The following is a 72,089-nucleotide window of genomic DNA, read 5'->3' as shown; positions in this document are numbered from 1 at the left end:
TATTGGTTGCAGCCACCCTGAACATGTGGCAGTCAGTGTGCTCAAAACAGTACTGCAGAGCAGACATGACTCCTGCTGGCCAGGTTTTCACCTGCTTCAAAACCGGTTTTGAGCATCTGACGAACAGTTTGTATGCTGGGATTAGCATAACAGAGATATGGTCAGAGTAGCAGAGGTGGGGGAGGGTCCATGCCCAGTACATGCCAGGGATGTTTGTGTAAACAAAATCTTGTTGCAAAGTCCACATGTTGATGGAATTTAAGGAGCACTGACTTGAGATTCACATGGTTCAAATCTCCAGTGATGATAAACAGTCCATCAGGGTGTGTGTTCTGCAGCTCATGCATGAGGGAACAGACATTGGGGAGCAGGATGGACAGGAGAGCTGGCCAGTTAGGGTTTGCTTTTAGCCTAGCATGAACCCCCGACCTTTTTCTGTGCTTCTGCTTCCTTGCCCACAGCTTACAATGTCCCCTCCCTGGGCCACTGCTATCATGCAATGCCAAGGACTAGCAGCCTGGTCCCTGCAGCATGCAGAGATCACATTGCTTCTCAAGCAGATCATCATGCAGGTTGGTTGTTGCATGATTTCTGTATTTTAGCAGTGTCTGGCGATGGCAGACATGAAGACCAGTTGCTCCAACATCGCTTTAAAAAATCAGGCTAAGAATCAAAAATAGCACCATTTTGGATCCGGAGTGGCCACTACATACTACCATTGCGCCACCATCTTGGATAAGCATAACATAATGCATGGTTACAATAATATATCAAAGTCATTCTCTTTCATTCATCTCCTGGGAGGAAACCAGAGTACCCAGAAGAACTCAGACTCTGGAGATGTAACCAACATTACCAGGTGCACCAACATGCCTATTCATTGAAAATTTAGGTCAAATGACACTAGGTAGGATACTTGCTAACACTAATATTCCAGTGAGAAATTGTACCCACCAAGTTGATGGCAGATGTACATTTGATAAACAATAAACAGCATTACATGGATATACAGTTTGTTCTTAAAATTTGAGAGAACACTAAATAAAAATACAGATGACTGTTTATTTCCCCAAGGACATTTTCAATATATTTTCAATATAACTAATTTACACAACAGTGACCATAACCAGAGACATATGAAACAAGTGGATATGTAATGTCTCAACTATGGGAGGGCCTGAAAATGAAATCTTTTTTTGACCTTCACAACTGCAACCCTGGACACTGTTATGCATCAAATGTAGAAGAATTATGTACAGTATATTGCCAGTGCAAGATCTGCATAGTGCCTGACATAATATCCAAGCAGAGCCAAGAGTAAGGCAATACACTGGCTGTTCAAATACACAAAGCATATTTTATTCATTATAATTTATTTGGTCAGACTACAAGGCCTCACAGTATGTAATGTGAAGCAACTTTTTCTATATGCCATTGTTAGCTGATGGAAAGTCTGTACAGCTCTGTAACAGGAATGTCATGTTGCAAGTTATGACTTCCACTGTTTGAAATAAAACTTTCAATTTGACTGGAAAGAATTTTGGCCTGCAAGAGTCCACTGGCATGTTAGGATTACCACTGAATTTTTCAGGAAGGACTAGCTTACTTAAGGCAACCACCTGGCCAACTTAAAAAAAATAAAATAAAAAAAAAAGCAAATAAAATCTTGATGTTCAGTTCCTAATTAACAATCAATACACTTTCAGTTGCAAAAATATGATAATTAAATGGTTAAATCCTCATGATTGCCTGTTTCTTATGAAATGACTAGGTATGTGGGTCAAAAACACAAACTAAATATTGTTTTAATGAAAACAGATTTTCTTTCTCAATAATTCTGCATAAATTGATTTGAAATGTGTAGTGCTCAGTTTGAGATAAACTGAGGATTTGAGCAAAGGTTCCCAACCTTCTTCCTGGAGTACCTTCTGTCCTGTACATTTTAGTGTTTTCCCTGGTCCCAACACATCTGATGTCCGGACCTTGCCATTAACATTTATTGGGGCATTATAAAACCTTTCTCTGTAATGTAAATCCTGGACAATATTTTAGACCCTGTTCACAAAAGTTGCTGGAATACAAAACACAAAAGATGCTGAAACTTTGGCCCATGCTATTATCACTACTTGTCCTGACTAAGGAAAATTCCTTTATATTGTCTCCTTGTTAATACCATACAGCAGCATACAATATGCTCACATCACTCCTATACTCCATAAGCTACACTGGCTACCAATTTCAGCCTGCATCCAATTCAAAATCCTGCTTATGACATATAAAACCTTACATGACTTTGCTCCATTTGCTCCAGTTTACATCTCCCCCATCCCTATACCCCTGTACGAAACTCCTAGTTGTCCCTAGGTTTAGATTGTCCACTATCAGAATTATTCTGAGATATTTATACTTTAATTGAGTATTATTGAAATCGAATACTTGTACTCTTACTTACATTTCTAAGAAAAAAGTATGTGTCACTTCTTACATTTTTATTTAGCACTTTATGTTCTTGTTAAAAATCTTAAAGGTCTCTTCCTCTTCCATCAAGCTAATGACTGTATGTTGTACATCAATCACATTGTCTCAGTTTAGCATCATTCCACTTTAGCATTCAATTGTTTCAGTTTAACATCCAATCAAGAATAAAAACTATCAAGAATCTAGCCAATTTTTCATCTATGGTGACCTCCTGATGCTACACAATGTACAGTAGTTAACCCTTCAACTATCTGTGTGCCTCTGCAGATGGATAAGCCACAAGACTGCAGTGTGGAACCTGAGGATAAGAACTCCTGGCCTTACCTCAGTAAATGTTCCAATATGCTGGAGTAAACAAACATTCATATAAAACAAGGTGTCTCACAAGAAGTCATGTATACCATCCAATCTAAAAAAAATAAAAAGCATTTTGTGGTACATTTAGCTAATTTCCTAACAATAACTGGCTATATTTATCTAAATTTTATCTAATTTATCTAATTTAACCCATTTCCTTTGCTAATGCTAAGTTACATTAGCACTGGTTCCAGTAGCTAACATAAATTGTCTAGGTAGCAAGTTAAATTCTAGCTAATGGTAAATTTTGGTTACATTATATTTTACTCATGAATTCATTAGCAAACTATGTAGCATTAATGATGCAAATGACAAGCAAATTACAGAGATTGAATGATGTGTTCATCACCTACACAAAATTGTGTAATTGCTTTAAAACAAAAAACATCTTTTAACAGTTATATATGAGTAACAGAAGTTACGTTTCACATCAAAACATGACATTAACTCAATTTGATCAGTTAAAAAAAATACTTTTTACTTTTGATTTTTGGCTGCATACTTCCACTTTTAACTGAATAAGATAATTTCACTTATAATATATTTCTCTGTCCAATATGGTAGGCAGGTTATTTAGTATTTCTTATTTTAAAATGTAAATTATGACTTTGATACTGAAATCACTCATAGTGTTAACCTAAATGCAAGCAAGTTTACTAGCACTTAACTAGCTGGCCGTATATGTTCTAACATGACATACAGTATACAGTAGTACAGTACATTAACTTTAACACTGTTCAATAAACTGACCGAATTATGATATGTGTACAATTAGCCAGTGTTGGTGGGCAGGTGCCCCCTCATCAGAGTCATTTTGTTCACACATACAAGGTCATATTTCCTGAATGTATGTAGTGCTGTACTAGCATAGTATGGGAAGGATAGCAAGGGAAAGGGATGGGGCTGGAATGGCAGAAGGACATTGGCCCATTCCTATTTGTGAATCATGCATATTCATAGATCATAACATCCTTTTTGAGGTGTAGAAATGTTCATTTGTCACATTAGCAGTGCCTTTCCATCTTGAAAATCTAACCAATTTCTTACAAAACATTTACAGTATAATTTATAATGGTTTAAAATTACACATTCAAGAGTAATTTAAGATCACCATGAACATGGAAAAATCCAGATTGCTAATGGGTTCATTTTGGGGGTGAGGGGTGGTTCCTACGAATATTCTGAGAGGTAGAACCTTCTCCAGTGCTGCAGAGAAGGCCTGACTGCAAATCTTTATGGAATCAGGAAAAACACTTTTTAATTGGTATGCTGACATGTATGAAAATGAACCTCAACACTTGGACTAGCGTCCTATCCTGATGATTTTCACAGTTGAAAATTTTCCTTCACAGTTTTAAAATATCCTGATTAAAGACTTTCAGCAAGGTCGTGAAAAGCAGTATGCTTTTATTGTGGTCCTAGTTTATGGCATGTACCAGCTGACCCCCTTAGAGAAAGTAATTAGTGCCCTAGAAGGATATTTCTGGAGGATAGGCTTCATTGTAAAAGCTTCATTGTCTCACAATGTCACAGCTAAACCAACATACACTAACTGTTCATTTTATTAGAAACAACTTTACACCTCCCCGTGACCCTGAAGGAAGGATAAGCGGTATAGAAGATGGATGGAACTTTACACCTGCACATTCATCTTAGCTGATTCTAACTGTGGCATGGTTGTTGGTGACAGATAGGCTGATTTGAGTATTTCAGGGACTGCTGATCTTCTGGGATTGTCATGCACAACAGTTTTTGGAGTGCTCCAAACTGCCCATAAAACTGTGCTGCTGCCACATGATTGGCTGATTGAAATGTAAATTGAAATATGCAGGAGTAATTGCATGAATGTACAGGGGTACAAGTGTCCCTATTAAAGTTTCCAGGGAGTGCACATAGACTCTACACGTAGATTCTACAGATCTGACAAGAGATTATAAAGTGAAACTGCTCTTAAAATTGCAAAATGCAAAATAGTTTTAGGAGAGGTTAACAAACTATGCACATCTCAGAGGTTTTTCAGGGCATCATACTGAAGAGAACTGTGTGAAAACACCACAAAAAAGCTATTGTGGTTTATTGACCAAAACATGAGTTTGATTTTTGACAGACTTTTCTCCAGCTTGCCAGAGGATCATCCACACTTATTCAACACACTCCTATGTCATTAAACAAATGATAGTAGTTATTTGCTGAACACATTGCACAGTGTTTGATGAGTTGGCTTCTAACAGGGGGGTATTTCATGTCATAAAGGCTTAACAGTTCACGTTTTTCCTTTTTTCCTTCTTCTTCAGATTGAATGTCCTCAGTGGATACCAAAACCAACATTAACACCTATTAGTGGTTTTACCACTGACTGCTGGAAATAAAGCTAAAGCCTGTTCAGTTTGTGGATGGAGTGAAATTATGCTGTTTTAGAACATGCATTTATAATGCCTCAGGAGAATTTGTGATTTGTACTAGAAAAAGACTTGAATAGCTAGGGGAATGTCCTATCATAAACCAGTAATTCTAATGCAAATATGAAGATATATAAAACCTATAATATCTTTTGATTAGTTTTAACACTTTAAAAACACTTTAATTATCTCAAATTACACTTTAATAATCTTTCCAAACACACTTATCAGTAATCTGGCTATTTGATCATAGCCAGCTGTGATCAATGTCAGTTCTACTACCAACCTTATTATATTTTAGATTCATCATTTTGACCAAGCTTCACATATATGGCATTTTTCTAAACTTAACCATGATATAAATGTGTGAAATGTCACATTTTGACATCTCTTTTTTTGCTTCATGAGCTCTATTTCACCGAGTTAAATGAGTGATATGGATGAAAGTAATCATTGACTTTTTAAAAAATAAAATTATAAAATACAAAAATGTAGTTAACGACCATCCTTGCCAATGGCATAAAAACAGTAAGGGCATTTTATTGATATATATACATATATACACACACAGTATCTCACAAACGTGAGTACACCCCTCACATTTATGTAAATATTTGATTATATCTTTTAATGTGACAACAGTGAAGAAATGACCGCTGGCAACAAAAGTGAGTACACTCCTAATTGAAAATGTCCAAATTGGGCCCAAAGTGTCAATATTTTGTGTGGCCACCATTATTTTCCAGCACTGCCTTAGCCCTCTTGGGCATGGAGTTCACCAGAGCTTCACAGGTTGCCACTGGAGTCCTCTTCCACTCCTCCATGATGACATCACGGAGCTGTTGGATGTTAGAGACCTTGTGCTCCTCCACCTTCCGTTTGAGGATGCCCCACAGATGCTCAATAGGGTTTAGGTCTGGAGACATGCTTGGCCAGTCCATCACCTTCACCCTCAGCATCTTTAGCAAGGCAGTGGTCGTCTTGGAGGTGTGTTTGGGGTCGTTATCATGCTGGAATACTGCCCTGTGGCCCAGTCTCTGAATGGAGGGGATCATGCTCTGCTTCAGTATGTCACAGTACATGTTGGCATTCATGGTTCCCTCAATGAACTGTAGCTCCCCAGTGCCTGCAGCACTCGTGCAGCCCCAGACCATGACACTCCACCACCATGCTTGACTGTAGGCAAGACACACTTGTCTTTGTACTCCTCACCTGGTTACCGCCACACACGCTTGACACCATCTGAACCAAATAAGTTTATATTGGTTTCATCAGACACAGGACATGATTCCAGTAATCCATGTGCTTAGTCTGCTTGTCTTCAGCAAAGTGTTTGTGGGATTTCTTGTGCATCATCTTTAGAAGAGGCTTCCTTCTGGGACGACAGCCATGCAGACCAATTTGATGCAGTGTGCGGCGTATGGTCTGACCCCCCATACGCCGCATGCGCCATACGCCAGGCTGACCCCCCCACCCCTTCAACCTCTGCAGCAATGCTGGCAGCTAACAAGTCACATGACACCGGGGAGGGAAAATGGTTAATTGGGCCCAATTTGGACATTTTCACTTAGGGGTGTACTCACTTTTTTTTGCCAGCGGTTTAAACATTAATGGCTGTGCGTTGAGTTATTTTGAGGGGACAGCAAATTTACACGGTTACACAAGCTGTATACTCACTACTTTACATTGTAGCAAAGTGTAATTTCTTCAGTGTTGTCACATTAAAAGATATAATCAAATATTTACAAAAATGTGAGGTGTGTACTCACTTTTGTGAGATACTGTATATACATATATACATGCATACATATATAATTTGCTTTAAATATATACTTTGGGTAACAAGATTATAATTTCAAAGTGACCTTGTCAGTCAATATTGCCAAGTCATGAAAATTAAATGAAACAAAAAAGAACTTACTTTTTTTCCCTTCCTGTGATCTTCATGCAATTAAGAAAATATATTTACTGGTTTAACATGCGACTTGTGGAATATTCCAAATATTTCATAAAGGTGAAACATTTTCAGACACCATGGTTGAGTGAATGTTGTGAGACACTAAAATGTACATTTTTCATAAGTAATAATAGATGACTTATGTAAAATGATGTTTCAAGCATTAAATGGATTCACAAATTAATGCAAAAAAACAAACAAGCATGGTATGTCGAAATAATGGTATGAAACCAATGTATCTGAAGATTTGTTTTTGTTTCAAATGTACCTACTTGCTGTCACATATATTTATCATATAAACAGCCAGTAGGCAAATAATAATATCAGTGTTCTTATACTTTACCCAGATTATATTTTCAATCACCTAAAATCACCTAAAGCACGCCAAAGATTTGCACACATGCTCGGATATACTTCTCTCTCCTCTGCGAGTAGAATATCACCCTTTTATACTCTCCCCTTGCTTGCTGGATGATGGAATGCTTCCGCGCGGTGCACCATTCACGAGCCGTGGGTGTGTCGCGACCCCACCCCGCTGCCACATGCTCTCTGGCCGTCCAAAACATTGGTGGCGCTGAAGCGGAGCTGTCTCTTCAGCGCCACCGCGGCAGTCGCGGGAGGAGCGATTTTTGTTTCCTGTGCGCCGGCCGCCCACCTGTCGCCACAGGAGTTGTGGCTGAGACAAGGTATGCATGCAATATCCCAGTGTAGCCTTTGAGACAAGCCATAGATCATCAGGGACATACTGTATACAGTTTGCCAGGGGCTACATGTTGAAATGTTGTTATTAGGGTTGCACTTAATATCAGCACAAAGGTTCAGTTAATAGACACCGGGATAAGATGGTGTCATGGAAATTAGACAACACTTGCAGACTCTCCTCTGAAGGTAAAAAGGTTTATTACAGAAAGATGGTTAATACAGGATAGAAGAAAGCCGGATAGAATAATGAGAGCGCTCTGAAGCACTTGTGCTGAACCACTACTATATCTATGAAATGCAGAGCATGACACACTTCTGTGTACCCATAAGAAGCGGTTTGTGGCAATTCAAACAGGCTTTGTTTTAGGGTCTTGGAAGATGTGCAGACGAACCTTGAACAGAAGAACATGTTTGTGTCTCTGTAAGCAGATAAAAATTCTGTACTGATCTCAGTGACATGACATGGCCTTCTTAGGTGTTATCCTCAGATGAATATGAACAGAACAAGAACAAAATTATTACAAAGTAAAAATGAGTAATTTCCCTCACAAAGGAATGTGGGGATTACATTCCAGACCATCAGATCTCACACAACAGACATGAACATCTCAGTTCAACACTACAAGGTAATGGTATAAATAATTTCCATTGGGTGAGGAGAGCACTTTCTCGGCTGAGAATAGTGTAATGGTGTAAATGATGAGGCTGTTATGTCTTTTCTGTTAAACAGCATGATGTGCCCAATGGTATGATCAAGCCAATTCCCTTTGGAAAGAAACCATGACATATATGAAGAGATATTTTCTGTGTAATATTTTGTATTCTGGATTGGAAATAGCAAACATTCCCTGTTTCATCATAAAAAGTTTTATGACTCAATGAATTTTATTATTTTGTAACTTAAGACAATCAAGATACCAAAACTAAAGTGAATGTAAAAACCAGAACAGGTAAAAAAAAAAAAAAAAACCTGGAACCCTGGCTTCCCTTTATAATGAGCTATCCCATGATAGCCCCTAACCTGAATTTTGTGGACGTTATGGAAGGCCGGGGAACTGATTAAGATTGGCCTGAGTAATAGCATACTTGCTGCATGAGAGACTAAGGGAAAAACAGAATGGAGAGGACACTGGTGATGACCAAAGCTCCCCTGAGAATGGAAAGTGATTAGTTAAGCTTTTCTGTTGCTAGTACTGCAAAAAAACAACAACAACCAGTGTGTTTACACCTTAGATTACATATGAAGAATCACATAGAACATAGAGAAAGTTGTCCACTTGATGAAAAAGATGAAGTAACATCTTACACTGACATCAGTGGATGATACTTTGCCTGTTTGAGCCTTGCTTGAGGGAATCTGCTTCTTTCATTTTGTTTGTACTTAGGGTTTCTTTCCCCACTCTTACTGAAAAACATTAGATCACTGTGTTTTATTTTGAAATATCTTGCATGTTGTTTCAGTTCTTCTAAGAGTTGGCTAAGGAATATGGAAACATAGAATGTCTGAGAAACTGGGGATTTTAAATGCATTGAATTAAATTCACTTAAGAAAGAAGCACAATACAGGCATTGAAATGATGAGATATTGTGGTTTCATTGTGGTCTCAAGCTTGGCATTTAGCCTGGGCTGAATGAACCGGCATGGTAATGACAGTGTACACCAGTCTGAGGAACCTTTAGTGTACAATGAAAGTATAGTGTTCAATGAAAGGATTCTTAACTTCCTAAAGGGGCTCTACTTGGAATGTTCTCTGGTAGGGAAACCCCTTATTGCAAAGAACCTTCAAGGGTCTCTACAGCAAGACAAACCAAAGAGGCAAGAGTAATTTTCCACCCCTGGAGTTTTACTTTTCCTAGTCTCAATAATGGCTCTTTTGTTTGGTCACAGAATTACCCAAACAAGTCCCAGACCTCTTTGTGGAGTAGAGAGTATATTATAGTATACCCAAGAGCTACCTTTGAGCATTACATTCTCCAGTGATGACATTTCTTTTCATAGCCCTCTTATAAATCAAACTATAGACACACAAGTCTTCAGCAAATCCTCTGCTGCCTATTGGTACAGATCCCTTGTTAGTGTCAAGGGTCATAGCCAAGTCATCAGAGGATCTACCACTGCAATATCCTTCTTCTCTGTCATTTTCTTTTTCTCCATACCTATACCCCTCTCTGTATTTCTTCCATATCTTTGCTCCAACCCATGTGGCCATTACTGCCACATCCCTTACATCCTCAGACCTTCTGCTACTCTTACTTTTGGCTGAGTAAGGTGCCCTGTGATATGATGGTTATAATGCACTCCCTGAATAGTGATCCAGATTTTAGCTTTTCACCTGGCTTTTTTGGGTACATCCTCTACTGTCCCATAAACCTTTGCTTTTATCACCTTACTGGTCCATTTGTTCTGTCCATTTGCCCCAGCATATACTACTGGATCACATCTTATGTTGCTGAGCTGTAGAACTTTGGTAGAAACCAACATATAGATTCTTCTTGTCTAAGTGTAGACCTTTTCTGTTCAGACACCACCCTGCACCTCCTTCTTTATTAACTGTACCAATTTCTTGCTGGACTGATTAAGGCCTCCAATATACTGTTACATGTTGTATTTTGAGTATGTAAATTCTTTGTACTGAGCATCTTTTTTTGTAATTCCTGTTTCAGTGAAGTTTGGTTTTTGACCTTTTGTATTTTTTTAGTTTATATAACTGTTTTATATTTAAATGGTAAATGGCGCACTTATATAGTGCTTTTATCCAAAGCGCTTTACACCGTGTCTTATTCACCCATTCACTCACACACTCACACACACCAATGGTAGCAGAGCTGCCATGCAAGGTGCTAACTTCCATCGGGAGCAACTTGGGGTTCAGTGTCTTGCCCAAGGACACTTCGGCTTGTGGAGTCATGTGGGCCGGGAATTGAACCGCCAACCCTACGGTTAGTGGACAACCCGCTATACCACCTGAGCCACAGCCACCCATTTTACCATTTTATATTTACCCTGCCTTGCTGTTTTCTTAACTGTCCAGTTCATGCATCCTGCTGTCCATTTATATCACCAAAAATATGAGAGAACTTAAACTAAACGGTGCACGGTGGCTTAGTGGTTAGCACGTTCACCTCACACTTCCAGGGTCAGGGGTTCGATTCCCACCATGGCCCGTGTGTGCGGAGTTTGCATGTTCTCCCCGTGCTGCGGGGGTTTCCTCCGGGCACTCCGGTTTCCTCCCCCAGTCCAAAGACATGCATGGTAGGCTGATTGACATGTCCAAAGTGTCCATAGTGTATGAATGGGTGTGTGAATGTGTATGTGAATGTGTATGTGATTGTGCCCTGCGATGGATTGGCACCCTGTACCCTGCCTTGTGCCCGATGCTTCCTGGGATAGGCTCCAGGTTCCCTGTGACCCTGAAAAGGATAAGCGGTATAGAAGATGGATGGATGGATTAAACTAAACGTCCACCCTAAAACAGACTAAATGTGTTTATATTGAAATATTAGTGGGGTTTAATGGTTCTGGTGCTAAATTGTTAATTGATGCTGTATTGTGTCCTGTGCTTACATGTGGATTAGATATACTGATATCTGAGTCCTTTGACTGCTACACCAGGTAACGTTTTCATAGGAAATAAAAAGTTCCCAATTTTACATTCACATTATTTTTGTTCATATGACTTTCACTGAATTTTGAATTTTGGTCAGAATATACAGTCATTGGTTGTTGGTAATCGTTTTTGTTCTCCTGAAATCAAACGTCTTCTCAGAAGAAAAAGCACATAACCGAAAACAGCACATTTATGTGCTTTACACACTGGATTGACAGTTGAATTTTAATAGACATAGTCACTGTTATTTATTTGTATAAATACATATGAATTCAGGAATTGGACTGGGTTTACTTTGCATTCTAAAATTTGCATGTCACATAACCAGATGCTAGATAGATAATCTAAATTTCATTTATCATTTGATGCAAACCATTTGCTCCTTTTTTAGATATCATCTAAATATAGACAAATACCATTTTTGGACATCAACCAAATTGTTTCTAAATGTTCCTTTTAATTATGTGAGGGAGCTTCGATGCTCAAGTATACACAGCTCACATCACATTCTACTGTAAGCAGAACATGACCATCTAAGATCCTGCTTAACCCCATGTTAAGTTTAGATTCTCAAAACAAATATGACTATTCTTGGCCATAAAAATGTACTGCAAATAATAGCTAATGAATCTTGCTGGACCTTGACAATTTTGACAGTGAGAACATTCAGAACACCTTACAATTGTAGTTAAATCTTGCTAGTTGAAAATGGTATACTTTGTTATGATCACTGAGAAATAAAATGCACTTAGAAAATTTATAAAATAATAACAATATTTTATATAAAAATAATGAAAAAAATAATACAATTAAATGTTACGTGAAGACAAAATTTGTCAATATTAATGTGAATTTAGTTGATTCAGCTGAAATATTGGGTGTTGAAATGCATCATTTGGTAAGCCAAAAGTTCTGGCAGAGAAAAATCAGTGACACTGTGCTGTTTATAGCTGATCTCAAGCTCTTAATTTATGGCTCTCATTGTTTTTCTCTAAAAGACTTTTAAAGACTTCCCATGAGCTTCTGCAATTGTCCATGAATTTTATTCACTTTCCTCACTTTCTGTTTGTGAGTTTAGCTCACAGTACATGTTTATATTAAGTGGTTGGCTTCTCTTGTACTAAATGAGATCATAAACACAGTTTATGGGATGTGAACCGACACTGCAACCTAAGCACTTGTGGTTACAGCCTATTATTTATGAGGACTTTATTTATGTTCTGTAATATGCACTTGCTGAAAATGATCAGACTTAAAATTTGAATAACATTAGCAGCTGGTTGCACCAGTGGAACGTAAGCACTATTTTAGCCTAGATTGGACGTAAATTTGTCATTATGTCTTTTACAATGTGCTAAAAATAATAATTTTGTAAATGTTATATTTGTGTCCTTCCACATGTTCAAATGCAGATGATGTTTGTAGCATTTGTTGTTGCTATGGCTTATTAAAATGACCAACAAAGACTAGCTGACATAAAATTTGCTTGAAGGATACTGATACTACTAATACTGAGAAAGATGGATTCTAACCTCTTCCCTGTGTTTCAGTCATGGATGTAGATTTCCTGTTTATGTCTGCTTGTATTACTAATTGGCTGGTGGTGGAAAATGGTTTAGATCTAGGATCACTTCATGCTGTGACACCCCGATAGGAGGAAGAGGGAATGAGGACACAAGAGGATTTTTATTTAAATTCACACTGTGCTTTTTAGCACTTCTCTTTTTTCTGTCCCTTTCCACTGCACCAGAAAATATAACTAGATTTCATTAAATTCATACCTCTGCAGACATTCACTTGTTACTTTCTTGTTCCCTGTCCCTGTATCTCAGTTCACCTACTTATACTATGCACTAAAAATATGTGCTCTTTTTGTGAAGAAAAAGTACATACTTTTGAGTGTTTAATAAAAGAATATGCAAGTACTGGCACTAACACGTCATGTAACGGAAGAGAACGCTGTTGCCTAGTTATGCACAATGTAACTGTTAAAAAACTCCTTGTTGCATTTCAGCTTTTTTTCATTCATTATTTATATAATTTATACTATATCATTTAATTTACCATTCCCTTGATTTATTTTTCCACATTTCATTTATATCTCTCTAAAATGTGTCCTTGAATTTTGCAAAACAAACTGTCACAAAACTCCTCCTCCCTTGCACAAGGAGTTGTGGCAATATTAGCTGAAAAAGTGTTCGTGGTTTCACAGTTCAAAATTCTACCGGAAATAATAAGTAGACCATTCGTACCCTAGGGATACTGACTTCAATATACTTAGGTTTGGGACACACTGATTCTCATCTCAGATACTATTTAGGACGGATAGTAGGCGACTTGAGACTTAATCTATTTAGTTTTAATCTAAGTACTCTCAACATATGCTTTTGTACTGACTTCATACTATGATTTATATTCACCCTGTGTAACTACCTGCAGGTGAAGTAATTCAGATGAAGATAGGTCGATATTTTAGGCCTCAAGAAGAGGAGGGATCCATCATTTTACCCTAGGATGGATGCAATGGAGATGTCAAATCAGCTTAACCTCTTTAAATCCTAGTTTAGTAAATATTTAAACATATCTTAAAGCAGTATTTCTTAAATGGGGTAAATGGGGTACTACAAAGCGTACATTGTAGAAAATTGTGTTTTCAGAGAAAATAATAGGCCTACAGATATTTTAAAAGAAATTCTAATTTAATATGATTAGAAATATAAATATGATTAAAACAAATTTAATAAGCAACTAAGAATTACCGAACCTCAGAACTGGCTATAATTGGCCACATGTTGTTGCTATACAATAATAAAGAATCACAAATGAGAAGTAAAATGGACAAACAGCTTACTAAAAAGAACAAACAAACAAACAAACAAACAAAAAAAAACAGCTAACAACTTTTCTAGAAGACAAAACAGGATGATTGCGTATGAACTGGCTTTACATTAAATAAAGGATCTTGGTATATATTACTAAATAATTTCTACTTCTAGCTGATATACAGTACATACAATAATGTATTACACAATATATAGGACATCATATCATGACATCAAATATGCCTTTATAGCATCAAATCATTTGCTGTATGTTCTTTTCCATTACAGTTTCTAAAAAAATGGGACATAGGCCATTGAAGGAAGTAATGTAGCCAAAACTGTTTCAGAACCACTGTCTTAATGCATATTATTTATTAACTAGTATTAATTATGCAGTACCAACAGTGAAACTAATAGTAACTGAATGTAATTACAAGAGTGAGGAATGTACAGGATCTGTTCCATAATGTTTGGACCTATACCATATTAGCCTGCTTGTGTTATGTCCTGGGTAGGCTTTAAAATCTCTCAATGTCAAATAAAATTCTGGATATCCAACAAGCACATTGCTGGGAGCTATGATGATGTTCAGCGAGTCCATTCAGCATAGCCTTATATTTACCTCTGAGGTCCAACGACTTGATTGTGTGTACAGTATTTAGGTCTTACACTGCAAATTCACTTCATTGCTCTAAATATTGAGCCAAATTGCTATTCATTGTTTTATCAGTGGTATTAGTTTAGTCTGCAGGAATGTTGGGGATTACATTGTTTCCCAGGGCTGGACTCATACCTCAATTCAGGCTGTCATTGCAAATGCCAACACACGCAATGATACACATAGCTTCTACCACATGGCCATCCTGACAAATATCAACAATAAATCAAGAACTGTTGAACAACAAGCTTTTTTGTTAATGCCAGGTGGAACAATTCCAGCTCTTTGGAAACACATTTCTTCTGTTCTGTATCTGCTCTTTAATATTTTTTTGCTTCTCTTTTTTGAAGGATGCTTTTATAATATAATAATCATTTTGATATAATTACTCCCATGGCTTGAATATTAGTAAAGGTCTAAATCTTGCTAAATGGTTGCAATTACAATTCGGTCCATCAGCATTCTGTATTTAATTTGTAAAGAAATTTCATATGTATGTTTGTCAGTGGTGAATGTAAAAAATATTTCAGAGGCTCAAAAGTGAGCTTTAGATTAGTTAGATAGTTAGGAGACCTTATGAGTTTGGATTTCTAAAGGGGCTTTATCTGAAACCCTGTTTTGAGGGGTTTTTACAGTACATTGACCCTTCATTTCTACACTTAAAATATACAGTGTCCTACACTAATGGCACCCTTGGTTAATATGAGCAAAGAAGGCTGTAAAAAATTGTCTTTATTGTTTAACCTTTTTAATTTTTATACTCTTCTCTCATTGCTATCAAACAATCGCAAACACAGCACAGGTTTATCAAAAAAATATATTTGTTAAATATAGGTGTGCAACAATTAATGGCACCCCATGAATTCATATGAGAAAAATATATTTGAAGTATATTCCCATTGACTGATTGATTGATTTTTTAAATTGTACAGCTGGGTGATTAGGAACAGGAAATTGTTCAACCATGACTTCCTGTTTCACAGGGGTACAAATATGAGATAACACAAATTCCCTTATTCATAACAATAGGTCAGACCAAGGAATATAGCTGTGATGTGCAGCAAAAGGTTGTTGAGCTTCACAAAATGAGAACTGGCTATAAGAATATAGCAAAAGCACCAAAAATGCCAATTTCCACCATCATGGTAATAATTAAGAAATTACACTCAACTGGAAATGTTATTAATCAATCTGGAATTGGACGCGTGTCTATAGTGTCTCAACAATATAGACAGTATTACTAGTGCTCTAAATCAGACTACATATCACAATGTAGGCTACTAGCTATGTAAAGAACAGGTAGATTAGCCAGCATGGGGTCACTTTAAGTGTTTTTATTTGAAGAGACATTTGAATAAAACAATACAATCATCACCTTCCTACAAACAAACAAATATACATTATTTGCAAACACATTGTGGATAATTTAAACATATGTTTTAAATCATAAAAAGTCTAAATGTCCAACAGTTAACCAAATAAGAACGTTCAGATTTCATGTGTGGAGAGCAATAAGGGATGTGTTACGAAACACAACTTGGACAGGAAGTAATCGCAAGAGTAAGGTCTTTATTTACATTTAAGTCAATGGAGGAGGAGGCGGGAAATGAGGTCTAGACATAAACTTACAGTTGAAACAAGAAATATGAACCCAAACATGTAAACTCTACTCGTTTAACCATGGTAGGAAACACTCGTTTAACTAAGGCAGGAAACACTCGTTTAACTAAGGCAGGAAACACTAGTTTACTATGGCATAAACACTTGTTTACTATGGCATGAACACTCTTTTAATATGGCATGAACACTCATTTAACTATGGCATGAACACTTATTTAACTATGGCATGAAACTGGGAACAGGAAACTAGACAGAGCATGGACACATTACCGCCTGGCACCATTATACATTCCGTCTTTCCTCTATTAGTCTCTACGCTAATACTGCCCCATGTGCTTAGCAACGCGAGGGGTTTAAATAACCAGTCCCAATTACCTTAATTGGTGACAGCTGGTAACATTTCAAAGCACACCCTCGCACCTCTGCCTATAACTGAACAGGGCGGGGATAGAACAGAAACCAAAATAAGTGCACATGTCCGTTGCAAACAAAGTCTTATCGTCCATGCACACTTCAAGCACATGCATGCGCTCTCCAGCTGACTGTGCACGTCATCGCCGCAGCGCCATCTGCCGGCGAGATCGTGACAGGACGCAATTGTTAAAAACTACTTTTGACTGGTTCATCTCTGATGAATGTGTCATTGAAATTAATATACAGTGACAAATGACAGTTAAAATTATATATTATTTTTGTTTGATACTGACAGCTGTTTGGGGATTGTTTATGGGGACAAAATCTTTTCTTTTTTGCTTTACTGTACTGAAACGTAGCCTGATGTATGCTTTATCTACTGTATCACTGTAATGGTTAATCAAATCAAGTGCAAAATATAAATAAATGTATATACTACATGATACAAACATTGTATTATTTGACCAGTTTTAAAGTTTTATTACATTTTGTTCCTGAAATCCTCAGCTGAATCCACCCTTCCGCTGGGATCAGGATAATCCTGATTTTTTGGATCACAGTTATCTCAATCCTACTAAAAAGTTTTGAACAACACATACTGACGGTGTGATCCAGATAAAAACCATGATTGGATTACATGATCTAATCTGCTTTTAGGATCCTTTTTTCTTTTGAACAACCCCTTTTCAATATTTGATCCAATCCAATAGCTGAAATCTGATCAGATTATTTTGGAACAACTGGGCCTAGGCTACCAATTAAGCCTTTCAGTACAGTAAAGTAAAAAAGAAAAAAGATTTTGTCCCCATAAATAATAGCTCAAACAGCTGTTAATATCAAACAAAAATAACATGTTTAATTTTAACTGTCATTTGTCACTGTATATTAATTAAAATGACACAATCATCAGAGATGAACCAGTCAAAATTGTTTCTAACAATTGTGTCACTTACTGCTCTCCACACATGAAGAACTCTGGATGTTGTTCTTTACATAGCTAGAAGCCTACATTGTGATATGTAGTCTGATTTAAAGCACTAGTTATCCAGATTTTGTAATCTTGAAAAGTCTTTATCTGGATGAGGGTGATCAAATCCAATGTTGCTTTGAAAAACCAACACAAAAGTAAGATGGATTACTTAATCCTGGATAGCAAAACATGGGATTTTCAAATCCGGATCATTCCGATCCAGGTTAAACATTTTGAACAACTGGGCCCAAACTCTCTCATTACCCTGTATAGGATAAGCTCTATAGAAAAAGGATAGATGGATATTCCTTGCTCATGATTTCAAAATATATGCATATCATATAGAGCTTATCTGAGCCAGGATGCTTTCACACTGTGTTTTTTGTAGGGAAAAATAGCTGCCTGAATATTTTCTTTTGTGTGAGGCCAGTCAAACACATCCTTTCAAACTTCTGCTCATGCTGCATCAAAGGGCAGCTTAAAACTGTTGGGTGAAAACACTATCTCCCCTCTTCTGAATATATGAGCTCAAAGATGGCCATGATTGGCTAGTGTCAATGTGATTGACAGAAGAAAGAGACAGAGTATAGCATCCCTCCCACCCAGAGAGGACAACCAATTTTGCCCCCTTGGCTCCTGGCTATGGATAGCTGTGGCATTGTCGGGATTCAAACTCACAATCTAGTAATGATAGTATGAATAATTTTAACCCTGTGTAGAACTCTAGCCCACAATATTTGCCTGGCAGTGCTACCACATTGACACTGACAATGCAATTGCAAAGGCCTTTTATTTTTGACCTAGCTGTAGCATGAGTATGAGAAAATGTAATAAAAAATTGTGAGGATTACAGTTATTTTTTCAGTTGGGCAGAATATATTCTGATATACTGTAGACATTAAAAATGAAATGGCAAAGGGACTTTGAATTTGCATTTTAATGTTGGCAGTCATTGCACAAAAATACCAATACACATTTTGCAGAAGAATTTTAATTATGTGTCAAATTATACAAACACATACACAACATGCAATTGCAGATGTGTTTGAATGAGTGTTTTCTAATTAATTTGAACCAAAGTCTGGGAAATGCTGCTATGAGCAATGAATCTGGTGCTATTTACAAACACTTGGGATAACAGACTCTTTTGTAAAAATTGTGGCATTACTCTTATAAACAACAGTGTTAATATTTAAGTGGATCCTGATTGACCTTGATTACTTTATAATATGCCAGCATGGTAGTACACCTAATTTGGGTTAATCAAAATTTTCATCTAATAAGATCCGGCTGAAAAGAAAAGAAAGGAAGTAAACAACTTTGCTCAATGACACACATGCACACATGCAACAAATCTCCCTCCAAATGGCTGAGCTTTTCTGTTTACTTTAGGGAAAACTTTTAAATTAATGTGCTCATAAATAATGATGGAGAATATCTTCTTACTGTAAATATGAATGAAGTACAGACATGCTTTCAGGTAATTTATTTTCTGTTACGCAAACACTTCAGCAGACTTTGGCAGACATCTGAATAAGAGATGAACACTGTTGCCTCCTGACATTCAAAAAGAATTATATTCAACTGGTCTGGAATGTCTCTTTATTGCAAATCACTCAGTCTGCCTACAAAAAATCAGCATTAAATACTGGAACACATAATGTACATGTAATGTGTTGATGACTAGGAACGAGTAAAATAGAATGGGGCATGTTGGAAATTAATCAACTATAGGATGTGAAGTGTTTTATTCCTCTATACCACAGCAATTTGCAAATGATGAATTTTTTTTATCAGTTAAAGAACACATCATACAGTTATTCATTTATATTTCCATTTAATGTTTGCAAAATCTGTGAAAATCTGCTTCTATCATTATTTAGGTTGTAGCAGCTATACAGTTCCCTTTGAAAGGGAACTCAACGTTGTATGAGCTACACGCTGTGGGAAGCGCCCTCACACCAGTATCTGAAGTTAGCTATGCCAAAGGTGGAGGAGGCGCTTGCGAGCTACCTCTCTCCATCAACAGCAGGTAATTTAGTTGGGCTGACTTTGCCATCCAAGCCATGTAAGGCCACTGTGGTGTTGGTGGGCAAGGCCTATGCGATAGTGGGTCTTGCTTGTGGGTCACTGCAGACAATGGAAGTGTTGCAGGCCTACCAAGCAGCCCTGCTGAGTGGGCTCGACATTCGGCAGCATTCAACCAGTTCCTTCCCTGTTGTGTCGAGTTCACGCGGGCATCCACGAGTGGAGCTTGGGTCAGCGCTAGTGCAAGGGAGGCACAGAAGGTGAGTGTGGTGGACCAACTCCCCCCGCAGACAGCCAGGGGAACCCGGCGGCCACAGTCACAGCTTGCTACTAGGTCTGATCTGAGAATGGTCATAAAGGTCAAGCAGACAAAGGAGGAGCGGTCCTGAGGGAACGTGGAGGGACGTATCAGGGGACTTGAGGTTGTTAGGGCAATTAGCCCCCAGTACTACTGTAGGGCCTCCCCTAGCCAACGCTGTCCCAATTTCCCAGTGTTCTCTGGTCAGCGAGCTGTCACAAGGCAATGAAAATCTGATGCTTTCCCTCCAATAGAATGTGGAAAAGCTAATATCACTGAAAGACCATTTGTCAGCATGGAAACTACTGCCAAATGTGTCTCCATGGGTTCTGTCTACCGTAGAAAAGGATTAAAAGGTCCAGTTCAGACCTCGACCCAGTTACCCTCACCCCCACCCCCACCGGTTCAGAGGTGTGCTCATCACAATAGTCAGCATAGAGCAGAGCCTGACATTCACACAGGAATTAAGATCCCTCTTGGACAAAGGGGCCATAGAACATGTACCCCATTCCCTGAGGGAAGGAGGTTTTTACAGCCGTTATTTCCTGGTTCACAAAAAAGATGGGAGTATGTGGCTAATTTTAGATCTGCGTCATCTGAACTGTACACTTCAGACATACAAGTTCAAGATGCTGACACCCAAACTTTAATTTAACAGATTCATTCTGAGCACTGGTTTGTGACAGTATATCTAAAAGATGCATATTTCCACATAGAAATATTGCCCAGTAACACGAAGTTCCTGAGGTTTGTGTATGGAGGCAATGCATGCCAATATTGGGTTCTTCCCTTCAGGCTAGCTTTATCCCCTCGCAACTTCACAAAGTGCATGGATGTCATTCTGCCTCCATTGTGACTCCAGGGCATCCGTGTACTAAACTATCTGGATGACTGGTTAATTTTAGCACTATCCAGGGAACTGGCGATTTGTTCTTGCCCACATGAAGAGCTTGGGGCTCAGTTTGAACCTCAGGAAAGTATGCTTTCTCCAGTGCAGAGGACAACTTTTCTAGAGGTTATAAAGATTCTGCTACAATGAGGGTGTTTCTATCCCCAACATGCGTAGGGTCAATACTATCAACATTGAGCAAGATAATGCTGGATTTCGGCATCCCCTCCAGTCTCTATGAGAGACTGTTGGGGCTTATGGCAGGAGCAGCCAACGTCATACCGCTGGGCCTATTGCACAGGAGACTGTTTCAGTGGCACCTGAAATGTTGGGGGGTTTACGTCTGAGAATAATCAGTGTCATGTGGCGATGCCTACATGCTCTGAGAATTTGGAGGTGTCCCCGGTTTCTAGCCTTGGGTCAAACTCTAGGGGTATCGCCTTATCGCAAGACAGTAATGACAGACACCTGCCTCATGGGCTGGGGCGCTGTCTTAGACGTCTGTCCAGCTCACGGTCTCTGGAGCGGCCCTCATCTAGAGTGGCATATAAATCGCCTAGAAATGTGGGCCATATTTCTACCACTGAAATTCTTCCTTCCTCAATTGAGAGGTCACCGTGTATTGGTTGTGACAGATAATACAGCGGTGGTTTCATATATCAACCATCAGGGAGGATTATGTTCATGCCCCCTATTCAGGCAGGGGTAATTCTTTTCTGGGCAGAGGGAAAGTTTTTGTCAGTGAGTGCAATGTACATTCTGGGCAACAGGAATGTTGGGGCAGACATTCAGTTGAGGCAGGGGCTGAGGCCCAGGGATTGGAGGCTCCATCCACAAGTGGTGGAGTCCGTATGGTGGAGGTTCGACCAAGCAGAAGTAGATGTGTTCGCCTCCAAGGAGACAACAAACTGCCCGCTGTGGTTTGCCCTCACTCCTCCCACACCATTGGGGCTGGACGCCATGGTGCACACGTGCACACATAGCATTTTTAATGTTAAACTGCTCCCACAAGTTATAGCGAGAGTTCGCCAAGACTGTCTATGTCTGCTGCTAGTAGCACCTTATTGACCAGCTCGAATATGGTCCTCAGAGATAATATACCTGCTCTCCTTGGAAGATTCCCATCCACAGGGATCTACTGTCTCAAGCCAGAGGGCTGATTTATCACCCTTGGCTGGAACTATGGAAATTGTGGGTCTGGCCCCTGAGGGGCACCAGCTCACAGATTCTGGTCTCACAACTGAGACAGCATCCACGAGGAAATTGTGTATGGAAATTGTGTATGGTGACTTTTTGTCTCGTGGTGTGAGGAACGTCTGCTAGACCCAGTGTACTGCACAATAGCTACAGTCCTGGAGTTCTTACAAGGACGTTTCTCAGCAGGGTTGGCTCCTTCTACATCAGGGTCTAAGTGGCCACCATTTTGGCCAGCCATGCCCCTATTAATGGAGCCTCTGTGTGGCAACATCCTCTAACTTCAAGGTTTATACTTTCCTGGGACCTTTAAGTGGTCCTTGAAGATCTGTCAGGTGCCCCATTTGAGCCCTTAGAGTCAGCCTCAAAGAAGCTTAGGATTCTAAAGTTCACTCTTCTGCAGGCCCATAAATAGGCATGATGTTACACAAGCTTTAGATACTGGTCACGCGCGAGGGCGCTTCCCACAGCGTTTCATTCCCCTCTCAGGGAATAGGGTTACATGTGTCAGCCAGACATTCTCTTTTAAATCGGTGTATTTTTTCTCTCTGTATCGTCAAGTTAATAAGGCATAAAAAAGGAGCTTCTTATTTTACAGAGAAACCTCTTTCTTGAACACTTTCCTGTGTCAGAAAACTTAAGTGCTGACACTGAAGACTCCTCAGAGAAGACTAAACCATATCAACAATGACACACATTTAAAACTCTGTTTATGTGGAGAGTCCACCATATACATATAGTGCCCCCATCCTGATTTCTTCTGTTTCTTCTATCTCATACTAAATAGTTTTAGATCTTCAAACTAAATTCAACATAAAACAAAGGCAACTTGAGTAAACACACATTAAAGTTTTTATTATTTTCTTTTTTATTGAAGCAAAAAATGTTATCCAACACCTATCACCCACGTGAAAAACTAATTGCCCCTTAAAGTTAAATTCTGTTTGTGCCACCTTTAGCAGCAATAAGTACAACCAGACAATAACTGTGAAAGACTGCTCAGTCTTTCACAGCACTGTGGTGGAATTTTGGCCCACTCTTGTTTGCAGAACTCCTTTAGTTCAGCCATATTGGAGGGTTTTCAAGCAGCCACAGCATCTCAAATGGTTCAAGTCAGGACTTTGACTAGGCTACTCCAAAACTTTAAATTAGCTTTTTTTGAGTCATTAAGAAGTGGACTTACTCCTATGCTATGGATCATTGTCTTGCTGAAACTGCCGGACTGAAGACTGGATATTCTCCTGTAGGATTTTCTGGTAGAGAGCAGAATTCATGTTTCCCTCAGTTATTTCAACTTGCCCAGGCCCTGAAGCAGCAAAGCATTCCCACACCATCACACTGCCACCATCATACTTGACTGTAAGGTCTTTTTGTGGAATTTGGTGTTTGGTTTACACCAGATGTAATGGTACCCCCGTCTTCCAAAGAGTTCCACTTTTGACTCATCAATCCACAGAACATTCTCCCAAAAGGTTTGCGGATCATCAAGGTTTTGCCAAAATCCAGATGATCCTTAATGTTCTTCTGGGTTAGCAGTGGTTTTCACCTCATCCACTTCCATGGATGTCATTTTTGCCCAGTGTCTTTCTGAGAGTGGATTCATGAACAGTGACCTTTGTTGTTGCAAGAGTTCCTTTGATGTTATGCTTGGCTCTTTTGTGACTTCCTGGATGAGTTGTTGCTGTGCTCTTGGAGGAATTTTGGAAAGTTGGCTACTTCTGGGAAGGTTCACTACTGTGCAGAGTTTTTCCATTTGGAGATAATGGCTCTCATTTTAGTTCTTTTGGTTCTTTCTTACCAGACTGATGTATTTCAATCCGCTTCTTCCTCATAATTTCTGGAATTTCTTTCAACTTTGGCATAGTGTGTTACTAGGTAAGACCTTTTAACCAACTTCATGTTGTTGAAAAAGTTTTATTTAAGTGTTGAATCGATTGATCTGGGCTGGCAGTGATCAGGCCAGGTTGTGTCTAGTCTAGGTGAACCCCATTATGAATGCAGTTTCATAGATTTAGGGAATTAGTAATTATGAGGCAAATGCATTTTCACATAGGCCCAGTTGGTGGTATCAAGATTTGCTGTAGATTTTTTTTTTTTTAATTTCTGAAACAATTTAGTATGAGATATACTGTAGACCAAAACAGAAGAAATCAGGAAATCAATATTTTTAACAGCACTGTGTGTGTGTGTCTGTGTGTGCACACAGACACACACACACATTTTAATGTCTGCCTTGCATTCTGTTCTTACATACCTCCTATGCTGAAGTAATTTTAGAGCAATAATGATATTGGTATAACACAAGCATCCTGCAAATAAAGGTAGGTAGATTTTTACAAGCACTCTCTACCTTTAATGAGGAAGAGCTTGCTTTCAGACATGCTCCTAAACATGACAGGCTCAAGACTGCCAAGGCTTATCAAAGCCTTTTGCCTCCCAGCCAGCAGTTTGATCTCAGCCTGTCTGGGCTCAAGCATATATTCTGCCTATGCAGTTGTTTTGCGAGTGCTTTTTTTTCCTGGCCAGGCCTGTGGAATAAGTAGTCCTGGGAGGTTCCAAGCCTCTGTTTTCATAAAAACTTGCATAGTTTGATAGGCCCCCACTGTGCTCAGATGAAAAAAATTCCACAGATCTCCATATAGTCAGGCCTCTGCCAGCATTTAAACCCTGAGCAAATGGTTGGGATCACTGTTTGCATTCATATTATGACAGATTAGTGTGATGGATAATATAGGCTTTACAAGAAGATTTTTACATCAAACCTTTCATTCAAAAGACATCTCTCACATTCTATACAAGGTTTGAGAAATGTCATTGTCAAAAACAAACACAACACAATGTTTAGTTAGATTAACATTCACAAAGGTCTAGATATGATTCAGAAGTTTGACGTGTATTTGGAATCATAAACAACTTATCACACCCTTAAGTATTCAATTAATCTGAAATGTTTCTGATAGATTTCCTGTGGCTTGTAAGATAGATGGAGCTATGGGAGAGATGGGTAGAAGGAAAGGGCAGACAGTGTGAAATGTAGCCCTCCTGTGGATTAGATCAGCTGGTGCAGGATAACATTTTTACTTTTGACGTTAACAGATAGTAATAGATATTAACTGTGTAATGGAGTTCTGTAACTACATGTCCTACCCAAACTTACTAATTTTCCTTGTATATTAGATGCCGGTTTTATAAGATTCTCAGTCATATAATGATCTGTTTGTATTGTTATGAAGATGATCCTTAAAATGTCTTCATGGTGTTCAAATGCACTAATGAGGTAATGAAGAAAGACCATGTAATCTATAAATAGTGGCTCTTATTAAAGGGAAACCCATAAAAATGAAAGCCAATCAGATTATTTCAGAGCTGTATGTTAATTCTGTCTGTAATACAATTCGTTCATGATTTACTAGTGACTCCCTTTTCATCTCTTTCTCTCTGTCTCTCTCTCTTTTTTCTGCATGTTCCTCTGTCTAATGCTGTCTAACCCTGAAGCTCAGATATTTTGGCAAAATCAATAGAGAAGGTAAAGCCAAGGCTCTGATTGGGCCAGACAAAAAACAGCCGCGTTTCTTGCATGATAAGACTGTGAGTAAGAGCGAAAACACTTGCTGCAGCCAAATGAGTTACAACAGCAGTGCAAGCTTATCCGCACCTCAGTCTTAGCCACGTGGGATATAACTGTTGCACATTAAATCAGAATTCAGGTGTCAGCGACGCCTGCATGTTTCTTTCCGGCTCTGTTGTCAAATAGAGTGCTGGTTGCCAGGTTTCAAGTAGGTTAATACATAAGTATTCAAGATATACTTCACAGGTAACCTTGTTTTATATTGTTCACATAACCATGTCATTTCCATATGTCTTGAGTTTTATGATATCACACTCTCATGTAATGATAGCTGTTATGATGTTCAATGCCATGACAGCTTGTATTTATGTACATATATTCTCTAGTTTGCATGTTTTACATTAGACAACAACCGTATGCTATGACAAGTGATATACATCCTTTACGTAAAGGATGTATATCACTTATCATAGCATATGCTATATGCTGACTAAAGCACCATTGTTTATTTGTAATGTGACATAAGATGTTACAGTGGTGCTTGAAAGTTTGTGAATGTTCTATATTTCTGCATACCCAGAACATCATCAGATTTTCACACAAATCCTCAAAACAGATAAAGAGAACCCAATTAAACAAATTAGACAAAAATATTATACTTGGTCACTGATTTATTGAGGATAATGATCCAATATTACATATCTGTAAGTGGCAAAAGTATGTGAACTTTTCTTTTAGTATCTGGTGTGACCCTCTTGTGCAGCGATAACTGTAACTAAATGTTTCTGGTAACAGTTGATCAGTTTACTTTATTCTTCTTTAACAATTCTTTGGAAGAACTTCTGCTTAGGGTCATTGTCTTGCTGCATGCCCCACTTGATCAGATGTCCTGACATTTTCCTTTACGATTCTGAATTCATTGTTCCATCAAAGATGGCAAGTTGTCCTGGCCCGGATACAACAAACCAGGTCTGACCCATGATATTACCACCGCCATATTTCACAAGTGGGATAAGTGTCTTATGCTGGAATGCATTGTTTTCCTTTCTCCGAACATACTGTAAGGCTTCTCATTTAAACCAAAAAGTTCTACTGTGGTCTTATCCATCCACAAAACATTTTTCCAATAGCCTTCTGGCTTGTCTGCATGAACCTTAGCAAACTGCAGACGGGCAGCTGTTCTTTTTGGAGAGCAGTGGCTTTCCCCTTGCAATCTTGCCATGCACAACATTGTTGTTTAGGGTTCTCCTAAACTGGTGGACTCATGAACATTAACATTAGCCAATGTGAGAGAGGACTTTAGTTGCTAAGAGGTTACCCTGGATTTCTTTGTTACCTCGTGGGCTATTACACGTATTGCTCTTGGAGTGATCTTTGTTGGTTGACCACTTCTGGGGAGGGAACAAAGTCTTGAATTTCCTCCATTTGTAAACAATCTGTCTGACTGTGGATTGATTAAGTCCAAATTCTATAGAGATGGTTTTATAACCTTTTCCATCCTGTCTCACCCCATGAGCATAAACACCTCTCAGGTCCTTGACTTCAATCAAGATCCTCAGAAATGTCCTTTGTTCATGCCATGATACACTTCCACAAACATGTTGTGAAGATTAGACTTTGATAGATTCCTGTTCTTTAAATAAAACACAGCTCTCACTCACACCTGATTGTCATCCCACGGATTATAAACAGCTTTAATTTAGACTTTAATTTCACCTTCAAATTAACTGCTAATCCTAGAGGTTCACATACAAACTATGTAATATTGGATCATTTTCCTCAATAAATAAATGACCAAGTATAATATTTTTGTCTTATTTGTTTAATTGGGATCTCTTTGTATATCCTATTCATGTAGAAAATTCTAAAGGGTTCACAAACTTTCATGCATCACTGTATGTCATCACAAGTTATGGTATTGTCATTAAGTATACATTAAGTATACTCCACTAATATTGGCACCCTTGGTAAATATGAGCAAAGAAGGCTGTGAATTTTTTTTTTATTGTCTTACCTTTTGATCTTTTGTTTAAAAAAATAATAAAAATACTCTGCTCACATGGATATCAAACAATTCCTAACAAAACAATTTTTAAAAAATCTTTGTTAAATATAGGTCTGCAAAAATTATTGGCACCCTTTTAGTCAACACTTTGTACTACCTCCCTTTGCCAAGATAATAGCTCTTCTCTTATAATGCCTGATGAGGATGGAGAATACATGGCAAGGGATCTGAGACCATTCCTCCATACCGAATCTCTCCAGATCCTTCAAATTTTAATGTCTACACTGCTGGACTCTCCTCTTCAATTCAACCCACAGGTTTTCTATGGGTTTCAAGTCAGAGGACTGGGATGGCCATGACAGGACCTTGATTTTGTGGTCAGTAAACCATTTTTGTGTTGATATTGATATATGTTTTGGATCATTGTCCTGCTGGAAGCTCTAACCACGGCCCATTTTAAGCTTTCTGGCAGAGGCAGTCAGGTTTTCATTTAATATCTGATTATATTTGATAGAGTCGATGATGCTATGTATCCTAACAAAATGTCCAGGTCCCCTGGCAGAAAAACAGCCCCAAAACATTAAAGAGCCACCACCATATTTGACCATGGGCATGAGGTACTTTTCCATATGGCTACCTCTCTGTGTGTGCCAAAACCACCTCTCGTGTTTATTGCCAAAAAGCTCTATTTTAGTTTCATCTGACCATAGAACTCGATCCCATTTGAAGTTCCAGTAGTGTCTGGCAAACTGAAGATGCTTGACTTGGTTTTTGGATGAGAGTAGAGGCTTTTTTCCTGAAACCCTTACAAACACCTTTTTTTTTTTTACTTTTGGAGACTTTCTGCCCCCAAGACGGAATTAACTTCCGCAGTTCTCCAGCTGTGATACTTGGAGATTTTTTGGCCACTTGGGCCATCCTCTTCACAATGCGTTGAGACAATATAGACACATGTCCTCTTCCAGGTTGATTCATAACATTTCCAGTTGACTGGAACTTCTTAATTATTGCCCTGATGGTGGAAATGGGCATTTTCATTGCTTTTGCTGTTTTCTTATAGCCACTTCCCATTTTGTGAACTCAACAACCTTTCGCAGCACATCACAGCTACATTCCTTGGTCTTACCCATTGTTATGAATGACTAAGGGAATTTAGTCACCCAGGTGTACTAAAAATATAAATATAAATGGGAAATTACTTCCAATATATTTTTCTCATATGAATTCATTGGGGTGCCAATAATAGTTGCACACCTATATTTAGCAAAGTTTTTTTTATATATAAACCTGTGTATTGTTTCCAATTGTTTGATATCCATGAGAGCAGAGTATTTTTGTGAATTTTTTGAACAAAAGATCAAAAGGTTAAACATTAAAGACAATTTTTCACAGCCTTCTTTGCTCATATTTACCAAGGGTGTTAATATTATTTATGTATTGTGACAATGATCAATAATGATAACATGATAGTGTTATGTAACTGGATATAAACAGTCATGACTCCCTATGACATCTGTATCGGTTTGTGACATATGCTGTCATAGCATTAAATATTGTGACAGCTATTTGAATATATAACTCTTATAACCTTCTATAACATCTACCTGACTTTATGACATGGCTATGCCAGTCTTATTATACAGGGTTCAGGTAAATTAGGTCAAGTACCATTACACATTGCAAAATAACCAGGCTGAATGAAATGCATCAACTTTCATGTACACCACAGAGAAAACAAATGCTTTTTCAGAGAATGTTTGCTGCAGACAACACATATGTGCAAGTTCCACCCAGACACCGATGAGCTAATCCCTTGCATGACTGATATTGGACTCTTTGTCAGAGTTATGTTTCAGTATGGCATGTTGATCTCAAGCAGCGATTAAATGAAATAAATGGGAGGTTGAAGGAATGTGAATTCATAAGGTTCCATACTGATGAATCTGTCAAGCTGTATTATCAGACAAAGATTAATACCGGTCCATTTGCATAGTAGGAGGATCTATGAGGCGGGTAGTGCCTTCCATATGTTTAAATGTCAGAGTAATACAAGCAGGAAAAGTTGCCAATAGGTGACACAAAAATGTTCAGGCAGGAGATGTTACAAGTTCAAACTTGTGGTAAAAATATCAACAAAATCAAATTCTATTATAGACATCCATGGATAATAAAATGAAAAATAATAATCTACTGGTGATTCATCTTGAATGATTGGTGATTATTGTCGTCCACTTGCTTCCGTGTATAAGTATAATTTTATAACTAGACCTTTTCCATCTGTCACTAATTACAGAGCATTTTCTGCTGCAAAACACAATTCACCCCTTTGGATATGAGCAAATAATACTGACATGAGATATGGGTTATTTGTTCGATACACACAGAGAGCTGACACATACTCTCCATGTTCTAAGATGAAACACAGATCCTGGCTGTGTTTAGGAACTGCCTGTTTCCCCTTCTATTCCAAGTGACGACTTTCTCAGACTCACCGTTCCCTGCCAAGTTAGTCTGCTGCAATCAATTTGTTCTAGGTAAAACATTAATTGAATCAAGACGCTGTAAATATTGTTTTGGTTCCTCTGATTTAAGATCGGCTTTTCCTGATTGAGGAATGCAAGCATTTTCCCAGCCTTTACTGAAAAGTAAAGTTTCTTTTACCCCTATGTGATAAATTAATGAATTACACTCACAAAACATCTCCTATATTTTTTGTGTCTTGTCTTAAAGAAACATGTAATTGCTACAATCAGGCTGGCCCTAAGGCAGAGTGAGGATGAAAGCCTCATCAGCAGTGCAACTTGGGCATCTCTTCATTTGAATGGAACCTCAGGCATGATAACATTGTCAAAGTGGCTAATAAACAATGTATTATGTGCTTGACTTGGCTCTTTCAGTAACACTGTGTTAAATGTCTAGACTTGTGGCTATGACTTACTGCAATAAGCAATTATCTATCCACGCTATCTGACCGCCTTGAGTCTATCATTATTAGTGGAGTCTCGGGATGCTGTAATATGCAGCTAAATAAAAGGAAAAACACAGGAGTGTAGTAGAAAGTATTTTAATGGTGCAACAGTCTACATAGTTCACTGGAGAAATGACAGAAGGCAACAATTCATATTTTATTTGTCATGGTTGTATCTTGGAAAACGGAATATTTGGACCTTGTCCTGCCAGATGAACTACGTTTTAGGTTGATAAATGAACACAGGTGGCTTGTGCTCAATATCCAAATTTGGCCTTATAGCAGTACACTATTCAGGGTTATATCAGTGGATGGAGGAAATTATTCCCCTACAATGCAAAAAAAATATGCAGGTGTTAATTTGCAAAAGGATAATACACTGCTGTACAATATTATATGGATATTTCGATGATAATGGGATAAATGTGTGGTGCTGAATGTTCCTTTGGCTGAATTCTGTCAAACGTGTAAGTTAAAGTTATTTAAGTTACATGGTAGCTATGGTAACTAGCAAACTTGAACACTATTAAAATTAAATGAGTGGTGATTTGACCTCACATAATGAATCAGCTTCTGTTGCATAGGTGCAAGCTCCCTCCTACTAGTGTCTTATTTGTTATTTACATGCCATATGAATATGACATGCCCCAATTTGCCAATTTTATGTAATAAAATTCATGTAATTTGCATGTAAAGTTGTTTGATATGCTGAACTTTTCTTTGAGGAGGAATGAAACAGCATCACATCACCAGCATGTTGTTGTTATTTACTTAAAACAACAGTTCCCATTATCTTTCCTTATGTAATGAATACTATAAGTGAAACAGAAAAACAGAATAATTTGAATCCATACATAAGCATTGTAAGCATGTTTACTGCATTTGCTAATGTGTACAAACCCTGTCCAGGGTAAAGCAATGGATCTCACAGTTTACAGATGACTTGTTTAGTTTAATTTAATGTAAGCAAAGGGGTGTTAATACTGTATAATCCAAATGACTCACACATGATTCAAGGTTATCATGCTTGGAACCAAAACACATGAACTCTTTTATGGGACAGATAAGGTAAAGGAAGTAGTAGTATCTCATGATCTCATGATGCATCTCATAACGTGAAAATTCTCAAATAATCTTGGATTAATATTTATGAACGAATAACATTTGGCCTGCAACATGGGATGTGAAGTAGGCCTGAGCTTGTTTGCAGCTCAAAGCACATGAATTAATGGAGCATGAAAATCTAATTCATGTAACATTTTGGGATCTTTGGGATTATAAAACATAATCTAACTAAAGAAAATGGGTAACACTTTCTTTGAAGGATCTCTACATAAGTATTTTTTCAACATATTTGAATAATACAAACTTATGTCAGTATTTGCAAGATGACCAGAGGTATTTTAGAAAGTAAACAGTTTTGTTTTGAGGTAATTAAAGTGAAAATTTTATTCTAATGGCATCAAAAATAATTCTACTTATTCTTAGAGATGGTATATGAGCATCAAATTCCTGCATTAAACAGATGCACATATCACACTGATGACACTTCATGGATACTAAGATTTCATGAATATGGTATGAATGAGTATGAAAAAATAATATATAGGACAGCAAAGTTCATTTTTAGATGTATTACTGAATGGTTATAATTCTTTTATAAAGTAGGTTGTCATGTCCTCAACTTTTTCCTGACATACATACATTATCCATACAATGCCAAATAGCAACATAAGCTATATGCATATATCCTCAAGCATGCTCTATAAATGGTTTTCATGCTTATGCATGTATTATGACATTCTTATGAAATGAGATAATGAGATTCAACTTTATTGTCATTGTGCAGTGTACACGCACAGAGACAATGAAATACAGTATGAATTCTTCAAATTAACTAATATAAAAATCTATATTTTTAAATAAAAACATTTTGGGACGTTGTTTATTTCTTGATGCACTGGCCAAGCTAATTTCCAGAAGCAGTGAATTTTAAATTGAAATGAATACATCCCAGAAGACCCACCAATCTGTGTACTGAGGGTCAGTAAAAATGGAAACAGCATGACTTATTGAAACAGGCTGCACAATACTCATGACATCCATGGGTCTTTCAATTAGGTTTAAATGAAATATTAGAATCTAGTGGGTGGATAGAAATATGTATAGTACATTTAAAATAGAGTGCATTTTAACCCACACCCAAGTGAACTAATCCAAGTCAGATTTTTTGCCAGTTGGGAAATGTTAGAGAATGCTTGTATAAAAATAAGCTTACATTTATGGGCCATATGTTACATTAAGCTCTCTGCTAAGCATTGTATAAAACCAATACAAAGTACAATGTCTTGCACTATAAACTCCTTGTGATGGATAGTGCTACACTATAAATATGCCAACACACATGCAATATTGTAACTAGTGCATATTTGAACCATTTCGGACTTTGGACCTGGTGAATCTCATTTGCCCACTTTGGTGATAACAGAAATTACTCTAGTCATGAAATCATGATGGATTTAATAAGTAAGGATAACAAGTAATAGGGGATCTTATTATTCTTGTTGGATTTGCAGTTTTGCTAATGTGTGTGTTGGTTGGAGCATCATTTACTGTATGGCTATTTAACTTAGCCAGTTGTTATATATGCTTAACTATGGTTTTATTTTAACAGATCTCTAATGCATTTCACACAATATTATGTCTCACACCTGACTGAAACAGATGTAGTATTACTAAGTGATTAAAAAAAAAAAAGCTGTAATATAATGGACCCCATGCTGCATTTAAACACACTAGCTGTGTTTCAATTACGTGCTGCATTCGCTTAAACAATGGGCTTTCTGACTGAATTTACAAAAAACAGACATGGTTTGCAAAGGGGATGTACAAGAAAATGGGCCAGCTATGAAGAATATGTTCAAACTATGTCCAGCTGGAAAGCTCCAAAGATTTTGCAGTGACGACAAGAATAATCACATTTTCACCAAAAATGGATCCATGTGTAACATATCTTCTGGATACATGTTTGTGAATGACTTCAGATTGCGTGTTGCCCCTAAATTTAGAGTGCATTTCCCCCATTTTGTCATCCACCACGACTGTAAAGGGGCTTGCAACTTCTATTGTGACCCCACGTATTAGGGGAGTGGTCCATACCAAATCCTCAGTAAATACAACATTCCAAACTGTGAAGAGATTTTGGAGGAACATAGCCAACATTCCTCAAGCTCTTTGTAGCTGGACCAAATGAAATAACAGTGATTAAATGGGCACATGACTTGGAAATGAATGATGCTCTTAGTGAAACAAAAATGGGACTGGAATATGAACTGACTTCAAACTAGTTATGGCTGTCCATTTAATTACAGATGGCAGCTTAATTTAATAATGAAAAGGTTAGGAATTAAAGCAAGGATCATGAATCCTAATCATACCTTGAAGATAGACCAGTGCATTAGCAAAGCCTGTTTCTATGTTGTCTTATCTCTCTTTTTGTCTGGTCTTAACCATATCCCTCTCCCCTTATAAAAATAATAATGTTATTGCTACTACAAAGGTGGTTTTGTATAAACTTCACTAGGGATAAAAAGCCAAACAGCACACAGTATCCCTAAGCACACTTCATTAGTGCCAGCAGCTAAAGCGGAAACTTTTGCAACTGTTCCCTGTTCAGATATTATGCCACTGAGGTGTGTCTCTTTCATACCACAGCACCAAGAGCAGAAACAGTTCTCAACAGGAACATAACCCGACACAGTTGTTTCCTATTAACACGTCACCAACTGGCTTTAACATTTGGAACCCTGAACCGATTTTAAACTGGCCTAAAGATTTCAAGCTTATTCCCGTTAATTGAAGTTATTAAAGGAGAATTAATCATACACCCTTAAAACCCCAATTCTGAAAAAGTTGGGACAGTATGGAAAACGCAAAAAAAACAAACAAACAAAAAAAAAGAGTAATGTGAAAATTCAATTCACCCTGTACTGTATTGAAAACACATTAACACATTACTTGATGTTTTACTTTGTGAATTTAATTTATTTTTGAAAATATACACTCATTTAACAGTCGACTATTTATCCCTGTGTATAATCACCTTTTCTTTTATTAACACTTATTAAGCGTTTGGGCACTGAAGACACCAGTTAGTTACGTTTAGCATGCAGAATTTTCCCGGATTCACCATTATGCATTTCTTCAGCTGCGCAACTGTATGGGGCCTTCATTGCCTTATTTTGTTCTTCATAATACGTTTTCAATCGGAAACAGTTCAGGACTGCAGGCAGGCCATGCTAGCACCTGCACTCCCTACTTACACAACCATGCACTTGTAATCTAGGCAGAATGTGGTTTGGCATTGTCCTGCTCTGGATGGCAGTGTATGTTTCTCCAAAATGTTAGTACATTTAAAACATGCTGTGTGTTTGTACATTTCCACACAAAGATGTGTTACAAAACAACACAAAAATAACACAGAGATGTGCTGTTTATACTTTTCAACCCTACAATTATCCTAAAATGAAATTTGTTTGTATGCTAAAATTCTACTAAAAAGCTCATAAAATACACAAACAATTGCATGAAATTCAGGTGACATTTATTAAAATCATTAAAACATTTGACAGATGTAAGAACTGGAGTTGATGCATCTTCTTACAAATCTCCCTGCCAACTGGGAAGACAAGAATCCCACTCCCTTCCATTTGAAAAGCTGTAAAAGAGCAAAAAAAGAGTGTTGGTTAGTTGTTAGTTACAAAATATGGACAAATGAGAAATTGCGCTACTGAATCCCAAACTGTAAAATTTCACTCTCCTAATGAACGAAATGGTGCTGTAGCCTCACCAGGAAAATCTAGCTAACTTGCAAATATTTATTTTCCTGCCTTTAGCATCTCACCACCAATTTTTTGCACATCCTAATTAAGTCAATCAACATTACAGAGATAGTGGAAAGCATTACAAATTAAACCCCGACCTCTCTTTTTGTTACATTAACCTTGTGAAGAACTTTTGGCCTCGACATTACTGAGCTAGCTAAGTTCCGTTAGCCACTGACTGTCTGCACCTGTTAACCAGCATTAACATTCATCGAATACATGAAGAAACATGGCCCTAACCCATCCTCCTTATGCTAATTACTAGCCTTGTCCAAAACACTTGCTAAATTTAAGTAACATTAACCCTCTCTGTATTACACAATGGTGAATAGCTGTAATGCTACCTTATTGTTAACTTTCAAAAAGGTAATGGTAATATTTAACATTACCGTGAGCTGTATGCTAAAGTAATGTTATCAACTCAACTGAGTATCATTGCTACTGTGATTGGTGACAGCATCCAACTAGCTAACTCTACCTCGGAGCCTCAGACAAGATGCAGACCCAGAGAATTATAGAATAACCTCAGTCCATATTTCACAGACAACATAAACACATGACACTAGTATTGTAATGCCAACACTGAGGAAGCATTACATGATATTCACTTTTGAAACCGTCGCGATAGGTGTTAGAAAACAGAGTTACTGTTTTCCAATTAATATGTTTTCGAGAGCTCCCTGCCTAAATATCACAAAATCAGCCTGTCATTTTCAGCAGCATTAACACTAAATATTGATCAACGCTAACTTACCTGTGGTCATTTCACTTCCTTGCCTCAGGACTCCGACTCCGCCCTCACAATCAAAAGCTCAAAGCAACAAACTTTCACTTTGAGGCGATAAACAATCATTCCATCACCAGCTTCTATGTTTTTCTCTAAGTAAATAACACACACAAAAAGATGCAGCTCATCATATTACTGAGAAAATAGAACACACAAGGTCCTCTGTCCTAAAGACTTCCTGTACCGGAAACCTTGCTAGAAAGTGCTGACACTAGTGACTCCTTCCATAAATGTTAAACAAATGTCTCTTTACATAAAGCTTCACCAATGATTAGACATGTATCTTTGTTAAATATTAACATGTTTTTAAATCCATTGGGTATAGCCTTGATTAGGTGTGGCATCCACCATACAAGCCTGCGAATTAGCTGTTACTATAGAAATAATAACATACTACTAATGATAACATACAAGATGAATGAATGATATTTTATTTTAATGCATTTCAATTTCATATTTTATTTTCATACATTTACACTATATGGCCAATGGTTTGTGGAGACTTGACCATCACGCTCATATGAGGTTCTTTCTCAAACTGTTGTCCACAAAGTTGGAATCACCCAATTGTCTAGAATGTCTTTGTATGCTGTAGCATTAGGAATTCCCTTTACAGGAACTAAAGGGCCCAAACTTGTTTCATCATAACAAGGGCCCAAACCTTTCATCATTACAATGCCCAAAGCCAGGTACATAAATACATGGTTTGCCAAGGTTGAGGTAGAAGAAATCAGGTGGCCTGAGCCCTGATCTCAACCCCATTGAACACCTTAGGGATAAATTGGAATGCCGACTGTGCACCAGACCCTCTCACTTGACATCAGTGCCTGACCTTACTAATGCTCTTATGGTTGAATTAGCACAAATCCCCACAGCCATGTTCAAAAATCTAGTGGAAACCCTTCCCAGAAGAGTGGAGACTGTTATGACAGCAAGGGAGGGAGACCAACTCTCTGTTAATGCCCATGGTTTGTGGGGACATATGAGTGTGAAAGTCAGATACAGTATATGGTCCGCACACTTTTGGCCATTTAGTATACATTTAGAATATTTTGTATATATCAAAATACATTTTGAAATTGTATGTGGCTGCAAGTAATCAAGTACACTGAATGCTTTGGGTTTTTCCTAATTTACAGCTAACAAGGTGTGAATGTTTTATCTGATCCATATGAATACTTCCGCACATTGGGATTGATAATAGTTACAGGATGTATTCACATCGCATACAGATGTATTTAATGACATTAATGACATGTATTTATGTCATGGAGATTCTCACCTCAAAAGAACAACAAACAATCCATTAATCACAATTTTATTTGACTGTTATTAGTGACGGTCTGTTAGCAGCATGACTAGAGTCATAATTTGTGTCCTTGCTTGATTTGTTCACTATCTTTAAAAATAACTATATATCACCTTTTAATAAATAGCACCATTAATATCCAGTGCCTCTGTAATCTTATGGAGCACCTGTTGACTTTGTCCCAGCATCCTCTAGCCTAACAAGACTGATTAGACAGAGCATGGGGTGGGCAAAGCAAAATATTGCAAAAGAAAACTATTATAGACTGGCAAGTCCTGTTTAGAGGAAATAGGTCATACTGTCCTTGTGTAAAGCTTGTTCTCCTGGCACCATAGGTGAAATAAGTGAATTAGTGTTTTTCTTCTCATGGGACCCCAGGGTCAAGCTGGCAGCTCTGAGTTTCATTGGCTTTTACACCCACATCATGATGGCATGACTCACATCACAGGTCTGCTGGAAACAGAGCAGACATTATATACAGGATCTGCAAGATTAAGCAACTCTTGGCCCACCCTAGGATCCACATTCAGTAATTAAATATCTCCCAGTCTTAAACAAGACTTTGCCAGTATAATGGCAGTGCAGTTAAGTCATTCCCTCACTGAAGGATGCACTGAGGCTATATTTCACCCCACATATGAGGCAGTGTCTGATTCCTTATGTGCAGCACATTTTGAAACCATGCTCTCTGTTTGAAGGCCAAGCTTTGATGAACAGAACTAAAGCTTGGCAGGTAGCAGCCTCTGACAGGCAAGCTGAACTAAAGCTGAAAAAGAAAAACTGGAAGGAACACTGAAAAGGACTAATTGGGTCAAGGCGTGAAAAATAACAAACCACACCTTGATTTCCTGATACATTTTCATTGAGGCTTCAGTTTCCTGTGAAAACACATGCAATATACAATACACTGAAAAAGTCTTGGGTACCATATTATTTTTTACGTCATTTTTGTCTTCAAAGTTTATACCTTCTGTATTATTGTGCCAGTAGAAAAGAACATTCTTTTTCCAAAACTAATTGTTTCAGAGAACATTTTTTGTATGCCATATTAGGTAATACAGCACTTTTAATATATAAACACCATAATGGATGTCTTGTGCTACCTGCAGAAACAGAAATAGGTTTAAATTCTTCAAAAGAACTGGGGTAGGTTCTCCAAGATGCTTGGAAAACCTTATCATCCAATTTTCTTATATAACTGCATGACAGTGTACCTGAGAAGACTGAGGCCATTTTAATGGTAAAGGGTGTTCACACCAAATGTTAAATTGGTTTAGTTCATTCATGCTCCTTTAAGTAGTTCTGAAGGTACCATAGATTTATAGAATTTCTTTCTGTTCCTACAGTCTGTCACATTTCGTGATGCAACGGAGATAAGGTAGGATGCAAGCGCAGGTTGAACAACAGTTTTATTTAAAGAGAGACAGGCAGACAAATCCAAAACGTGATCCAAAAACGTAATCCAGTAACATGCAAGGTTCAGGCGATCGGCAAACAGGCATAAACGAGGCAAGGCAGGAATCAACGTCGTGGTCTTGGGATACAGGGTTGATATACCAAACATGAAACATAAACAGCAGCGAGGGACTGGTAGCGGAGAAACCAGCGTGAACTTAACAAACGAAACTAAACATGACATGAACTATGAACTAAGACTAAGACTAAGACTATGAATCGAAACATGAAACTATGGACTGTGACTGTGGTTATCTATCGTAAGGACTCTAAACTAATCGACTATCTAACTCATTCAACATTCCGCCCTGTGTGCTGGGAGGCGCGCCGTATATATGTGGAGATAATCAGCGTTGTAATGGCTGACGGCTGAGGGCAATTCAGACACACATGAGACTACAACCAATGACAGAATGGGGAGGAGACATGACAGAAACATAAACAAATGCACGTGTCGAAATGTCACGATTGTCCACAAGGGAAAAGCAGGTGCTCGCGCACCTGCTCGTGCACGCGCGCTCACATTCTCCACAGCGCGCTGCTTAAAGGGGAACTCGTGACAGAACCCCCCCAAGGGCACTCCTCCCGGAGTGCCATGAAACATCCATCTCCATTGGCGGCCCCGGCCCCCTGGGCAGAATGTCCCAAGCAGAGCCTGGAGACCGCACGGCGTTCTTGGCGAAACAACAAGGCAGAGCGACGTACATGGCAGAGCAGGGAAGCAGAGCGACGTCCTCGTTGGAGCATGAAAGCGGAGTGACGTCCCCGGCTGAACAGGTAGGCAGAGCGACGACCACTGCTGGGCAGGCAGGCTGTGCGACGTCCTCGGCGGAGCATGAAAGCGGAGCGACGTCCTCGGCGGAGCATGAAAGCAGAGCGACGACCACAGCAGGGCAGGCAGGCTGAGCGAAGTCCTCGGCGAACCATGAAAGCGGAGCGACGTCCTCGGCTGAACAGGGAGGCTGAGCGACGACCTCAGCTGAACAGGGAGGCTGAGCGACGTCCACAGCTGAACAGGGAGGCTGAGCGACGTCCACAGCTGAACAGGGAGGCTGAGCGACGACCTCAGCTGAACAGGAAGGCTGAGCGACGTCCACAGCTGAACAGGGAGGCTGAGCGACTTTGAGGTAGCTGAACAGTGGGGAATCCTTGAGTCCGGTAGGAGATGGAGCGACGTCTTTCACGGAACGTGGAGGCAGAGCAACGTTCTCCACTGAACATGAAGGCTGAGCGAGAGCCATAATAGGGGAGAGAGGGTGGGAGTTGGTCTCCGCCCTGACCACAGACTCCCCCTCCTGTTGGCGTGGCATGGCGTAGTCCTTTGTGAACATTGCCGGTGGTGACCTGGTGCATGGTCTGTCCCGCCGCGGCAGCCCAAGCATGCAGTCATTCTGAGCGAGTAGTTCATCTGTCCTTCTTCCCTGCTCTAATAGTCCTCTATACCACTCCTCATATGCTGCAAACCAGGCGTCCATCTTGGTGATCTGCTGCTTCTGATAAATGGTCTTTCGTTCTGTCACGTATCGAGGTTGCAGCTCTGGAGTTGAGATCACCTCGTAGATCTCAGGCTGGGCCTCTGAGGTCACCAGGTGAACCCTGGGCATGGGCAGAACCTGGGTGGCCGTGTCGGTAGACTCGGGCGTGAGCAGAACTTGGGCGGCCAAGTCGGTAGACTCGGGTGTGAGCAGAACTTGGGCGGCCGAGTCGGTAGACTCGGGCGTGAGCAGAACTTGGCTGTGCGTGTCGGCATACTCGGGCGTGAGCAGAACTAGGCTGTGCGTGTCGGCAGACTCGGGTGTGAGCAGAACTTGGCTGTGCATGTCGGCAGACTCGGGCGTGAGCAGAACTTGGCTGTGCGTGTCGGCAGATTCGGGCGTGGGCAGAACTTGGCTGTGCGTGTTGGCAGACTCGGGCGTGAGCAGAACTTGGCTATGCGTGTCAGCAGACTCGGGCATGAGCAGAACTTGGGTGGTCGTGTCAGTAGTCTTGGGCGTGGGCTGAACTTGGGCGACCGGGTCGGTAGACTTGGGCGTGGGCTGAGCTTGAGCGACCGAGTCGGTAGACTTGGGCGTGGGCTGAACTGGGGCAACTGGGTCGGTAGACTTGGGCGTGGGCTGAACTGGGGCGACCGGGTCGGTAGACTTGGGCGTGACATCAGGAACTTGAGACTTGACTTGGACTTCCGAGACTGGAGCCTTGACTTGGACCTCAGTGACTTGAGACTTGACTTGGACTTGGACCTCAGGGACTTGAGATTTGACTTGGACTTGGACCTCAGGGACTTGAGATTTGACTTGGATTTCAAAGACTGGAGACTTGACTTGGACCTCAGGGACTTGAGACTTGACTTGGACTTGGACCTCAGGGACTTGAGACTTGACTTGGATTTCAGAAGCTTGAGACTTGACTTGGACTTCAGAAGCTTGAGACTTGACTTGGACTTTAGAAGCTTGAGACTTGACTTGGACCTCAGGGACTTGAGACTTGACTTGGACTTGGACCTCAGGGACTTGAGATTTGACTTGGACTTGGACCTCAGGGACTTGAGATTTGACTTGGATTTCAAAGACTGGAGACTTGACTTGGACCTCAGGGACTTGAGACTTGACTTGGACTTGGACCTCAGGGACTTGAGACTTGACTTGGATTTCAGAAGCTTGAGACTTGACTTGGACTTCAGAAGCTTGAGACTTGACTTGGACTTCAGAAGCTTGATACTTGACTTGGACCTCAGGGACTTGAGACTTGACTTGGACTTGGACCTCAGGGACTTGGTTGTCCGTGTTAACATCAACTTGGTGGCTCATCTGCTCATAATGCATATGGAATGGAAGATCAGCACTGTTTGCCACATTAACTCCCTTCAACAGCTCATCCAAGTTGTAGCTCTGCCCTGGTTCTCCAAACTCCCTCAGAAACAGGTCCGAAAACTGCCTACTGTCCTCCAGTACCCGGGGTCTCATGGCTGCTACTCGCTGTGCCCACTTGCGAGCTGGGCCAAAAAATCGGGACATCATGAACTTAATCCATTGTCTCTCCCTTGGCTTCGGGTCAAACAGGCTTGAGAAGTAACTCTGGCAGTCTATCAAAAAATAGTCCGGATAACCAAAGAAGCCATCATACCGATCGGGAAGGTCCATGAAAGTCCATTGCGAGAACTGCATAGAATCCAAGGCAGGGATGCATCATATGAAGTGTCACATGTATTGTTGTGTCACGCATCATGTCGAGACCTCATATAATTCATTTTAAAAAGTGCAGTTAATCACAGTTGTGCTGATATTCATTACAGCAGCAAGACTGTGATGGTAAAATTGCTTTTATAGAACAGTTTTATAAACAAGAAATTAATATGGACTAACTGATATTTCAAAAACAATATGGAGAAATTTTTTGTTATTTTTTTCTCCACCAGTGAAAAAAGAAGAAATAAGCCCAAAGAAGCCACAGCTGCCATGCAACACACAGACTGAATACTACAGTTAGACTGACTAAGCGTATTAACGGTTTCAAAGTAACAAACTATTGATAGAATTTTAATTTTTTTACAGCAAACACAGACCAGAGAGATGCATAGAATGAAATGCACTAGTGCTGTCATACTAAATCACTCTTGGAACACTGCTTGTCCAATCAAATTAGGGGACCAGAACTATAACATAATAGTTATAACATAATAGCTCATATGGAAATGCAGCATCTGGTATGGATTGACTGAGGCATTGACATGACCCTTGACATGACACCTATGCAGCATATCCAATGTGAATATCAGATTTGATTACACCTGTAATGTAAAACTGTATATCACAAGATATTTGTTAGAACAGAAAATATATGCCATTGTTGTGGATCTATGTATCTGTTACACTACAATTATGAAAACACAAAAAACATGGAAATAATATATCAGCTTTGTTGCGATTTGGAGACGAAGACGGATGCAAGTGCAGATAATCAGTTTAATAAAGACCAAAACAACAACACAAAAGACACAAAGACCTTGTGGCAAAATACTATGGTAAAGACTAATTATAAACCAAAGACCTAAACACAGCAACAAAGACAACGGCAAAGAAAGACAAACGTAATACAAGGAGTGCAGTGCAAACTGTGGCTATATACACCTGAGTGCTCGTTAACAAGGTGGTGTTTCAGGTGCAAGTGGTCATGTGACTATGATGTATTGAGGTGCAGTGGCTGCTGGAAACTGTAGTTCAGAGTTCCTTCTCTGATACATGACAAGCTTAACATTTTTAACACCTCAATTGTGTTTTAAAATCAAGACAAGTCAAGTCAAGTGGGTCTTTAATAGTCATTCCTCTATATAGCTTTTATACATTGAAATGAAATTACGCTTCTTGAGGACCATAGTGCAACACAGAACAGTATGCAAGACTACATGAAGTACAATACACAACAGTGTGAGACTAGTGCAAAACAATAAATACACAGAACAAAATAAATAAATAAATAAATAAATAAATAAATAAATAGAACACTAAATGCACAGGACAAAAGATACACAGAACATGGACTGTAAACTGTAAGCTACAGTATTGTGTAATGTAGCAGCACAAGAATAGCATCAATACTGGCTGCAAAAATGAGTTCCATAGTATAAAGTGACTGATGCAGCTATGTAAAGTGTCTACAGAGTCTTACTGTGTTAGTGCATGTGCAGTGGTATGAGTCTTACTGGGTTAAGTGTTCGACTAGCAAGGTGTTAAGTAATCTGACTGCCTCAGGGAAGAAACTGTTGTGGAGTCTGCTGGTGGTAGCACAGATGCTCCTGTACATTCTGCCAGATGGCAGGAGGGTGAATAGTCCATGAGAGGGGTCGTCCGCAATACTGGTGGCTTTGTGGATGCAGCGGTTGTTGAAAGAGGTGTTGATGGTGAGTGGAGAGACCCCAATGATCTTTTCAGCTGTCCTCACAATTGGCTGTAGGGTCTTGTGGTCGGAGGCTGTGCAGTTCCCATACTACACGGTGAGACAGCTGGCCAGGGCTCCTTTGTAGAAGGAGGTGAGGACGGGAGTGGGGAGTTTGGCTCTCTTTAGTCTCCACAGGAAGTGGTGGCGCTGCTGGGCCTTCTTGATTAGGCAGGTGGTGTTGAGAGTCCAGGAGAGGTCCTCAGTCATGTGCACACCAAGGAACTTGGAGCTTCTGACTCTCTCCACAGTTGTTCCATTGATGTGCAGTGGTGAGTGGTCCACTTGGGTTCTCCTGAAGTCAACAGTCATCTCTTTAGTCTTATCAACAATAAGAGATAGATTCTGCGAGCTGGTTCACCTCCTCTCTGTATGCTAACTCATCATTGTTGCTGATGTGGCCCACAACTGTAGTGTCATCAGCAAACTTGATGATGTGAATAGAACTGAACTTTGCAGCACAGTCATGAGTCAGCAGGGTAAACAGCAGAGGACTGAGCACACAGCCCTTGGGGGCGCCGGGGTTCAGTGTGGTGGTGCTGGAGTTGGAGTTGCTTATCAAGTGCAGGATCCAGTTGCAGAGGGAGGTTTTTAAACCAAGTAGGCTCAGCTGTGTTATCAGTTGTTGTGGGATGATTGTGTTGAATGCTGAACTGAAGTCTATGAACAGCATCCTTACGTAATTGTCCTTTTTGTCTAGATGTGTCAAAGACAGATGGATGGTAGATGATATGATTCACTTTTTGGTTTAATAAGCACAGAACACAATGTCTATTTCTCTTTCGTTGTTGTTCGTTGCACCATCTAGTCAGTGTATTTTCTTACTACAAGATCATAGTTTATGCATTGGTTTCTAAGGATTATGTTGTCAGTTTGGTTCCTATTTTGTTTGAAAAGAAACCTAATCTGCACTTGCATACTGACAGAATGATAGACCAAAAATGGATAAAGCAAATTTTTCGATGTACAAGAGGCTCTCCTAGAGAATAATTGCCTGAGGTGGGAGCAACAAGGGAAGGGAGCTTGGGTCAAGGCCTCTGAGGAACGGCTCGATGTCATGCGCCACCTCAGGAATTTTTTTGAAGGGGGCTCCTGACCCAACCAAAACCATCTCCCACCCTCCCTGCCCCACTCCGGACATCATTCAGTCCCCTTGGTCCATGTAGAATGATGCTCCATCTCCTGGTTCCACTTTATATGTCACTCCGCCTTCCTACTTAGCTTTGATGTAACTCCACTTCCTTGATGACATCACTCCACTTCCTTACTCTGCTGAGGATGTCGCTCTGCTTCCTTGCTCCACAGAGGCTATCGCTCCTCCTCCCTGCTTCATGGTGTACGTGGTCCCCTCCCACTTGGTACGTGGAAGACATTGCTCCCCCCTCTAGCCACGTGGAGAATGTCACTCCCCACTCTGGCTCGAATTTGGACTTTGCAACCTCTGCTGCTGTTACGGTGCCCATCTTTCTGCTCTCATGGTACGCCTCTGACATCATGCCACCCCTCAGCTACACAGAAGAGACTGCTCTGCCTCACTGCCAGGTGGAGGACATCACAGCTCATGTTGGCTACGCAAAGGGTAGAGGTCCCAAAGAAGCCTGTCAGCCAAAGGCCTGCATCAACTAAGAGACAGCTTGTCTGGATGTCCAGGACACCCTCTCACCCAGGTTTCACACTTCAGGAGCTACTCATTAAAGGGGGGATATGTCATGCATCTCACAATATCCTGTCACATGACTGTTTGCACCTGAACCATGTTTTGGTTTAATGAGCACTGGTATTGAAGTCATGTCTTACACAGCACACATTGTCTATTGTTTGTCTTTAATTGCTGTTCATTGTTGGTTGCACCATCTAGTCAGTGCATGTTTCTTGCCACGAGATCATAGGTCATATTTTGGTTTCTGTTATCTGTTTATGTTATCTATTTGGTTCGCATTTCGTTTAAAAATAAATTTAATCTTCACTTGCATCCACCACTGCTGACTCCCCGTTCCTGACATTTACTTTCTGCAGAATCTATTAAATAGCGTTTCCAAGAAATTTTCCTATTCATAGTATGGAAGGATGGCATAACAAACAAGCCTTTTACTTGGTGTAAGGCTAGCGTGACCAGATGTTCTATTTTTCCTGGATGTGTCCACTTATCAAGGATTAAAATATCCATCCAAGATTTTAGAAAATTCATAAAATTGCCTTACATTTACTCATTACTTAAATTGTGGAAACAGATTTTTTTGTTTGTTCCATGAATGAACTTACACATGGTGTAAATTAGTAGTGTGCATACTGCCTAGCAGACATTAGGTGAAAGGCTTGTCTGACACATTGAGTGTAGGAAGCCAGAGCAGAGTCATACTGAACATCAAAGTTGACAGAGAAACACAGCACATCCCCAATGGAATGGAATGTGAGTGGATCAGAATCGGTCACTGCCATACACAGAGTCATTCCTTTCGTTCAGTTGCTGCTGCAACTTTCCTTTGCGCAAAATCTATGTGCAAACAAAGGTTTACATTTCCGTACATGTCCATTATTGATTTCTTGATTATCAGACATTGATTTTACAGATGTTTAAGTCATATGATTACACTTCATTAAATGTTGTATTTGAACAGGATGTGTGCCTAAACTGATTCATAATGAATCCTTTCTGTCAGGGCCAAGATTTGTTCTTTCAGTCATGACTCTTTTTAAAAAATATATGTTTTAAAATGTGTTTTAATCATGCCAAATGAGTCAATGAATCCTTTCGGTATTGACAGATGTTCACTCTTCTCTCATTCAGCGGGTCAGTTTTTAAATCAGTGAACCTTCCATCATTACTGAGATTCACTTCACTCTCATTCAGTAGATCATTGTTTAAATCAGCCAAACTTCAATCATGACTGAAATTTGCTCAACACACATTCACCATATCAGTTGAGTCAGTGAGTTCAGTCATTCCAGTGAGTCCTGTCTGGGCTTATTCAGTCAGTGCTAGAAATTTCCAGAAGTAGTCTGTGTTGGGTTGGGTGTAAAAAAATTCTTTCAAACATGGACATACAAACTTCGTATTAATAGCAAAATAGCAAGGATTATTACTTATTTTTTTCACTGCTAATGAGCTGTAGGATACACAGCATGATCAGTCAAGGGTGTTGGGTTGGTGGTAATTGAGAATACTGGCTTTTATTTATGCATTTCTATTCCTTAGTACCCCAAATATATGAAAGTGCATTTTTTGTCAGATAATTGACACAAGCAGTACAACAGAGAAGGGATTGGGTGAAGATACCTGGTCTCTGGTGCAGTTCATCAATAAAGTGAAAGTTCAGGAGTTGTAACAATAAGCCCCATCACTAAAAGAACAATGTATTCACAGCTACATTCAAACCTGTGTCCTTGGTTTCTATCATGGAAACACTAGTATTATTGTTCCCTCCAACTAGTTTGAAGAATTTCCCAGTTAACTTGAATAGATTTTTTTTTCTCCATACTGTCCCAGTTTAGTTATTGCCAATTCGTACCCACTAGTTATTTCTCCACATTGCATACCAAGCAGTGAGAAGGTAAATGCTAGCACACGCTCCCAACAAAATAGATGTAGCCAGCCACAACACCATTTTAAATGGCAGCTCGTGCAACGTCACAGCAGACACACAGTTGGTGGAGAGAAATAACTGCCCTTTTCTGAGCTAAAAGACCTTTTCTGTTCAATGAGCTAACAGATGCCAGCAATTGCATATTTTCTCCTGAGTGACAGGGAAAGAAAACAGGTTACTTCTGTTCCTCTCACCAAGAAAGCAGGACCAGTTATGCTCTCTTGGACTCTTGGCTATAGATGGATATGGCATTGCTGTTACTTGAGCTTATGATCGCCCAATGATAGGGTGAATGCTTTAGGTGTTTCATTTGTCATGGTTACAGACACAGATATGTCATTTACTTTAGATAATAAATAGCCTCCACATTTCCTTGTGAACGTGGTGTAAATCATTCTTAATTCTTCTGGGGACATCAAGGCCTTAAAACTCATGGTTGTCATAATCAACAATATGGTTTGGAATAGAAGCTTTATGTTGTTCAGTATTTTGAGATATTGAATTGGAAAGGCTGACGTGAGATTCTTGGCTCCTTTTGAGAGATGATGGGTTTACTCACCCAAGTAGAAGATTAAAAGGACCAGTTTTTCACTTGGAAACATTTAGCATTTAGCGATATAATGATGTTGACTTGTCTTTAGCATGTCTTTAATCTTTAGTATCCTTCTGATCCCTCAAATGGTATATCACTTGGAAGCCAAAGAAAGCATTTTAGTTGACTATTTAGTTAACTAAAAGACAAATGTTAGTGACATTTTTTTTTTTTGTCAGGAATGGGAATTTTATATATATATATATATATATATATATTTTTTTTTTTCAATGATGTGTCCAGACATTTGGAGAACATTCACCCAACTCCCCCTCTGAGATTTTGGTTATTTTTCATAGTGATCTGAACAAATTCATCAGAGAGCAGAGAACAAAAATACAGCTTGGCAGTCAGTTCCACCCCAAGGACATTGCACTGGAAGAGAACCACACTTTTTAATAGATGCATTGATTTGCGTAATGCATCATGGTACGGGTGTCAAGCTATGAGGAATAAAACAAAAAGACTTTTTGTTTGGACGGTAGAGAAAGGATGTTGTGAGACAAATGCACAACATGTTAGCTTCAGTAAACACATCTGATTTATGACTACTGTCAAGTGAGTAATCTGGTACATGATGTTCTGTGCAGAACAAGGCCTTTAGCTTTGGTTATAGTTGGTTGGCTATTATGAGAAAAAACAGAACATCAAAATAAAAACTTGTGAAATTGAGGTACATTTCATTTTGAAACCTACTCTCATCTCTGGCATAATAATTTATTCATTTTCATTTGGCCAGAAAAGCACCTAGTTTCTTAGTTCTGTTGTTTACTGAGTATTATAATATCAAGACATGTTCAATTGTACCAAGGACTCGGTAATTTGATGCAGGCGCTCAGTGCTCTACCAAAGTTCCCGTCATTCCCAAGGAATGTTATTTGATTACACTTGGATATGTAAGGCAGCCAGAGTACAGTGCTCCAATTGTGTAAGTAGCTCTCACAGAACGAATAGTTGAAGCTCTGGTGGTTTGGCATGCAGGACCTACAGGCGTCACTGCGCTCACCAAAGGTTCACACATTACCTGATGACCTCCACTGGTTTGTAGATAATTACACTACACACATGTGAAGTGCTTTAAGGAGCTCCCAGGTGTTGGCAAATGTTTTAGGCCTGCTCCAGCTTCCATCTGCACCACCATTACAATGTTTTTAACACAGCAACGCAATAGTCCCTGAAGGCAAAGGGAACTGAAATGTATTCCTGAAACAATTACATCAGAAGACTGTGGATCTGGCAGAGTACCAGGAGCTCAAAAAATTTAGGTTGAGTGTGATTTAGATTTCAGCAGCCTAGCTGAATGCTGTTCAAGAGGGGTCACCTGTTGAACGTCTGATTCACCTCAAAGCAATTCAGTTATGTCCCAGTAAATATGTGCACTCATTTAGCACAGCTATACTAAAGTATTGTATTATAAACAAAGCAGTAAAATGTTATCAGTGTGTCTCTAGAGAAATCAGTAATCCAATTCTGAATCATGAGCTGAATCTGTGCTATCCATTAATATCTTAACACCTGCTAAAACATTGCAGTCTCCATTATTATTCCCAACAAGTGTAATATGAATGGTCCAGAGACCAGCTGCTTTATTCTCTGTGGATTACTTGCATTTATCATCGATTGTGTCTTTTGAGATGTCTTTTGAGATGTTGGAGGCTAGTTAATGTTGGCGGAGATGTGGTGGGTTGCTCAGAGAAAGGTTACACCAAGAACCTGTGTCTGAAAATGACATCAACATTCTGGCGGGAGACCAAGCATAGCATTCTAGTATGCAGCCACAATGTTCTCTAAAAACTCCACATTCCTTTTTGTTTCTGCTTCAGTGCTTCCCATCTGAAAAATGCAGACCATGATCATGACCACATAATGTGTTATGAAGTCATTAGGGAGGCCTGAATAAAGTACAACCCCAATTCCCAAAAAGTTAGGACGCTGTATAAAATGGAAATAAAAACAGAATGCAATGATTTGCAATTTCATAAACCCACATATTATTCACAATAGAACATAGAAAACATATCAAATGTTTAAACTGAGGAAATGTACCATTTTAAGAAAAAAATAAGGTAATTTTGAATTGATGGCCACAACACGTCTCAAAAAAGTTGGGACGGCAGGAACAAAAGGATGGAAAAGTAAGTGTTACTAAAAAGAAACAGCTGGGGATTAATTGGCAACACACTGTAAAAAATTTTGTTCACTCAACTTAACTTATTGAGTTGTCTTTTTGCTTTAACTCAGTTAAGTTCTATTTACGTAAAATATAAAAGTAATTTCAACTTAAAAAGTTTTGTTGACTTAATTAAATAATTGACCCAAATACTTGTTTCAAATAATACAGACTTCCCAAGTTCAGTTGAAATACTGTTATAAAAGTTGAACTAAGGTGAACTTAACTTTTTCAAGTTGTCTGTACTAAAATTTGAGTTCATTTAACTTAATGTGGCTTATTTTCCTAACTTAGCAAGGTCAACCAAATAAATAACAATCCATTTTGTCCATATGAAAGACTTTAGCAATTGTTTCACTTATAAATTTACAAATGTAAACACATCAAGTCAAACAGGTTCAAATATGCAGAGCTACAATAACCAGTGTTTCTTTTAACTCTTTAAGCAAAAGGTTAAAAATGTAATATTGTGGTAAGATCAATTTGAGTAAACAAAAATCTATTACAATTGTAAAAAATAAATTCAATTACATGAATTTCTCAAAATAAACAGAAAACGCAAGCAGAAATCTATTTTTGCCTAACAAAATTACATTTCAATTGCCCAGTGTTTAAAGGTGAAAATATAAAACAAAATTGAAGTCATGCTGTTGAGGCATATAAACGGTAACATATACATAACACATGAAATCTCTCTTACAAGAAATGCATAACACCCATCTCTACTTCAGCAGTTTATTTTTTTGTGAATATACTCGTGCACTGCAGGCATCAGCTCCAATGTTCATGAACAGCCTCTGAATGACCTCAAAGGTGTATTTGAAGTTTTTGGAGTAGTTTATGTTAATTGCATAAAGCAATCCCTTCAAGTTGCATTTGGTACATCACCAAGATTGCGTAGAACGACAACTTCTTCGATTACAAGGTCTACATCACTGCAGTCACATGGAATAGGGTCCATCACATCATCCACAACTGTAATGATTCCAACAGTCATGCCCTTGATTAACTCTTCTTCAGAATCTGTGTGCTGTATTAAAAACAAAGACAAACTTTAAAATGTGCTTTCACACATACAACCTCACAAGCTCAACGACTTAAGAACAGAATGAGTGAACTGATCTTAACTTTACAAGTTATTGCACAAAATGAATTAATATTAGAAGGTGGTAAAAAAATACAGTACAACTTCCTGAAATTTATCATCTCTCATGAAAATAAAACAAGGTAAACTCCATCAAAATCATTGGAAAGATCAATACATGACAATACTTCCATTATCTGAATATCTTCCAACATCCCTTCTTACTTTCCTCACAGACACTTACCTCACAGATCTTTAAGAACTGGGATGGATTCTCCCGCATGTACAGTGGCAGCCCCAGCAGTACTGCAACCCTCTTCCTGTGAATTGATGCCTCAAAAGTACAAATGTTTTAGATTCAAATTATGCAGGACAAGAGAAATAGCAAGAAAGGAAATGACCACAGTGTTTACAAAACAAGTACACTTGAAATAAATCTACTCACATTTTTATCCAGGCTCTCCAGTACGGCACTCATTTCTGCGATGTCTGCATAGCACCTTGAGACCCTTTTAAATGGACTTGCTCAGGTCCATCGATACAAGTCTGGTGAATTCTGCGGTGATCTTCAGTCATTACAGAACATCAAACAAACATAACACAGAAACATGTTAAACAAAAAAAATCATTTGAATTTTCACAAGTCTTCAGGTTCGAGGCATTCGTTCGTCATGTGACTGCCCCATATTCTGAATGCAGTGGGGCTGTGAAGTGATGAATGAATGACTCGAACCAAAGACTCCAGAGGTGAACGAATCGTTTCTGTTTCCGGTACAGAACCTATGGGGATGTTGCTGCGCATGCACGTTCAAAAATGAACGAATCACTCTCTGAGACAACTCATTGTTCCCAAATCATATGAAAGATTCATTGAAAATGAACGAATCATTCATGAACGACACATCATTACACAGTGCACTTGAGCACTTAATTAAGTTCTCTCTTACAGTTTTTGTTCTTTTAACACCACGCACTTAGGGTTAGGGTTAGGGTTAAGGTATTCCCTGTATCTGCTCTGTTTTCTTGCATTCACGTTAAAAAATAAATAAAATAAAATAAATAAATAAACACTGAATGTGGTGCACACACACTTATTTACATATTGTGATATATAGCAATATCTCGGAGGATAGTTTATATCGTCGCATGTGAATTTCTTCCTCAGGCTAACCTAACCCCTGCTTTTTGCAACTCATGGAGATAAACTGTTGATATATTAAACGTTTATTAAGTGACTAGAAGAAATAATACTTAGTTAGTTTTGTTTCTTTACTTTTATAGATATTTAGCTTCAGTTTGCTGGCTAGCAACAATATAATACGATTAGTAAAATGTGTGGATTAGCCGAGGTTTAATTAGATGTAGAAACGACATAATCAACACTTGTATTGTTTACTATTATAAACAATATACAATTATATAGTACATGTCGTTTTTACAAGTGATTAAATCAATATGAACAAATATTTACTTACCAAATTTGATAATGGTGGAAGATTTCAATCTTGCCCTACAACATCTATCGTGTTCTGTCTGCTTCGCATTTCACGTGAGATCTCGCGATGAATGTTCAGAACGTGACATCATTATTGTATTGATTCAACATATACTTTTAAGTTGAGGTGACAGATACTGTTGTTAATTCAACTTACAAACTAGTTTTGAAAGTGAAAACTTAACATGTTAAGTTGACTGAAAAACTTTAAAAAAAAACAATTTGTTGTGTCAACTTAAAAAATTACTTGGGAACAACTAAAACTCAAAATCATTTTTTATAGTGCAGGTCAGTAACATGATTGGGCATAAAAAGAATATGTTAGAGAGGCAGAGTCTTTCAGAAGTAAAGATGGGCAGAGGTTCACCAATCTGTGAAAGACTGCATCTACAATTTGTGGAACAATTTCAGAATAATGTTCCTCAACATAAAATTGCAAAGACTATGAATATCTCATCATCTGCAGTACATAATACCATCAAAAGAATCTGGAGAAATCTCTGTGCACAAGGGACAAGGGTGAAAATCAATATTGCATGCCCGTAATCTTCGGGCTTTTAGGCAGACTGCATTAAAAACAGGCAAGATTCTGTAATGGAAATCACTGCATGGGCACAGAAACACCTCCAGATTGACTGTGTACACACTTCGCAGTGTCATCTACAAATGCTGGTTAAAGCTCTATCATGCAAAGAATAAGCCATATGTGAACATGATCCAGAAATGCTGCCATCTTCTCTGGGCCAAAGCTCATTCAAAACAAGTCAATATTTGATGATACCACTGACTCTGCTATGATAGATAAAATTTGATTTAGTAGGCTCCAACTGATATGTAACTATCTTTATTCAGAATCTGGGGTAGGTCTATTATTAATATGAAAATGATCATGATGCAGAGAAGGTCTATATTAAAAGTATCAGAGTTGTGGGCTAGCCTATTATGATGAGGAGGAGGGAAGGGCCAGGCTGTGAGGATGCATGCCTGGCACAGAGTTGTCTAATCAGTGGGAGAGAGCAATAAAGGAGCGAGTGGAAAGGAGCGGCTGCCATCTGCCTGAAAGGGGAGGAGTGGTTGCCATCCTCAGGGGACGGAGGACCTGCTGCTTTCTGCTAGGGAGGTGCTGTGTTCCCTCGGCATTGTGATCCTCCCAGCAGTGAGGGCTCTCTGACAGTGCATCCCTCGTCCTTACCAGGTTTTGGCATCACTGTAACAAAATTACGCAATGAGTAAGAAGGAGGCAGGAACTGGCTGAGCATAAACATAATGTTCCCTTTCAAAGAGAACTTAACGTTGCGTGAGTTTCATGCTGTGGGAAGCACCCTCACACGTGACCGGTATCTGAAGCTTGTGTAACATGATGCCATCATGATCAGGTGACATGGCAATTAAGCATGTTGCATGATATAAAAACGGCACCTGAGACTGCAGGTCGGTCATTTGTGTAATACTTCTTCATTACTTGTGTAAAGACTCTTCATTTCCTCTCTATCTTTTCAAAAAAAAAAAAGAAAAGAAAAATCTCTTTAATTTTCTATTCCTTATAAAAGAAGAGAGAAAACCTTGAGTAAGAGAGAATTCAGGAAGAATGTCATGCTTTGCACCTGTTTCATCATGGGGGAGCATGCCAGGGCAGCCTCGAGAGGTCTTACTGCGTGTATTGTGAACGCCTAACAATTAGGCAACTTTGCCCGTGGCTCACTCTCTTCTCAGCTGAAGGGAGTTTCAGAGCCTCGGGGTTCTGGGCCGCCACTGCCAAGGCACCCAGCCAGCTCATGTCCTTGGGATTTCGTATGGATCTGGAAGAGGAGCTAGAGATGAGTGCTGCTCTATAGCTTGCTCTGTCTGTTTTGGAGCTCACATCGTGATTCCCTAAAAATACCCTCTCTGACTCCGAGGAGCCAGAACGGGGTGCCATTGCTTTTTTCCAGAAGTGCTTGATGAAATATCACACTTCTGAGGAAAACCATAAACTAGCCATATTTATAACCCTGCGATGTCAGAGTATTCAACAATCAGCTATTTAGCTATGCCAAAGGTGGAGGAGGCGCTTGTGAGCTACCTCTCTCCATCGACAGCAGGTAATTTAGGGGGGCCGGCTTTGCCATCCAAGCCATGTAAAGCCACCTCAGCGTTGGTGGGTAAGGCCTATGTGGCAGCAGGTCTCCCTTGTGGGTCACTGCATACAATGGCAGTGTTGCAGTACTACCAAGCAGACCTGCTGAGTGAGCTTGACTTACGGTGGTGGTCAGCCAGTTCCTTCCCCGAGTCGAGTTTCCCCATCCATCCGTGGGAGGGCTAGTGCAAGGGAGGCACAGAAGGCAAGTGTGGTGGCCTGCCTCCCCCCACGGACAGCCAGAGGGACCGGGCAGCCACAATCACGGCCTGCTACTATGCCTGATCTGAGAATGAACATAAAGGCCAAGCTAACGAAAATGGAGTGGTTCTGAGTGGCCACGGAGGGACGTATCAGGGGATGTGAGGTTGTTAGGGCAGTTAGACCCCAGGACTACTGTAGGGCCTCCCTTAGCCAAAGCCGTCCCAAGTTTTCAGTCTTCTCTGGTCAGCAAGCTGTCACAGGGCAATGAAAATCTGATGCTTTCCCTCCAACAGAATATTGAATGAATAAGTGAGTTAACATCACTAAAAGACGACCTGACAGCATCGAAACTACTGCCAAATGTGTCTTCATGGGTTCTGTCTACCGTAGAAAAGGGTTACCAGGACCAGCTTGAGCAAGTCGGTGGCGATGGTGGCAAGGAAAAACTCCCTAAGATGTTAAGGGGAAGAAACCTTGAGAGGAACCAGACTCAGAAGGGAACTCATCCTCATCTGGGTAACTGGCTGTATATCTAGCACTGAAATTCTTTCTTCCTCAATTGAGAGGGCATCGTGTGTTAGTTGTCTCATATATCAACCACCAGGGAGGGTTACGTTCACGCCCCTTGTTCAGGCATGTGCAACTAATTCTTCTCTGGCTGGAGGGAAAGTATTTGTCAAAGAGTGCTATGTACATTCTGGGCAACTGGAATGTGGGGGCAGACGTCCTGTCAAGGCAGGGGCTGAGGCACGGGGATTGGAGGCTCCATCCACAAGTGGTGGAGTCCATATGGTGGAGATTCGGCCAAGCAGAAGTGTTTACCTATGAGGAGACAACACACTGCCTGCTGTGGTTCACCCTCACTCCTCCCGCACCACTGGGGCTGGACGCCATGGCGCACATGTGGCCAAGGTCACATCTGTATGCTTTTTCTCCGATCACTCTGCTCCCGCAAGTTCTAGTGAGAGTTTGCCAAGACCGTCTATGTCTACTGCTAGTAGCACCTTATAGGCCAGCACAAATATGGTTCTCAGAGATAATATCCCTGCTAGACAGCACTCTTTGTGAGATTCCCATCCGCAGGGATCAACTGTCTTCAGCCGGAGGACTGATTTATCACCCTCGGCCGAAATTATGGAAACTGTGTGTCTTGCCCCAGGGACACCAGCTCATAGATTACAAAAATGTGCATGTGTGTCTCTCTCCCTCTCTGGCGCTAACAGCCACTCTTTTATTGCTCTCTCCCACTGAATAGACAACTCAGTGCTAGGCGTGCATCCTCACAGCCTGGCCCCTCCCTCCTTCTCATCACACCTATTTACATTAGTTTAAAAAATATGAATTATTTTTTACACACTAGTTGTCCTTTTTCGATAATAATTCATTTATAATCAATCATAATTCAAACATTTATAATCAGTTATAATTGCTAATTATGCTTTGATTCATTTAAGTCATTGCCTTTTACATTTGTGCATCGATCCACATGATCAGATTGTTGTAAACCTACTGCAAACCTGGCTAAACTGGTAACTATTTTAATGCAATAATGTATGTTAAATTAGCTAGTTAAGTGCATTAATAGAGGGAAATTAATGAGTTTATGATTATTCTCCTGACAAAGTTTCTAATATAGCACATTGTGTTCACACTTTGGACAAAAATTCAGTTGATGGCCAATATTTCAGCTATGAGATGTGGTGTTCTGTCCCTGCACAGCACATAAAAGATATTATTTGAGTCTGACTAGCATCTTCATTTTCTGTTGACATGTTCAACATGTTTCTGTCGACAAGTTTCTGTCAAGTTCCTCCATGATATACATAAGTACCTACCTAATGTTTTTTTCACAAAGAAGGAGAGAAATTAGCAGACTAAGTTGCACCTGTAACCCTCATTGTCACCTCTGTCAAACTATCATCACTACAAAAAAAATCAAATATAATAATCTGATCTGTTTTCCAAATAGAAATCTTGATTTCTGAATTTTTGTAATACTGAATTTTAGTAATACCTAAATGTCTTAGCTCATTTTATGAAGATTAGAGGAAAATTATGACAAAAAATATTTTCCTGCAATGGATTTTTTTTGTGTGCAAATTGTGTGCATGTTGCCCTACGATGGACTGGGGTGCCTTTCGGGATGTATTCACATCTCCTGCCACATATTCCTCAGATAGGTTCTAGATCCACCATGGCCCTGACCAATTACTGAAGATGAATGCCAAAGAATAAATGAGGGATGGCAGTAAAGAGTTCTAGGGAAACAACGGGATTTGGTAAATATATGGAACTAAAAGTAGCCACTTTATAATGTAGTGAACTGAGCACTGAACTTAAAAGTAACCTTTATACTTAAGTAAAGTAGAAGTCTCAAAGCGGTGATACCTGAGAAAGCTATATCACTCTAGGAAGCCTTTTATCAGCCACAACCTCTGTTTAAGCAAACATCCGACCTGGCATATGACTTTAGCAATGGCCCAAGGAATGGCCTCATTGGGGAATGGGGATTTTTCCACTGATTGGGGAAGTGAAAGACCCTGGGTGGTTCACACACATGCATGAACACACAAACACACACACACACACACACACACACACACACACACACACACACACGTTTGTTTTGCTATCTTACTGACACAATTATTAATTCAGCTAATTAAAGTTTTTGTATATTTAAATATATATGGCCAGATGTCCAGACAAGTTCAAAACTCTCAGATATTCCTATCATTGTCTACGTTTACATGGACAGCAATAATCTAATTATTGACCTTACTCTGAGTAAGATAATAATGTGATTAAGGTGTTTACATGAGTCGCTTTTAGAATACTCCTGTCATGTTCCCGTTTTACATGTTTTAGAACATAATTAGATTAACAGCACACGTCATTACTTCACTGCGCCACGCCGTCCAACATCCCTCCAGAATTTCACGTATCAACATGCAGTTCGTCTTCGTTATGGTGCCGTATACAGTTTTGGGTGTTTTTATTTAATTTTTTTTACGAACGCTTTAAGTGCAGTTAATTATTTGTCATGCTATACGTGCTAATAGACAACTGCTTGAAGCCGTGGGCTGCGTCCCAAACCGCATACTTACCATCTATATAGTAGCCGAGATACATGTATTTTTCCCCACTACAGGCCTATAGTAGGCAAGTACGTGGTTTGGGATGCAGCCGAACTCTCTTGTTCGCCGTAAAACGTAAAACTGCCATGTGTGATCGTGTCCTGTCACAAAATGCGGTGAAAACTCTCACACGATGTTCATAATGTGATTAAGGTGTTTACATGTCTGTAATACACGTCCATAATGCGACTAAAATAGGAGTACTCCACCTGTCTTAATTCGATTATTGCTTACTTCGAGTATGACCTTAATTAGATTAAGGTAATTAAAAATTGCTGTTTACATGGTAGTTTCTTAATCAAAGTATGGTCTTAATCGGGTTAAGAGTGGATTATTGTTGTCCATGTAAACGCACTGATTGTTGTCCATGTAAACGCAGCTATTGTCATATACTGTATGCACATATATGCACATGCCCCCCAAAACAGAGAGAACAAACAATGGGAGGAAAGCCATACAAGGTAAATAATATTCGGCTAGCAAGTGCTAGAGCTGAAATGCCACCAGCATCCCTTTGGGACCTTCTTTCACACTTAACACTAATGCATTTCCTCCCATTGCTATTCATCAGACTTCTCATGTCTTGCCCAAGATTTTTAGATGATATCTGTCCCATGGTATTCAAAGCAAATTCTCTACTGTGATTTTGAAGTCTGAATCTAAACCAACTGGGTATACAAAACTTGTCAACTGTTTATATTTTTTGCTAATGAGAACCATCAGTACAGTAAATGAGAAGCAGCTGTGTGAATTAAAATTTTAAGTGGGTTAATCGAACATTTTTGCAGAGCGCTACCTTTCACACGTGTCTTGTTTTTGATGTGCTGTGCTGATGATTAAGGACAAATTGTTCTGAGAAAATCAAATTTCTACATCTGATAGATCTTTGGGTACAATTGGATTGCTGCGATACTCACGATAAGCATGATAAGCACGAGAGCATGTTGAATGTGTGTAAAGTGAGCAAAAAAACTAAACAAAAAACAACAACAAAGAAAACATATTGGAATACATTTGGAACAATTAGGGTTGCAATCAGGAATTACTGAAATAGCAGCATGGATGCCAAAAGGTTTACCTCTGTGATTATTATCATTAGTATTGAAAACATACTGAAAACATACATTGCATCTGTAATTGCATCTATAAACACAAAAACTGCTCTGTTGAAAACAATTAAATATAGATAAATATATGGAATAGTGGAAATTAATAACACAAGATGTGGTAGACTAGATATCATTAGTCTTTTTCAACAAGAGAGAAAATGTAAATGAACCTTGATCAGCATCTTTATTTTTTTCCTCACAGACCAGTCAAAAATATTATTAAATAACTTCCATTTAATCAGAGCTGAACAGGCCAATAATGCATTTTGGTGAGGTCACCGATTGTCTGATAATCAGGAGGTTATCAATCTTGACATACCTAAAGGGTTGGCTTTCTCTAATACATAGGCAGGATAATGTCCTGACTTAAACAACCAATAAAGTATTCCACTAAATACGCAGATTTAGCAAAATATTTGGTGATTTTTTCATTTAAAAAAAAAAGTGGTGTATCACAGGCTGTGAATTTTTAATTAACATTACAATGATTAATGTAGTTATAATGAGTTGCTTAGCATATACAATACCATAATGCCCTTTATAAGCCTGGACTTATTGTCCTAAGTAGTTATATTTCCAGGCATCTATAATTTGAATTCATAATGTGAAGATACTGTTCGTAGAATATACAAACTATAAGGATTTAATTCAATACCACTATCTGCATCTGTATCTGTATTTAGAGCTCCAAATATCTGCATCTGGATTCCATGCGTTCTATGTAGCATTTAGTGTCAGAATTAGAGGGGAATACACATACTATATGACAAAAGGGAGTTCTCACCACTATAAAGAGTTACAGCATTTTCTGTGTTTTGCTAACTTTTATAGCCATTCATAGGGAGGTTTAGAAGCATAGCTGCCACCCTAACTCCTCTAATAAGGGATGGTCCTGTACTCTCAGATGGTATGAGCAGGCTGAGTCTTCACCACAGACTCAATCTCAAAACATGCCCTGATCCCACACATCCAGGTCAGTGCATCTGAGGTAGTATTCAAAGCGGTCCTGTCCCAGAGACAATCCTGAAAGCTTAATTCTCCTGGAAGCTGTGCCCTCTGAAATGATGGGAATGGTATGGCCAAGTTTTTTTGTTTTTGATATACCTTGAAGACATTTGAGTTTGAGACCAAAAGACAGAAATGCATTCTCAATTAGATTAAGGTCTGGTGATTGACTTGGCCAGTCTAAAACTTTTTTCTCCTGACAAAGTCCTTTGTTGTGTTGGCAGTGTGTTTTGGGTCATTATTTTACAACATGATGACGTTCCTCCCAATTAGACTGGATGCATTTCTCTGTAAATTGGCATACAGGATGTTTCTGTAGACATCTGAATCCATTCTGCTGCTACCATCATGAGTTACATCATCAATAAAGATTAGTGAGCCCATTCCAAAAGCAGCCATGCAACCCCAAGCCATGACACTACCTCCACCGTGCTAGACCGCTGAGCTTGTATGTTTTGGATCATGAGCAGATCCTTTCTTTATCTTGCACATTGGCCTTTCCATCACTTTGGTGGAAGTTAATCTTGGTTCCAGAACTTTTGTGGCTTATCTCTGTATTTCATTGTGAATTCCAATCTGGCTTTGCGATTCTTACTGCTGATGAGTGGTTTACATCTTGTGGTATGGCCTCTATATTTCTGCTCTCAAAGTCTTCTTTGAACAGTGGATTGTGATACTTTCAACCCTGCCCTGTAGAGGTCATTAATGATGCAACTGACTGTTGTTTTTGGGTTTTACAGTAGTTCACATCTCTCACAATGTTTCTGCTGTTATTTTTCTCAGTTCCCTGTTTGATGTCTGGTTGTTAGCACACCGGTGGTTTATTTCTTTTTCACTACAATCCAAACTGTAGTATTGGCCCTATGCTTGTGCAATGTCTCTGATCAGTTTTCCCTCTGATCTCAGCTTCACAATGGCTTGCTTTTCTCCCATAGACAGCTGCTGGCCTTCATTCTGGTTTATCCTTTTAAACAACAAATCCAGACATCATAGTCTTGAAACCCAGGGCCTAAATCAAGAGTAGACATTCAGAGCTATTAATTGTTTAAACAATCAATCTAACAGGGCACATCTGGGCAACAAGAAACACCTGTCAGTTATATGTTCCAATATTTTTGTTCACTTGAAAATGGGTGGGTTCAGACAAAAGATGCCATGTTCTAAGTTGTTTAACGCATCTAGATATAAAAATCAGGAAATGAAAGACGACATTTTGATCTGTTGTCTCATATTCATCTTTTGAGCTCAAAACCAAATGTCTTCAGGATGTATGGCCAAAAACAGTAGAATTGGCCTTGCCATTCCAATACTTTCAGACAGGACTGCAGGCAACGAAAGTTACCCTTGTGTCACTGTCTGGAGGGAGCCTCTCATCCATTCACCTTACTGACCAAAAGAACATGGAGTATTTGAAAAATGCCAAGATGTTTAAGCCTTATAGAGCCTGTTGGTCTCTTTTAAAACCACTTTAGCTTTTCTATAATGCTTAGACCCATTTAATTAGACTCATTTAATTGCCCACTAATATTGGAAAACCCTTCCTATTGAGATTTTTCAAGCATTCCAGAGCCGTACCTTCCCAGAGAACTGGCTGGCCAGCAGGACCAATGTACCTCTCAGCTAGGGGACAAACTTACATATAGCAGTGGACTTTCACTGATTTATATCCTTTTTGCCAACATACTACTATTCTTACTGTGGTCAACTGTACATGAACAGTAGCTGCATAATAATTTGTATATTTTTACTTGTTGCAAGCCATATGTGTTCATCCATCCATTTTCTGTACCACTTATCCTGCACAGGGTCGCATGGAGCCTGGAGCCTATCCCAGGGAATTTGGGGTATGAGGCAGGGGACACTCTGCATATTAGTGCTAATCACTGAGCCACCATGCCTTCTCCATGTGTTCACTAAAACACTGTGTCTTTGTGTGTCTCCTAAAACACTCAGAGATTACACCTACATAGCTATCTTGAGACAGATTTTGGAATAGCCTTATAATGGCATAAATAAGGGCATAACATCTAACACAGACTTCAAGACATGGTTTCAAAGGTCTGGTCTCCTTTTACTTCTTGTATGCTAGTTCTCTGAGTAGCTAACCATAGCTCTATACTAAGTTCTATATTAAAAGATTTAACTAAGATTATTTTATTACAAAAAAATGTTTTTCTGGTTAACTGTTGAACTCTTGAAGCATTCCCCAACCCATTCTTCCCCAGCACTCTCAGTTTGACTGATAACCCTTACTGAACATATTCGATTTTCACAGTTGGGTTTCTGCTATTATTCATGAACATTATATCAGTGTTAACTGTGTGGTATTACTCTAAATTGGCATATAACATGTTTTGACTGATTTTTTTTTTTTTTCCTCTTCATCCATGCTTGCTAGGTTTTCTGTCAAGCATTACTCATAGAAAGCAGACACCACAGAACAATACTACTAGTGTGACCGAGACTGGACACATTACGGCACTGTGTTTTTCTAACCATAAAACGCTTGCTTCTACACCCTGGACACTGTTATTAGAGTAATCGGTTTTACAATGCCACAAAATTGTCCACTTATGTTGACTTGCATTTAATGACTGTCTCCAGGGAGATTGCTCGGCCTGTTTGGGGGATTCTCTTCATTAGCAGTAGTTATTTAGAATACCATATCATTTTATGCCTCATAGTTGGGATTTCAGAGTCTGTGTTTCTGTGTACAGGCCAACGGAAACATTGGCTTGATTAGGCCTCCATGTTTTCATACCATTGTAATGCTGGTCTGAAGAGAAAATGTTGGATTTCTAGACAGACATGTAACACAATGCTGGCACCGGATATTGTACAGTTGGCCAAGGGTTCTGCAAACTCTTGCCCTTTTCCTTTTTTGTACAGTGGACCAGAACAAAAGGGAATTAGCCATAAAGAAATGTGACAATATACATTTACAATATGGAAAACATGAGCCACTGCAGAGACCTAAGAGAAAGTTTCAGGATTTTTATTTTGGCACTATTTTCAAAAACGTTTTTAGCAACCAAATGACATCACAAAAATTATCATTCACCATAAAATTTAATCATGTTAATGTAAGATTTTGCTCTGTCCCAAGTACTCAAAACCAAATCTTAAAAGTCAGCCAAACAAGCAACCTCACCCTTTCCTGCGGTAAAGATAAGTAAAAATCCTGTTCCTTTCAAAATAAGGTCCCTTGTTCCCATTATCTTAAGACTGAGTGAGCATTGTGCTTCAGGCTTCCTCTACAGTTCCCCCTGCTCAGTACATTATATTGCATTATGTCATTAGAACAGCTCAAGTGAGGGTTGTGCAGGTTTTACATTTGGGAACAACTTGAGGCCAGAAGGTTCATTTTCTTGGTGATTGATTAGGGCTTTAATTGGTTCCTGAGGTGGTTCCTGTGACCCATTCTGCCCCGATTGTTCAAAGAGGCAGCTTGTTGGCAAGTATCACCTTTGGAGAGGGACCCACCCTGAGTTGGCACGGGTAAAGCATGAGATTGAGCCAGCTTATCTGAAGTAGAGGAATTGATCTGTCTTTTTCCTCCCAAATGAGAGGTAACAAAACTCCACTATTCTGAAAGTCACACACAGGCAGCAGACTTTGGGTAAACACACACCATATTCATTTTTATTGACATTGGTTACTATTATGTACTACATAAGCTGGACCCACCTAATCTAAAAATAAGGGTCAATATTAGAACGGAATGTTTTATGGACTTAAATAAAGGCAGCTCAATCATGGGAGCACTGGAATATATGGAATTCTGGAAATCAAAATGTGTACTGTGGCTCACTGCACCTCACATTTTAACAATATCTAATGTTAAAACACAGTGCAGGCATCCATATCTCTACTAATAGTGTGGTATTTGGTTAAAGGCATTAATTCCTTCTTTGTTACTACCAGTGTGAAGTTTTCTGGTACACATTTTTAAAACAGAGCTCCATCTGAAACATGTCTTCTAATCAGCTGCAGACACACTCAGATAAGTTAAGCCTATTTCTTCATGCAAAAAGTTACTCACTCTGAAGCCAAATGCCACAAAGCCACAGCTGCCAAGAGCCTGTTCTCTCTTTTAAACAGTCCAAAATGCCTGGTATGTTTGAAGAACCCTGAGAAAAGTGACAGATAAATCCAACAGCATTCCTCCAACATTCTAGTATTATTATACTTTTTTATGACACTGATGTCATTTCTTTTGCTTTGCCAAGCATTGTAGCTGTAAACTCAACCTTGCGTATGATGGGAGTTCAGTGAGCACTAGGGTGGGGTGAGCAAGTACAAGTTAAGTGATGGAGATGGAGAAGAAACATAGAACATTTGCGTACGAACAATGTTCAAAGGTTTGTACCATTTGTGAGAACGATTATATACTTGTTTGGAAAAGATGGGTAGTGCCTTGTGGACGAACAGCACCATTTGATTATTATAATCAGTCTTTAAAATAGAGTGTTATTTAAACTGAACATTCAACTTTGATCTGTCCTTTCATCGAGCATTGAGCATTTGGAATAAAGAGCTTTGAAAATGAAGGTGTATTGTAGTTCACGCCAACATGGTGTGGTACAGCTGGAACTGTAAATGGTTGGGGTAAAATGTGGCTTACTATATCATTAAAAATTTGGCAACTGGACTTGCTTTCTTGTTCTTGTGATGAATTTCCTTAATAGATTACAAGCTGGAAAAATACGTGTAGTATCAGAAGATAATGATATGGAGCAAAATTCCAAGAATATGTAGTAAGTTTCTTCTCTGTAATTCAATATGTGGTAATGATTAAGATAGAAATGAATTATTCTGCTTGTGTTGCTAGGCTAAAGTTAAGACCTAGAGAATGAAGATAAGTATAACTTAACACTGTTGTGGATAATAAGCTGACTTGGTGACAAAATAAATAAGAACTTTCAGGAGATATGAAAGTCTGTTATGTTCCTTGTTATTAAACTCTGCAGTCGGACCCCCTGCATTTCGGCATATGCTTAATTTTTGCAGGTATTAGTCCTTGGCGCATACTGTCCAGAAGTGTCACCCTGTTTTTCACTGTTAATTTTTCTTTTCTGCAGCAAGGCTGTATGGATTTGCCCATTCAGCCAAAACAGCATTAGTGAGGTCAGGCCCTTATTTTGGGCGAGAAGGCCTGGAATGCAGTCAGCATTGCAGTTTGTCCTAAAGATGTTCAGTGGGGTTGAGGTCAGGGCTCTGTGCAGGCCCCTCGATTTCTTCCACTCCAACCTTGGCAAGCCATGTTTTCATGGACCTCGCTTTGTGCACAGGGGCATTATCATGTGGGAGCAGGTTTTGGTCTTTTAGTTTCAGTGAAGAAAATTGTAATGCTACGGCACAGAAAGACATCCTTTACAATTATCTGCTTCCAACTTTGTGGCAACAGTTTGGGGAAGGCTCACATATGGGTGGGATGGTCAGGTGTCCACAAAACTTTGGTCATATAGTGTATACTTTGTCTTGTTTGATAATGTTTACCTTTAGTCTGTAAACAGTCATTCACTGGCACAGTGGCCATGTGAAAGAAATGCCATCAAGGGGGTATTCCAGAATGCCGATTATGCGACTTACCTGGGTAAGTTTACTCAGAGTTAATGGAAAACCTCAACTTTCGGTTCCAAAAACGGAGGTAAGTTTCAGGGTATCCAAGCAGCCATAGCAGCTTACTATCTGAATATAACCTGCTGTGAAGCAGGTTATGTACCAGGGTTAGTTTGTTTCAGAGAGCTGATGGAGCATAGCATGCCCTGTGAACCAAGAAGCACGGATTACATGAAATATTTTTGCTGTGAGAGGGTGATAAGACCACGTGTCGATGTGTTTTTATATCCGGATGAATATTTCGGGTGCATTACCCTTATTCACGGGAATCGTTAATTTATTTAACAAACCTTTTAAAACCTCAAAATACCAAAGTGACACATTGTGAATCAGCACTGAACACTGAGCACATTTTATGCATCTCCCTTTCTTTTTTTTTGCCAGAGGGAGTTTTATGTATAATGTGGGTGATGCCGAGCATGTGGGAAAGGCAACTGGGTGTAGGGCCATTTGTACTGTACAGTACAGCCTTACTCTCAAACAGTGTTGTTGAGATGTGATCTGCCAAAATCACTTCTAATTAAATGACTAATGCACAAATTGAACAGTTGAGTGTGTTTCATTGTTTCTTTATTTCCTGTAATTGAAAGACATTTGAGTTTATTGCTTTACCATTCAACAATAACTGACAGAATAATAATAATCAGTAGGCAAATACTTGTCCACCTTTTAACCAGTGCTTCAGCAATTAAATTTCAAGCCTGGTGTTTTTTTTATTTTCACCTTTTTTTCCTCCATTAGAAGTTGTAGAAGGTCCATCTCCATGTCACTTTTTCTAATTTGCCTTGGAAGATGGACATTATACAGTTCTTTTGCAGGCAACTGCTTTGCAGGAAGACGGAATGTTGATTCAATATAATTGATATTATAAATGTCTGTAATACATACACAGACCAAATATTTAATCAGGACAATTGCAAACAATTTTTTACACTGCCAAGATTCTGTGTGGAGGTATTTGGACCATCCTCTTTACAAGAATCCCCAGTCTTAATCTTTAAGGGGGCAATGACAAAGTTTGAATAATCACACATTTTTTTTTTTTTTTTTAAAAAGGGAATGCATTATATGTTATACCTCTGTGGGCCTCCCAGCACCTTCATTTTGTACCTCTGTCACAGCAGAGGTGGTCTCTTAATCTTCATCCTACAGTGCAAAATACTAATGATGTTTGGTCTAGCAAACAGAAACAATACCTGAAGACAATAATCACTTTCAACTGTGTCAGGATGTGCTGTTGCAGAAGGGTAAATTAATACAATGTGTCCATTAGCAACTATAAGAAAATGAAATCAGATGCTCAGTGTACATTCTCAAACAAATACAACTAATATTCAAAGACATAAGGAACATCTAGTAGGGGCACTACAATTAAGATTACAGTACAGACCATATGCAGTGAAATAAAACAAACATGCATAATTCACAAGTGAAACATCGCCATTTTTTTTTGCCAATTAATTTTTTTAGACTGTGGCAGTGTTTCTTGTCATCTTGTTTAAGGATAAATCACTTAAATCACTGGAATTTTTTTTTTTTTTTTTTATAAAAAAAGAAGTCCTAAGTTCTCATTATGCTACCAATATATTTTACCAAGCCACTTATCTCATGGGAGGTAGCTGACTCTGATGAACTGCCCCCTTGATTAAGGGACAGTGCCAGCTCCTCAGCCGGAGTGAGAGAAGGTGCGGGTGGTCCCCACCCATTTTATGGCCTCTGCCTTATTCCTCTGGCTATATAGAACAGAGAGAAAAGTTATTATAGAAGGTTGGACCAATTAGTTAGGTTACAATTAAGGAAGTTTATGAAATATTATCTTCTTTGTGTTTCATTTAGATTTGGCTCCAAGTTCTTCTGGGTCCAGAAGGATTACACCTGCTAAAATATAAAGCCTATTATATTAATAGTACTACGTACAATGTTAAGAAATTGATGGAGGGCTAAAAGTAAAGGAATATTTTTTAAATGTTACGGCACGGGTCTAATAGGATCAATGTTGAATTTTGAATATTAATGAAAGGAAACTTTTCAGATATTTATGAACTTATAAATTCACACATTTACTCGATCCATCACTTTTTTCCAAGCCAACTCTCTGTCCGATGCAGAAGTTATTATTATTATTATTATTATTTACAAATGGCTTATATTCCTCATAAGCATGCATTAAAACCTCTAACTCTGCTTCGCTGAAGTATGCAGCTCGCTTTTTTCGCCCTGGGTTTCCATGGTGACTCCTGAAATCAGCAATCCATAGACAGTGTTTTTATGTACTCACTGTGCGTGCGCATTAACTCTGAGTTACCAATTGGAGGTTGATTGAACTAACTTCTAACAGGTGATATGGAACCAACATACTCCGAGTAAGCAAGGTTTTGGTTAATCAACCGAGAGTTCAGGGTTTATGTGACTGTAAGTTAACCTTGCTTTCTGGATTACCCCCCAGCTATCCAGGGCTCTAATATGTATATCTGTCACGCACATGTTCATATATATACAAATCTTAGCACCTTTACAAATGGATACTGAAATAAATATGCAATCAAAATTGTATTACTCATGTGTCTCATCCAACAGATAGGTCATTGTTCACTTTTGGTGCTGTCTGCATGTCCTCACAGCTTGGACGTGGTGCTAGCTGTATTCACTCTTGCTCAAGAACTCAAATTGTAGCAGACGCACCACATCTGGTGGCCTGGCCTGCTGTCTCTACCGCATTTTGGAAGCCGTCCAGTTCATCGGCACTGTGCTGAAGTGACAGAGGGGCTGTGTTGACATTCCAGCCTGAGGGAGCACCATCTGCACTTCTCCTGGCTACAGAACCTAAGTAAGAAAACATGCTCGACTATAAGGAATGCATGAGCATAGTGTGTCCAATGTCATCATGCTACATGTATCCTGAGTTTTGTAGGAATCTTTAACATCTATGCTGACCTCAATAGTACTTTATTTTTAGAAAATTAAAAAGCCATGTAATCATTTTTAGTGAACGGCTGTGTTGTAAATAGTTAGAAAAGAATTCACAGGACAGAACTACTGATATTTCAGCCCTTGGCTAACCTCATCCTTTCCCATTTCACCTAGCACTCATTCAGCAATCCGCCTTTTTTAGTGGGTTCCTGACCTCAAGAGTCTTTTCTGGTGACTAACAGTCTAGCCGTTTGGTTGTACGACTGCATAAACTGCTTCTGCTTTTTAGAAGTGTCTTATCAAATACACATTCTATTTTCAGGTCCTTGTGAAAGAAGATTGCAGATATTTGAGCAACAAATAGACAAGAAATTCTGACCATATTAGTGCAATACTGTGGGACCGAGCTACAACAGGATATTTGTTATAAATTATCAGTAGATCCTATCAAAATTCATGGCTAAAACCATAAAACAAAATTAAAAGACAAGAATAAAACATTTGATTATTAATGACCACCTTTTGAGTTTGGAGTGACTTTGATATTGATACTTATAATATTTATTTTTCTATATTTGTGTAGCATGGAAGCATGAGCTTTCAACAGCCCTTTTACAGTTTTCACCATGTTTCAGAAAAGTGTATGATCAAGACATTTGATTGTGGTGTTGGTGCTTGTGGGTGTGGCAGATGAATTATTAGTTAGTAGTGGGGATAAGTAGCCAGTTTACATTAAAGTGTACTGACAATCAACATTTGCAACAACTAAGTTGGGGGAAGAATAGGATAGAACCTCATTTCAAATCAGAAAAATGCAGATTTGCTAAGTGGGGCTCCTGGTAGGTGTTAAATTTAAGTGCAGTACTGTTCTGTCAGCTTTTAAATGTCAAACCCCTTTTTTTTTCACTTCATTCATGTCATTGCTAGAACATTCATTTCTAACAACAGAATTCGTAACTGGGCACAAATTGGAACAAACTGGCTTACATCTAAACAAATTAGCAACATTGCTGTAGCCTACTATATTCTAATAACTCTTGTGAGCCCCAGAACAAAAAAAAAAAAAAAAAAAAAAAAAAAAAAAATAGACCTCTTAATGTTGTAAATGTCCTGTTAGTCTAAATGAGGTGGAAAATTATGTTTAAAACTGATTTAATTTTTTAAACTAAAAACTTTGCCAACTTATGATGCATGTTATAAAATTAGTTTAACCACATATATTTATGCTATTTAAAAAAAAAAAAAAAAAGAAAAAAAAATAATATGATTGAGTCTAAAAGAATTACTCATTTAATAGTGTTCTTATCCGAATACTGGTAATTATGAGATAATGGCCCAGAGATTCTACTCTGAATTTTGAAATTAGTTAAATTAAACTGCACTTAAATTCTGCTAAATGCCATAAATGTAAATCAGCTGTTCCATTGGAAATGCACAGCTTAACCTCTTTCACTGCTTTGTAGTTAGAAAGCAAATCTATACGATAGTATTTTTTAATATGGCAAGTATTTCATTTATTTATCTTCAGTAACCACTTTATCCTGGTCAGGGTCATGGTGGATCCAGCACAACAGTGCTACCCCAGAGGTGATGTGAGCCTATTACAGGGCACCACACACACACACACACACACACACACACACATGCGCACAAATTCTCACTTAGGTTGGCATCAACAGGCATGTTTCTTGGAGGTGTTTGGACATGGGTGAACCCAGAGGAAACACAGGAAGAACATACAAAAATCAGATACTATAGTAACCTAACCTCAGGATCAACACAGGGACAACAGAGTTGTGAGGCAGCACTACCTACTGCTCCACCATGCCACTAAAAGCAAGCTGACAATGTTTGACAGGCACATATATAGTTCAAACCAGACCTTATAGTTTAAATTAGCTTTAAATGTGTAACAAATAGAGACCAGGACCAAGGTTAGACACTGTTTCCAAGAAATAGAATGTGAATAGTTATGGTGTGAAACAAGACAAGATAAACCAGAAGTAAACCAGACACACACAACCTAGGAATTAGTGATATCACAAATTACAGAAATGCATGAAATGACTAGGGTTATGCACATAGACTACAACATATACCTAAACTAAAATTTGTATAAATATCTAGGAATACCAATAGACATAGAAGTGGAAATACACATGGCACAATGGTAAGGAAATGGTTGCACAAGAACACATGACAGGTCCAATGCTGCATGCTGACTGAATGAATATGTCTTATGAAGAATTCTTGATTAGCTGGAGAGCAAGCTGCAAGTGTTATTATTCCAGCAATATAGTCTGTGAGGTCTGTGCTGCATAAGGAGCTTATAATTATCCACATCATAATCCCTTTTCACTGCTGACAGACTTTTAGAAAAATAAGCATTGGGTGAAGCTTAGTTGGGGTTCCCTGCCGCTAGGAAAGCATGGCTCCTACTCCTACCTCAGAGGTGTCCACTTCCACAACAAATGACAGAGATGGATCTGACATACAGAGAACTGGTGCTATGTTGAGTTAATGTTTGACTAGGGTTAATGTATCTTAGGCAGCAGGTGACAAGGTGTGGGTGGTATGGAGTCCTCTTGAGGAGAGAGGTGAGAAGGTTCTGGATAAAGCACCATTAGTAATTTGTGAAGCCAAGGAACCTCCAAATGGTCTTGGTACATGGCCACTTCAGCACTACCTGCAGCTTCTGCTCTTCCATGTGTGTGACCTGAGAGGACAACGCAACCTAGGAAGGAGACAGTTGGCAGGTGA

The sequence above is a fragment of the Ictalurus furcatus genome, chromosome 20 (assembly GCF_023375685.1).
Source record: "Ictalurus furcatus strain D&B chromosome 20, Billie_1.0, whole genome shotgun sequence".
NCBI lineage: Eukaryota > Metazoa > Chordata > Actinopteri > Siluriformes > Ictaluridae > Ictalurus > Ictalurus furcatus.
Note: the sequence above shows the minus strand (reverse complement) of the source record.